This window comes from Lactuca serriola, chromosome 8 (genome assembly GCF_051521515.1).
Source record: "Lactuca serriola cultivar US96UC23 chromosome 8, Lser_US96UC23_V15, whole genome shotgun sequence".
Classification (NCBI taxonomy): Eukaryota; Viridiplantae; Streptophyta; class Magnoliopsida; order Asterales; family Asteraceae; genus Lactuca; species Lactuca serriola.
The window spans coordinates 96,276,785-96,348,873 of NC_136415.1; the positions used below are offsets into that span (position 1 = coordinate 96,276,785).

The 72,089-nt window shown below is 37.9% G+C and overlaps 6 protein-coding genes across 8 annotated transcripts; 5 read left to right on the forward strand and 1 right to left on the reverse strand.

Annotated features, from left to right (window-relative positions):
- Positions 1–29,099: 29,099 nt before the first annotated feature.
- On the forward strand, positions 29,100–29,828 carry LOC145067195 (uncharacterized). The gene is made up of 2 exons (XM_079014390.1): positions 29,100–29,606; positions 29,700–29,828. The coding sequence occupies exons 1-2, from the start codon at positions 29,100–29,102 to the stop codon at positions 29,826–29,828; spliced, it is 636 nt and encodes a 211-aa protein (XP_078870516.1).
- On the forward strand, positions 29,828–30,391 carry LOC145067196 (uncharacterized). Its single transcript, XM_079014391.1, has one exon. It carries the CDS (start codon positions 29,828–29,830, stop codon positions 30,389–30,391), a length of 564 nt encoding a protein of 187 aa, XP_078870517.1.
- Positions 30,392–31,136: 745 nt separating this feature from the next.
- On the reverse strand, positions 31,137–32,906 carry LOC145070819 (uncharacterized). 2 transcript variants are annotated; one of them, XM_079017774.1, is made up of 3 exons: positions 32,697–32,906; positions 32,056–32,534; positions 31,137–31,944 (listed from the first exon to the last, which is right to left on the reverse strand). In XM_079017774.1, the coding sequence occupies exons 1-3, from the start codon at positions 32,815–32,817 to the stop codon at positions 31,291–31,293; spliced, it is 1,254 nt and encodes a 417-aa protein (XP_078873900.1). In that variant the 5' UTR covers positions 32,818–32,906; the 3' UTR covers positions 31,137–31,290. The 2 variants fall into 2 exon arrangements, with proteins under 2 accessions (XP_078873900.1, XP_078873899.1); XM_079017773.1 differs by having other exon boundaries at positions 32,056–32,537.
- Positions 32,907–37,424: 4,518 nt separating this feature from the next.
- Positions 37,425–39,542, forward strand: LOC145068560 (Ubiquitin carboxyl-terminal hydrolase family protein). Its single transcript, XM_079015539.1, has 2 exons — positions 37,425–37,583; positions 38,212–39,542. Exon 2 carries the CDS (start codon positions 38,279–38,281, stop codon positions 39,485–39,487), a length of 1,209 nt encoding a protein of 402 aa, XP_078871665.1. The 5' UTR covers positions 37,425–37,583; positions 38,212–38,278; the 3' UTR covers positions 39,488–39,542.
- A 9,781-nt stretch (positions 39,543–49,323) lies between these two features.
- Positions 49,324–50,392, forward strand: LOC145070524 (PMP3 family protein At2g24040-like). 2 transcript variants are annotated; one of them, XM_079017464.1, is made up of 3 exons: positions 49,328–49,545; positions 49,634–49,768; positions 50,073–50,392. In XM_079017464.1, exons 1-2 carry the CDS (start codon positions 49,456–49,458, stop codon positions 49,763–49,765), a joined length of 222 nt encoding a protein of 73 aa, XP_078873590.1. In that variant the 5' UTR covers positions 49,328–49,455; the 3' UTR covers positions 49,766–49,768; positions 50,073–50,392. The 2 variants fall into 2 exon arrangements, with proteins under 2 accessions (XP_078873591.1, XP_078873590.1); XM_079017465.1 differs by lacking the exon at positions 50,073–50,392 and having other exon boundaries at positions 49,324–49,545; positions 49,634–49,935.
- A 5,213-nt stretch (positions 50,393–55,605) lies between these two features.
- On the forward strand, positions 55,606–57,665 carry LOC145067197 (uncharacterized). Its single transcript, XM_079014392.1, has 3 exons — positions 55,606–56,409; positions 56,481–57,278; positions 57,348–57,665. The coding sequence occupies exons 1-3, from the start codon at positions 55,606–55,608 to the stop codon at positions 57,663–57,665; spliced, it is 1,920 nt and encodes a 639-aa protein (XP_078870518.1).
- The last annotated feature ends 14,424 nt before the right edge of the window (positions 57,666–72,089 follow it).

A 72,089-nucleotide genomic window follows, 5' to 3' on the forward strand; every position in this document is an offset into this window, starting at 1 on the left:
TCAATATTCAACTATCATACAATTGACAGTTCCAGTCCCTTAGTTTAATTAATGTCTTTTAGCCACAAACTTAATTCTTATTAATTCTTGACTAATATTAATTAAACAATATGATTTCTCCTTTAATATATTATTCTCATAATATATTAATAAATCATATTTAATCCTTTCTCTCCATTATTCATCCTATCAAGTTGCTTTGGTGAAGGCAACCCAAAAGGACCATGCACCATCGGGTCAAGTACATACCAAAATAGTTATGGACTTAGACACTAATCCAACAAGTATGAGTCTGGCATGCTCTCCCTGACCCTCAACTCATATCTGGCATACTCCAGGGTTTGTTGGTCACCGCACGGAGTGGTGCAACCTCAACCCTACCCACATAACATGTCGACATATAATACTAACTATGCATACAGATAATCATGCCATATCACAGGAAGTCCTACAGATCTACCAAACTATTACAACAACCAGCATGCATAACTACTCTCAGACTATCAAAACAACTAGCATGCAATACTAATGCATACCCAACATATCAACAACTACTAGGATATCAAATCCAATGGGCTTGCCTTGATGCCTTAGACCCCTTAGTATAGTGAGGAGAACTCGCCTCATAAATGTCAAACTGAAGTGATAAGCTCAAACTCTCGAATCACAACCATGAACTCTACCACCTATATTTACCATCAGACCACTTCCATAAATTTCCAGTTTACTATAGTACCCCCAAAAGTCAAACTAGTCAACCCTTGGTCAAAGTCAAATTCAAAGTCAACGATCAATGTTGACCCAACTCATCGAGTGCAGCTAGCAACTCGTCGAGTTCCTTAAGAAATCAGAAAGTCATAAAACCCTAACCGACTCGCCGAGTTTCCAACCAACTTGTCGAGTCCATGCGTGTCCAAAAGTCGGGGAAAAACCCTAACTGACTCACCGAGTTCATGCAGAGTTAAATACGGGCAACCTTCATCTGACTCGCCGAGTCGGCTAAGCGACTCGTCGAGTTCATGCAGTCCATTACTTATACATATGTTTTTAAGCCACCCCAAAGCTCCATATTGCAGATCCAGCCTCCTAGGGGATGGTTTCAACATAATGTTGCAAACATTACGTACATGCATGGCCCTAAATGCCAAAACTAGACTAAGGGAAAGGTTAACTCAAAGGGAAAGGCCCAAGCTTGCCAAATCTCATAACTTTATAGCTATAGGGACCAAGGGGAGTCCAGATCTGAAGTTACAACTTTAGATATTGACCCAATACTTGAAATGACTCCCAAATGTGCTAAAGATGGCCCTAAACCCAAACATGAAGATATTTAGCTAAAGATAAGCCAATGTAACGACTTGTTACCTTAAAAATGATTCCAAGATGAAGTAGAGTTAGGTCCACAAACTCCTTTTTGCTTCAAGCTTCTTATACTTCACACCTTCTTCACACAAAGCACCAAAATCACTCTCTAAGCCTCACAATCACACAAGAACAACGTTAATCACACAAGGACTTAAAGTCCTTTAAATAAGGTGTAAACCCTAAAAATTAGGGTTTCATAGAGCAGGTCCATAAATATGTATATAAGGTTAATCACACAAGAACAACGTTAATCATAAAGTAGGTCCATAAATATGTATATAAGGTCCATAAATAAGGTCTAAGCCTCACAATCACACAAGAACAATGTTAATCACACAATGTTAATCATAGAGTAGGTCCATAAAGATTTATATAATGCTTTAAAACTTGTACATGGGAGTCGGGGTTTTACAATTCTCCCCCACTTGAACTAGACTTCGTCCTCGAAATCTGCTACGACGAACAATCCTGGATAGTGCTCCCACATCCCTTCCTCCGGCTCCCACGTCCACTTGTTTAGTAAAACTTTCACCTTCCTCTCAAGAATAGCCACCAGCCGCTCCATGTAATTGAGGCGCTCATCAACCTTAATATCATCTAATGACACTACTGCCTCCTCGTCCATAATGCACTTCCACAACTGTGAAACATGGAAAGTGTTGTGGATCTGACTAAGCTCCTCGGGGAGATCTAATATATACGTTACTTTCCAACTTTGGCAGCGATCCTAAATGGTCTGATATATCGGGGATCCAATTTCCCCCTCTTCCTGAAGCGAATCACACCCTTCCAGGGTGAGACCTTCAGGAGTACCATGTCACCGACCTGAAACTATAACTTAGATTGGCACCGGTCAGCGGAGTTCTTCTGCTAACTCTTTGCGGTCTGCAGTCGCTGTCTAATCTGTTGAATCATCTCGGTAGTCTTCAGGACTACCTTAGTCTGACCCATCACCATGTGACTAACCTCGCCCCAACAGAATGGGGTGCAACATCTCCGTCTATATAACAGCTCAAATGGTGGGGCACCAATACTGGATGAAAGTTGTTGTTGTAGGAGAACTCAGCAAGGGGTAGATAGGAGTCCCAACTCCCACCGAAGTCAATGACACAGGCTCTCATCATATCCTCGAGAGTATGTATGTTCTGCTCACTCTGACCGTCCATCTGCGGATGATAGGTTGTGCTGAAATGCAATCATGTGCCCACTTCCTCGTGGAACTTCTGCCAGAAACAGGAGGTGAACCGAAAATCACGGTCAGAAATGATGGAGACCGGAACCCCATGGTGAGCGACAATATCGCGTATATACACATTGGCCAGCTTCTCGGCCGATGAACTCTCCCGTATCACTAGAAAGTGGGCTTTTGGTCAATCGATCCATAATGACCCAAATGGCGTTGAAGCCCTTCGTCGTCCTCGGCAGGTTGGTAATAAAATCCATCGTGATATGTTCCCACTTCCACATGGTAACCTCGAGAGGCTGCAGCTTGCCATGCGGTCTCTGGTGCTCAACCTTGACCATCTTGCAGGTCAGGCACCTCTCCACGTACTAAGTGTTTTCTCGCTTCACGCACGACCACCAGTAACTTCATCCCAAATCCCGGTACATCTTGGTGGCCCCCGGGTGAATAGAGAAGCGAGACTTATGAGCCTCCTCCAAAATAGTCTATCTGACCCCACTAGACATCGGAACCCAGACCTGACCGCAATAGGTCAATAATCCCTGACTATCCTGCACAAACTGGGTGTTCTCACCCCTAATCCTCTCAAGTTTCCAGTTCTCCTGACGCAGACCTTTATCTGAGCTTCACTGATCAAGCTCACAAGTGGAGAATCCACTGATATCCTCATACATGCCACTGGAGTAGAAGATTCAGCTGACTTGCGGCTCAGAGCGTCTGCAACCACGTTCACTTTACCCGGGTGGTAAAGGATCTCACAATCGTAGTCCTTAACTACGTCCAACTACTTGCGTTGTCTCATGTTCAGGTTCGACTGATCTATGATGTGTCTCAGGCTCTTGTGGTCCGTGTATATGGTACAACAGACCTCATAGAGATAATGTCTCCAAATCATGAGAGCGAATATCACTGCTCCTAACTCCAGATCATGAGTAGGGTACCTCGTCTCGTGTGGCTTTAACTGTCGTGACGCGTAAGCTATCACCCATCCTCTCTGCATGAAGACCGCTCCCAGTCCTGTGATGGATGTATCATAGAACACTACAAAATCCTCCACTCCCTCCGGGAGAGTCAAGACTGGAGCCTCACAAAGTCGTTGTCGAAGGGTCTCAAATTCCCTCTGATGCTCAGGGCCCCACCGAAAATCCACCACCTTCCTCGTCAAGCAAGTGAGGGGTACTGGATTCTTGGAGAAATCCTGTATGAACCTCCGGTAGTACCCAACTAATCCCAAGAAGCTCCTGATATCTGAGGGAGATTTCAGAACCTCCCACTGTATAACCGCCTTGATTTTGGCTGGATCGACCAAAATCCCCTCCTAGTTAACGAGATGTCCAAGGAACTGAACCTCTTGTAACCGAAACTCGCACTTCGAGAACTTGACATAAAGTTGTTCTCATCTCAAAACTCCTAATAACTCTCGTAGATGCTCCCCATGTTGTTCTCGGGTCTTGGATTACACCGAGATATCGTTTATGAACACGATGACTGAGCGATCGAGCATCGGTTTGCAGACCCGATTCATCAGGTCCATAAATACTGTTGGTGAGCCCAAATGACATCACCACGATTCAATTTTAATGATCCACGAGTCTTTATTTTAAAATGAGTCACCACCCGATCCTGTTTATATATATATATATATATATATATATATATATATATATATATATATATATATATAGAGAGAGAGAGAGAGAGAGAGATAGAGAGAGAGAGAATGATTTGTTGTCGCTGCTTTGCACGGGCACATCTAGTTTATATGTTATATGTAATTTTTTTATTATGTCAATATAAAACTTACATTCCAACTGAAACTTTAATAGAAACCTCAAAAATATTTTTATTTTATGTTTTAGATAGCTACTAAATAAATCAAACGAGAAAGATATCTACAAAGAACCTCTTGTCCCAACAATAAACATGTTTACCTTTTTGTCCTGAAAGTTGTGTGTTCGAACACCAACTAGACACTTTCTTTATTTTTTTAAAAAGTTGTTAACGTGGCAAGCCCACTTAGCAAACCACGTCAGTAGTATGCCACTTGTTAGCAAGCCACATTTGTAGTACCATCACATTATCATTAATCACATTATCATTAAGTGATCTCTAAGATCATCTTCAACCCATCTCCATTTTTTCTCCAAAAAAATTGAGTAAATAGTGTTTCATTTTCAACCCTATTTCATTTTTTACCCCATTTTTAACCCCAAAAAATATATTTCAAGTATATTCTATTATTTCAACTTAGATAGATTGTCAAACACACTCCTCTACTAATTTAGTTTTAACAAATAAAAATAAATTTTATATTTTATATGAATTAATATAATTTATTATATTTCATAATATTATAAATATTAAACATTATATTTAAATTAAATCTAATAGATAAAATAAACTACAAATGTAAAAATATATAAAATTAGGGACTAAACCCAACAACTGAAACTTCATCCCCATATTTGGAGATATGAATAGTATCACCCCATATATGGGGTAATACTATTCATATCTTCAAATATGGGGGGAGAAATGAGATAGGGTTGGAGAAGAATGGGGGATAAAATGGAGGAAAAAATGGCATTTGGGGATGGGTTGAAGATGCTCTAAATGGGTGTAATCGACCAAAAGTAATAAAAATCGACGTCACTTTTATAGCATTAGCACATAGTCTATAAACACACCATACACGCATTCTTTAATTACGTATTCGTTTACTTTAATTTAGACTTAAACTACATAGGTTGTGGTTTGAACCATTAACATATAACTTAAGGACATATTTCCACTAGCATTGATATGAAACTGCTAGGATGCAAACTCTTAGATAGTTTGCGTTAGTATTTGTTAGTACCTAAGTATTGCAGTCAGTGTCTAATGGCGAATTGAGAACCGAAAACCATATGGTTCTCTATTTAAATGAAACCGAAAAAAAAGTATGCCTTAAAATATTTAAATATATGTTAAAGAGTTATATTAAAGTTGTTATAATTGTACCTAGCGATGTATTATATCTTAAAATATTTTCATAATTGTATCGTTATCGATATTTTTTAATATGTTTTTGTGTAATATATGACACTAAACTATCATTCAAAACTTGATTATCCATTTTGTTGGGTAATTTTTATCAACTTCGTTGTTGAAAATGCACGTTCCATGCATGTTGTTGCAATATGTAAGATCAATACAAGTTTCAAAAGAAGATAAACATTAAGAAACATTATATGTTTCTTTTCTTTGACCATCTTTTTGCAAGGCGTCCAATGCTTTTCAAATGGTTAAATTCTCACATTCTTAATGAAATTTCTAGGTTCCACTTCAAGAACTCAAAGATAATATTATGCTAGAAATTCTTCCGGATAAAGTGTAGTTTTTTCCATTATTTTATGTAAATCAAAGGCTTTGAAAGACTCACCTTGGCACAAATAAGCAATACAAAGAAGTAGATTCGTGTTGACTTCATTAAAACGATGGTTCAACTCTTGAAGATACATATCATTCACCGTCTTAAATACATCAACTTGATAGTGATGCAAGTTGTCAACCTTTAAATAAAAATAATATTTTATATATTAATAACCAATGACAAAATACAATAAATAAATAAATAAATCAACTTGGTAGTTGATAGCAGCACACATTATTAACTTGTGAACCTTTTCGACAATTGATTCGAGTATAATATCCATCTTCCATATCTACGACTTGAACTTCGTTTTTATCACAAAACAAAATAGCATTCTCTAAAAGTGGTTACCATCCTACATCTCTAATTTCTTCAAATTGTTTTTTAGAGCTTCTTACTTGATTCGTGATATTTACAATATCTTCATCTTTTCTTTGCAGTGTTGTATTCAAATGATGTTAGAGATTAAGGGTACATAATAACAATAAATCCAAACTTGGATAGATTCAATGATCGTTTTTATCAAACACTTTCCTACATCTCTAATTTATTGAATTCAATGATCGTTTTTATCAAAACTTAGTTGATGTGTTATTGATAGATAAAGAAATTATGATATAATTTCGAGTATATGAAAGTTCAACCCTTTTTTTTGGAACATCCACATTTGATTTATCTTGTGGGAAAAGTGGTTAAAATTGGTTAAACAAAAAATGACACCAAAAATGATAGTTATTGGACACAACTAATACTTACATCATCATAATGTCATCAGTGAGTTTTTGACGGGAAAATACATGCTTGGAGTCTCAATTGATACAAAAATTCGTTTAAGTTTCGTTGCGTTGCCCCGAGCCTCACCAGAGGCTCAACGCCTTGGACCACGCCAAGGGGTTGCAACCCCTTGGAAGCCTGCACCCAGGGACGCTGTCCACAGATCCCCGTATTCCCGAGTTCATATTTATCATACTGAGTGTGCACCCAACACCTCCAAGCTCGATTAGTAAATGAAGTTCGGTCTATCTCATTATTATTTATTATTAATAATTACACAAAAATATGTTCATAACACTAAAATCACCAACAAATGACCTATGATTCACAAGATATCAACCATCAAATATAGAAAAACACACAATTAGTTGATGTTTTAGTGTTTCACAAAACGGATTTTTTGTTTTTTTTCTTTGTTTAATTTTAAATAGATTAGGCTGTTGCATAATGATTAAATTTTAAATTGGCTAGGAATTGGGCTATTTTAAGTGGAATGGTGGAATATAAATGTTGACTTTTGTACATTTTGATATATTTTTTGCTAAACATTATAAGTTATATCATTGAAATTTTATATGGCAGATCTCATCTTGTCGTGTATCAAAATTTATAAAATTAGGTGGAACCTAAGACTCACCTTCAAGCAACATAAATCCGCCCTGTCATATTCTTAAAAAATTTAAGTCGGAGTTCAACGTGATAATTGAAAATGTTCTAAATCCAAGATTTGAGAATTAGTTTTAAAGTCCTTTGTTTTTTTTAAAATATATTTCTATTTTTATGTAAACTATATGGGATAATAGTGACTAGTAGGTGGGGTCCAACAGACCAACACCCTTACCTTTCAATGTGGATCCATAATTGTAATATTGTGAGAAAATCGATCTCGATGTTGATTTGATAAAGTCCTAACGAGTTTGGTAGTAATATGATGAAGATATATCTTTGTTAATCGGCATTATTTGATGACGCCAATTATCTCTTGTCGAGGCTAAAGTTTAAGAAGATTATTAACTGGGATTATATTCAGAATTATACCGGTAAACCAACATAACTGTTGATTAATATGAAGTTATATTTATGATATGAACACTCTTGAATCATACTTTTACCATTTATGCCATTTACAAACCAAATAATTACAAGAGGGTGAAAATACAACTTGATTTGATGTAATTTGTTAAAACGCCTAGGTGTTTGTATGCAGCACCCAAGTTTGTTTGTTTGTTTGTTTTTTAAAAAGCTTTTTGTTCTTCAATGTAAACGGAAAATATCGAACCTATGCGCAATTGTTAGGTACAAGTGTGAGAAAATCGTAAATATGCGGTGCAAATTAAATACATCACCATAGTCAGAAAATGGGGATAATAAATGATGACAAGGTAGGAGAGAAGTGTAGACACTAGATAGAGGATAAAACTCTTAAAAATAATACTCCATAAATGAGGATGTTGTATAAGTAAATAACTTGAATGTGTGTACAAATAGGTGTGAAAAAATAGGATACATAATTAGGCAAAATGAGAAGGTTAGGGTGCGTTTGATTGTAGAAAATTTTCCACTTTTTTAGAAAAATTTTCTAAGGAAAACGGAAATTTTCAAAACGTGTTTGGTTCGTCAAGTTTTCCAAAATTTTCCACAAAATGAAAATTTTCATTTTTCCAAATTGTGTGCTAATTAGAAAACTCATTTTATCACTTTTCCACAGTTTTCGTATTCTAAAAATTTTCCATGACGTCTTTAGAAGATTGGGCCTATACGCGTTCATTCGAACAGATTGGGCCTATATGCGTTCATTCGAACAGATACCCTACATCAGTCTCTCTCTCTCTCTCCATTGTGTGATTCGAGCATCAAGCGGCTCCTCCATCTCGCCATCTCGCCTCCGATTCATCGTCGGAGCACCGATCGCTAGAGCTCCAATTGTCGGGCATCTCACCCCTTTGACCATCGGAGCTTCTGGTTCTCAGATTACTTCTGATTCATCATCGAGTATCGAGGTTTGAACATTGCTTCTGATTTACTTCTTATCCGACTTCTTATACGCTTCTTGATTCTGAATTCACATGATTTTGAACAGAACCAAGTATTATTACTTGGGTTTTTGTATTATTTGCTTCTTGTTCATTTCAACATAGAATCTGGAGGTGTTTGAGTCGAAGTTTTAAGTAATTATTTCTCTGTAGAGTTCCCCAGAAACCACCATACCACCACCACCACCACTACGCTTAATGTTACCGCCTGAAAAATTGGTCTTGTGTTTATATCCAAAACCATTATTGTTGTTGTTAACCTCGCTTCTTCTCACTGTTACTACTGAAAGGGGTTCTTCTGTAGTAATCTTGTTCACCTTTTCTGAAGGTGCTTCATCTTCAACATAATCATACATAGGGAATTCATCAACCGTATATCTGAACTCATGGAAAACAATACCAAATCCCAAAACTTTTATCGTCTTCATGTAAATACACACATACACACACACACATATATATATATATATATATATATATATATATATATATATATATATATATATATACACACACACACTAACCAACCTGTCATCGCCATCTTCCCAGACATGATTATGCTCCTGAAGTGTTAAGAAAACAATACAATTTGCCCCTTTAGTTCATGTCAACTGATATTTAAATGTGCATTGATTGTATACAATTTGGTTTGTTATAAATTATGTTAAATGATTTATTTTATTTGTAGTATCTTTTAGTAACCTATAGATTTTTCAAGGCTACATGTTTTTGTTTCTATATCCTTTAAGAGTTATTTGATAGTAATACGGAGGTGTTTCAATTGCTCTTTCCTCTGTACCATGTTACATTTGGACTATATATATAAATATGTTTTCTTATTCCCATCAACCAAAAGGTTTTACACAACTTAGTGGTATATCTTTGTTGTTTGTGTGATGTTTTTGTCCTGTTTATGTGTTGATTTTGTTATTTATATGCTGTTTTGTGTTGTTTTTCTATTGATTTTGTTGTTTATGTGCTGTTTTGAGTTGTTTTGTAATGTTTTTGAGCTTTTTTTTCTTGTGTTGTTTTTGTGTTAATTGTGCTGTTTTTTTGTATGGATTGTAACGCCCGCAGATCCGGGCTAGTCAAATTAGAGGCAATAAGTGTCAAAAACGACTTTTTGACAGAAGCTTATAAATAATTTGAACCAAGTTGTAGTATATGTCACTAGGTTTCCGTACATATAAAGAACGCCGAAATCCGAGTTATAACGAAGAAGTTATGACCCGTCGAAGTTTCGCGACGGAACCGGCTCGATACCGGGAGGTGTAAATAGTGAATTTATGATAGAGTGAGATTTAGCCTTGGCACTCTAAACGAAAGTCGTAGAATATGTTAAACTAAGAACTTCGATAAAAAGAACGCCCAAATCTGACTTCGTATGAGGAAGTTATGATTTTTTGAAGATTCGGCTTAGCAGTGCACGACCCGAAACTCGAATTTTAGTTCGAACGGTTTTTGGCTTACCCGACCTAAATGAGAGTTGAAGATCTCATTAATAGGAACTCAACGGTAAAAAGATGGACGAAAACGGAGTTCGTATGAAGGAGTTACGAATTCTTCGCGGTCATTTAACAGTCTAAAAGCCTCCTACTGTTAAATTTGAGATCGGTCAAGAATTAGCCGACGGAGTCTAAATGAAAATTGTAGATCTTGTTTTTACCTACGCGTGGAAAAAAAGAACGTCAAAAACGGAGTTTGTATGCGAAAGTTATGAATTTTTGAAAATTGGTTGATTTCCACCCTGTGTGTGATGCCACGTGTCAGCAACAGACGTTGCCTTGGTGCCCAAGTAGGCTCACGACGTGAGCATCAAGAAACTCACGAAGTGAGTGACCCTCCAGCCTCCTATAAATAGAGATGACCCCCTCCATTCGCTCTCACACCTCCCTTCACTTCCCTCTCTCTCTCTAAAACTTCTCTTTAGCCTCGAAACCCCCCGAAAAGCCTAGGGAACCTCCCTAGCACGAGGAGGAAGCCCCGGAGTGCCCGACGGCTCCGAGAAGAAGAGTCTTTCAGCTCGGGAACACTACTCCAGCGAAGCCGGGTTTTGAGAAAAACCCGCTGTAAGTGAGCTACGCCTAACCTATCTTTAGTTTAGCTTATGTTTTAATATAGTAATGTTATTAGGACCTTATAATAAGTACTTGGGCTATTATTATGGGTTATATAAGTATCGTTTAACGCTTATATAATAGTAATAATAGCCTGACTATTAATTAGTCACGGTTAACGTTAGACTAAACTCTAGTGGTAATGATACTAGGTTTCGTCAAAGGATAATTATTTTAAGAGTAACGAAGTGCTGTCTGAGTGCCGACTCACCACCTTACCAGGTGAGTGCATAGTTACTTTCAGCTTACACATAGATTTGAAGTATTTTATATAAATTACGTGCTGTGTGTGCATATTATCTGTATACTTGCTATCTATGCTGGATGAATGATTTTATACACGTTTTTAATGATTTAAATTGTATATGTATTTTCTATCTACAAAATGTGTTGGGTAAAACATGGGTAGATGTAATAGTTGTTGTGTGATAAAATAAAATAATGAGAGGCCTCATTATAGATGTTATTGATGATCCAGTCATCTAGCGGAGTATAGATGACGACCACGGACTATTCTTAACAGTCTAGTGGAACACTAGCCGGCTCGCAACCTGTAGGTGTTTATTTGAATTGTGTGTTTATTCGAACTGTGTGTTTATTTGAACTGTGTGCTCACCAGGTGTACTCCATCCCCCACATGGTTGCCTTTAGGATATTTATTGCTAAGGAATCCCCTAGCAGTAGTGTCCATCCCTATGATAGTCCTTAGACTAAGTCCCTTGTGTTAGATGTTTTAGGGACGTAATGTGAGGATAACGGGAATGGGTAATTGGGTTGATTGTTTGATGTTTAAACATAATAATTATATTATTGTAGGTTGAAAACCCTATGTACTCACCAGGTTTCCCAACCTGACCCACTCCAGTTTATTTATATCTCAGATGTTGATATGAAGTCACATTTCACTGAGAGATTAAAGATATGTAGATCACTAGTGTAAATAAAAGTAAGTTCTGTTTATGCTTATGTTTCTGTATTGACGATGACATCCCAAATGTTTTGAAATGAATAAAATACGTTCCTTCGAAAATGTTTTAATAACGTATTTATCATGTTTTTCCGGGAACAAATTCCGCAACATTTTATGAAAAGAAGTACTCTAATTTATACAAAGCATAAACAAAATCGGTCTTTTTTGGCCGTGAAAATGGGGATGTCACAGTTGGTATCAGAGCATTAGTTTAAGAGAACTAAAAATATGGATTTATTTCTAGACTTAAACTTAGAATGCTAAGCGATGATTGTGATGTGTGAGCACTAGCTTATTTTAGGAATGATGCCTAAATTGCTTTTATGTGCTAAATGATATGTTATGCTATAGTTTGATCGGATCTACGTTCTGTTGCCGACCAGATCTGGAAACCTTCTGTGTTTAGGATTCTAAACGTACGAATACGATATTAGAACTAGCATATAAACGTTTCAGAGTGATAAGGATGATTTAAACGTCAATCCTAAATAAAGATCTAGATTCACCTTATTCAGTGTATAGATCAAGATGGAAAGGACCCGTAGCGGAAACGTGAATGCGAATGAGAATAGGAACCAACCCCTAGTGGTTCAGCAAATACCTGTTGTAGAAGAAGTTGCACCTGAGCCAGTCACCATGGCTAGAGTTCAAGCCATGATTCGGGCTATGTTAGCTGAACAAAGGGAAGAAATGAGGCAGATGTTGAATAGGGACGAACCTACTATGCCCATTGAGCAACCCGAACTGATTCCTGAGCAATCGGAGGAAGGGAACTACAGCCGCCAAGTGAGTCAAGTGGAGACTCAAGGTGAACGAAGGGATGGCCCGGAGAGGAGAAACGACAAGGATGGGCGAATGTACAAGAATTTCTTGGGTGCGAAACCACCAAGTCTCTTAGGAAGCCCAAAGCCTGTTGAGATTATGGATTGGATATCCGAGATGGAGATGGTGTTTAAGAGTTGCGACTGTAGCGAGAAACAGAAGACCGTCTTCGCTGTAAGACAACTGAAAATAGGAGTCTTGAGCTGGTGGAAGCTACTGGCAGATACGATGCCACGAGGAGAAGCCCTAAGGATGTCATGCGAAGTTTTTAGAACAGTTGAAAATGCAGTACTGATCAGAGATATATCTGATAGACCTGAACAACGAGTTTCGGAACCTGAAGAAAGGGAAGATGAGTGTTGATGAGTACGCCACCGCATTCACCGAGAGGATGAATCTATTTCCCTACTTGGTTCCTACTGAACTCTCCAAGATTGATAGGTTTGCTAACGGATTACCCACTAACTTTGGCCCAATGGTCAAAATGGCAACTACCTTGAAAACAGCTGTTAGGGAAGCTAAGAACGTAGAGGCCCAGATAAGAGAAAAGGGTCTAGAAAAATATAAGGCAGGAGAGAAGCGGGAGTTTGAAGGATCTTCAAGGTCCAACAAAGAGAGAAATTCTCAAAGCCTGGAGGAGGAGGTGAAGCAAGATGGTGTGATAAATGCAAGAAGAAACACCTTGGGAAATGCGGTGAAGAGGTGACATGTTTCAAGTGTGGAAAGTCTGGGCATTACGCCAATGAGTGTACATCCAACAAGAGGTTGTGTTATGAATGTAAAGAAGGGGGGCATCTTTCAAAGAATTGCCCAAAGAAGAATGAAGCAGCAAGGCCAAACACGCCACCAAGGCCAAGGGCATTTCACATGATCCTCGACGAAGCGGAAAACCATGCGAAGAATCAAGGATGAGGACTTCATATCCGAAGATCAAGTTATGTAGTAGCCATAATATCGTATGATGTAGCCTATTAGAGGTATAGTCTAGGGTGAACTTGAACACCTATGTAATAGTTTCAAGAAATAATAAAACCTTTGTTTTGTTATCTGATGTGTTAAACTGTTATGTGATTTTCTTGTATGGTGACTTGGAAAACTGCGAGACAATACTTGGGACGAGTATGAGTAGGTGTGAAAGGTAGTAGATGCATATACTACCGGAAGCATAGGACTCACGCTTGGATCAGGGAAAGTCACAAAGTTACCAAGAAGCTAGCAACTGATTTCGTTTTATTCAAGTATGTCATTACCATCGTTTCGGTAATGACTAAAAAGACTGTTGATATTCCGACCCTAGTGGTAATATCAAATCGAGTCCGACTACGATGAGTATGCTACGTGGTACAGAGAACCAAGTTCGATGTAGCACCGAATCAAGTCGGAAGAATTAATCAAAGCAACCAGTAGAGGTATCACGAAAAGTTGCTTGTAGCTAGAAATGCTACATTTAAAAAAAATGTGATTATATCACATTAGAACATGAAGGAAGGTATAGCGTGTTTTGGAATTTAATTCTAAGAGACCTGAGTCTAAACGAGCATCACATGACGATAGGTCATGATTTGGAGTCTAACCTGAGATAGAAAGCAGGTGCACAATCAAGTACTGCTTACAATCAATAAGTCTAAGAGATAGACTTGAAGGAATATAGAAGTTATAATTATTAACTAGGATGAAGAGATGACGCATGGAGTCATTATATGAGCCCTTTTCGTTGATGATTCCAGGACGTAATCATCCTAAGGGGGAGATAATTGTAACGCCCGCAGATCCGGGCTAGTCAAATTAGAGGCAATAAGTGTCGAAAACGACTTTTCGATAGAAGCTTATAAATAATTTGAACCAAGTTCTAGTATATGTCACTAGGTTTCCGTACATATAAAGAACGCGGAAATCCGATTTATAACGAAGAAGTTATGACCCGTCGAAGTTTCGCGACGAAACCGGCTCGATACCGGGATGCGTAAATAGTGAATTTACAATAGAGCGAGGTTTAGCCTTGGCACTCTAAATGAAAGTCGTAGAATATGTTAAACTAAGAACTTCGATAAAAAGAACGCCCAAATCTGACTTCGTATGAGGAAGTTATGATTTTTCGAAGATTCAGCTTAGCAGTGCACGACCTGAAACTCGAATTTTAGTTCGAGCGGTTTTTGGCTTACGCGACCTAAATGGGAGTTGAAGATCTCATTAGTAGGAACTCAACGGTAAAAATATGGATGAAAACGGAGTTCGTATGAAGGAGTTATGAATTCTTCGTGGTCATTTAACAGTCTAAAAGCCTCCTACTGTTAAATTTGAGATCGGTCGAGAATTAGCCGATGGAGTCTAAATGAAAATTGTAGATCTTGTTTTTACCTACGCGTGGAAAAAAAATAACGTCGAAAATGGAGTTCGTATGCGAAAGTTATGAATTTTTGAAAATTGGTTGATTTCCACCCTGTGTGCGATGCCACGTGTCAGCACCAGGCTTTGCCTTGGTGCCCAAGTAGGCTCACGACGTGAGCATCAAGAAACTCATGAAGTGAGTGACCCTCCAGCCTCCTATAAATAGAGATGCCCCCCTCCATTCATTCTCACACCTCCCTTCACTTCCCTCTCTCTCTAGAACTTCTCTCTAGCCCCGAAACCCCCCGAAAAGCCTAGGGAACCTCCCTAGCACGAGGCGGAAGCCCCGGAGTGCCCGACGGCTCCGAGAAGAAGATCCTTTCGGCTCGGGAACACTGCTCCAGCGAAGCCCGGTTTTGAGAAAAACCCGCTGTAAGTGAGCTACGCCTAACCTATCTTTAGTTTAGCTTATGTTTTAATATAGTAATGTTATTAGGACCTTATAATAAGTACTTGAGCTATTATTATGGGTTATATAAGTATCGTTTAACGCTTATATAATAGTAATAACAGCCTGACTATTAATTAGTCACGGTTAACGTTAGACTAAACTCTAGTGGTAATGATACTAGGTTTCGTCAAAGGATAATTATTTTAAGAGTAATGAAGTGCTGTCTGAGTGCCGACTCACCACCTTACCGGGTGAGTGCATTGTTACTTTCAGCTTACACATAGATATGAAGTATTTTATATAAATTACGTGCCGTGTGTGCATATTATCTGTATACTTGCTATCTATGCTGGATGAATGATTTTATACACGTTTTTAATGATTTAAACTGTATATGTATTTTCCATCTACAAAATGTGTTGGGTAAAACATGGGTAGATGTAATAGTTGCTGTGTGATAAAATAAAATAATGAGAGGCCTCTTTATAGATGTTATTGATGATCCAGTCATCTAGCGGAGTATAGATGACGACCACAGACTATTCTTGACAGTCCAGTGGAACATTAGCCGGCTCGCAACCTGTAGGTGTTTATTCGAACTGTGTGTTTATTCGCACTGTGTGTTTATTCGAACTGTGTGTTTATTTGAACTGTGTGCTCACCAGGTGTACTCCATGCCCCACATGGTTGCCTTTAGAATATTTATTGCTAAGGAATCCCCCTAGCAATAGTGTCCATCCCAATGATAGTCCTTAGACTAAGTCCCTTGTGTTAGATGTTTTAGAGACGTAATGTGAGGATAACGAGATTTGGTAATTGGGTTGATTGTTTGATGTTTAAACATAATAATTATATTATTGTGGGTTAAAAACCATATGTACTCACCAGGTTTCCCAACCTGACCCACTCCAGTTTATTTATATCTCAGATGTTGATATGAAGTCACATTACACTTAGAGATTAAAGAGATGTAGATCACTAGTGTAAATAAAAGTAAGTTCTGTTTATGCTTATGTTTCTGTATTGACGATGACATCCCAAATGTTTTGAAATGAATAAAATACGTTCCTTCGAAAATGTTTTAATAACGTATTTATCATGTTTTTTTGGGAACAAATTCCGCAACATTTTATGAAAAGAAGTACTCTGATTTATAAAAAGCATAAACAAAATCGATCTTTTCTGGCCGTGAAAATGGGGATGTCATATGGATTTTGTGTCATTATCGGGTTGTGGGGAATTGGTTTAAATTTGTGTGATACATAGATGGGTAGACATAGCGGTGATGCTATGGATTGGACCGAAGAATGTGAAAAGTATTTCTTAGATATTCTACACGAAAGAGTTAAAAGAGATCCTAATGGGGCTCCAATCTTCAAAGGAACTGATTAGGTAGAAATGGGTGAACAAATTATTATGAAATTTGCTATAAGATATGGCCCTGAGAAGTTGAAAGGAAAATACCACTGTATGAGATCTGTGCATACGAAGTTTAGTGAGTTGATCAACCATATAGGTGTCACATGGGATGCTGCATCAAGAAAAGTATTTGCTAATGACACTGTTTGGGATGATTATTTTAAGGTATAAACTTTTTTAAGCTTGATAATTTGTTAATTTTGGCTTACTATACTAACTAGTAAGGTATTGTTATGCAAATATTGTAGCGAGATAAAGTTTTTAAAACATTCAAGAAAAAGGGTTGCAAGATCTATCCATTGTTGAGTCTTGTGTTCAGTGGTTCTTGTAATATCCCGTTTAAAATATAGGGATTTAAATAATAAACTCGGGAACCCCGAGAAATAATAGTTAGCTGAGAGTTGGTTTCGGGAAGCCAAACGACAACATTTGAATCTCTAGGGGTTAAAGTGTGATTGTGGGACTTAATTTGTAAAGATTTTCATAAGTCAAGGGCTGATTGGTAACATTTTGGACTTGGATTGTAAGGATCTTCAGAAGGAGGGGTTAAATGGTAATTTACGGATCTTAATTGAGAATATTTTTAGAGGGAGGGTTTGTCTTGTAAATGTTGGACTTGTAATGAAAAGGATTATTGGAAACAAGGGTTTAAAGGGTAAATTAGGGTTTTGTTTTTAAAGAAAAAGGAAGAGAGGGTCTAAATGTGTTATTATGGAAATTTGTTTAATGGATCGGGTATTTAATCTCTTTACCCGTCACCACCTAAACCCTAACCCTACCTTAATACTTCAACCGCCAACTTCACCATACTTACACCCCCTCTCTAGCCGCCGTTAATGGTGAACCACCGCAAGCACGGATCCATTGTTGCATTGGTGGCGTCGAAGTCAGAACCACCGTAGACACCGCTATGTCAACAGCCATTGTCGTCATCTTTTAGTGGAGGATGAAGACGGAAATCGATGGGGTGCGCCATTTCAGTCGCGAGTAGGGAGGATTGGGTTCGATCATTGCCATCACCACCTCGTTTCCGGAGGTCGAGGGTAAACAGAAGGTCGTTGTGAAAGACAACGGGAGTCGGGTTTCGCCATCGGGAGGGGTTGCTTCTTCATTTTGCTCGATTTTCAGGCACCACCATGGAGGTGGTTGTGTTTGGACTCAAGTTCGACGTGTAATCGTGTGAGAGGATGTGTTGCTGGATTGGGATCAGGTGGAAACGCCGCCACCACAACGAGGTGGTGGCTATCGTCGACGCCTTCGCCGGTACTGTCATTTTGGTGTTGCTGTCGCCGCCGTGAGCCGCCGGGGGGATGGTGGATGGACCTTTTGAGCAGATAAATAGCATGTAGGTGTATGTTTTTGTTGTGTAAGGATTTGTTGGCTGGGAAAAACCAAGAACAACCATCACCACCTCCGTAAGGTGGTGGCTGCCGCCATGCACCACCATGGGTGTGTGTTTCTTAGTGGTTGTGTGTGTTTATTTGAAATTCAGCCTTTGTAAAGTGTAACTAGAATTTGTGTTAATGAAAAGAAACCGTAACCACCACCGTGAGGTGGTGGCTGCCGCCTCCTGCCGCCACCGGCCGCTGTGTCGGGTGGCGGTGTGCTTGCTTTGTTGTGATTGACTCGTTTGGGGAATGCTTGGCCAAAGTGGGCCCAATGAAGCCCTAATGGGCCCAAGGAAACCATAATTGATCTACTAAAACCCTAATGGGCCCAATAAGGCCCAACCAATGGACTAATGAACTAGTATTGGGTTGGAAAACCCTAATAGCATAAAACCCTAAATTGTGGAAATCGATCGGCACACACACACGCGGGAATTATTTAATAACTTGAGATATTAAATAATAATCATTGGAAAATTAATCTATGACAATAATGGACTTAATGGATTAAGTCCTTATTGGATTGAGTCGTTATTGGATTAAGTCCTTAATGGGTTAAGTAAGAAACACTTAACCCTAATCATCATTTCATGTGAAGACCCTAATTTTGGGATTATGGGCTTGGACTTATCGAGACCCACATTTGGGCGATTGGAAAGGAATTGTGTATTAATCCCAAACACACCATATGACTTACTTAGTAAAGTGAGGGACTTAATGGATTAAGTCCTTAATGGGTTAAGTGAGAAACACTTAACCCTAGTTGTCATTTTATGTGAAACCCTAATTTCACTTGGGCCTTGAGTTGGGCCTTCCTATAGGGTTTTGATGGTTAGACTATTGATGGACCATCCAAGAACAAGTTAATGGACCAAAGTAATTAGATGGGCTTTAGGATAAGGCCCATGTGAGGACTTGGGGCAAATTTGGAAGATTGGGCCATATGTTGGGCCTAGGCCCATTACTCGACCTTTGGGCTTTTGTAGTGTGAGTTGGACTTTGAGCTTGGAACCCAATAATTAATTGGGTATTGTTTGATGTTGACAGTTCGGGAATCTGTCAATCAGCAGCTGGAGCGTACATGCGGGACTTCAGCAGTGCCATGTGAGTTCTCCTCACTATATCAACAGGGTCTAAGGCACCAAGGTCGGCCCTTTATGGATTGTATTCAGATTATTGCATGTTATGCTTACTGATTTATATCCTCGTAGTTAGGATGGTGATATGCTATGCTTTAGTGACCCGGTTGGGTCGGTATCCTGGTATATAGGATGGCGCTATGTTAGTGACCTGAGGTCGATATCCTTGTTATAGGATTGTTGATATGCTTTGTGATCTGTTAGATCGGTTTGACTGTTATATATGCATGCTAGTGTTATATGATGTATATGTGCACATGATTGTCCTGGTTATAGGATGATGCTATTTTAGTGACTAGTTAGGTCTGTATCCCGGTTATTGGGATGTTGCTATGATTGGTGATCTGTTAGATCGGTTTGACTGTTATATGAAATGTGCTAGCGTACGATATTTATGTGCACATGTTTGTTTGATTGGGGGTTGGGTTGAGGTGGTCCTGCTTTATGCTGTAGGCCAACATACCCGACGAGTGGTCCGGATAAGTTGTAGGCCCTGCGTGGCAGTACAGACGTGCCCAAGGCTCGAAGAGCAGTCCAGATAGACTGAAGGCCTGTGAGGCGGTCCAGTCAGGCTGATAACTCATTATGCATGTTGTTATGTATTGGTTATATGATATGGTTATGTTTGTATGGCGTTGGTATTTTGGGGAAACTCGCTAAGCTTTGGGCTTACAGTTGTTGATTTCATTTCAGGTATTTCTGATGATCACGGGAAGGCGAAGGCGTGATCGTGCACCTCCTCATATTTTCATGATTGATTCTGGGGATACTCTGATTTCTGAACCATTTTGAAAACAAACTGTAATAATTTAATGGTTTTAAAATGTATTAAAAAGTTTAAATTTTGCTTGAATTTTATGGGTGTTACAAGTTGGTATCAGAGCCTTGGTTTGAGTGAATTGGAGGAACACTCGTGTGAATCCAGTCTCAAATCAAGGAAAGGATTTTAAAATGAATTTTTAAATGGTTTTCAAAATAAGTAAAGGAGGATGCAGGGTGTACGATCAGCCAGAGCCAGTAAGTAGACCCCAAAATACCATACAGTTTATTTGATTATGTGATATGTTAGAACAACATGCTAGTACTAGGCTAGGGATCTTCAGGAAATGCATGATAGAATTGCCTGATTACATGATGCCTGCTAGCCTAGGGTTTCCTTATATGAGATTGACATCATTACTGTAGTTACTTGTGTATGCATCACGACTGTATATAATTAAGATCTTATAGCCTGAGAATGTTTGATTTGGCCTTATGTTCTATTCTTTTGATTAGGGCTTAGGGTAGGATCGAATATTCAAAAGTCTATGGGGTCCAGCGTTATGTATGGCTAGCATACACTAGTGCTACAGGGTTGATGGAAGTTTCATGGATGGGTGGGTTGTGTGAGGTCGGGAGGCCAGTTATGAAATATTTAGCATTCCTCTAGGAGTGAGGATTGAGTGCTCGCTATGTTTATGTATATTGTTAGGGCGTTGTGATGATACTTGAGACAAATATGGGTAGGTGTGGAAGGTTGTATGGGCCCGTACTACTGAAAGCACAGGACCCATACGCGTAGCAAGGAAGTCACAACCCCTAGGGTTTGGTTGGGAATTGGCTCTTTTTCATTATATGGGTTATCAAAGACCTTTCCGGTGTGTTACCAGAATGGTGGTTACGAGACATCTTGAGAGCGGATTCGAGTTAGGATCGAGAGCTGGCAGCCAGGATAGGCCAACATTGTTAGTGGATCGTGTCGGTGAGATCATCCGGGAGGAGGTGATCGAGATTTGTCCGGGGTCAGATTCCGGAGATGTTGGGTCTATCAAGACCGCCATGGTTGAATACCTTGATGAGTTCTATGTAGCCATTGTTGAGACGGCTGTTGCAACAGCATCAACAGCTGTAACGATGGCAGGGGGAGGAGCTGGTCGAGCATTCCAGTATCGAGACTTGTTATTGGCACATATTCTAATGAGCAGAGGACTGCAATTATCTGGGATCAAGGAGATCATTTGTACTTGTTACATTCCGCGGGTTAAGCGGGAGAGTCTGGCACATGCGTTCTAGATTGAGGCTTCGGGGGTTTTACTCGAGGCCGGAATGTGAGTCTGGGGACTCCGGAAAGGAGTAATGATTATGTTCAGCTGGAGTTATGCATCTGGAATTAGAATGGTTAATTGATATGGTTGGAATGTTGTTTTCTAGGGCAAGGAATGTGCCCTTTAAGTTTACGAGCTTGCAGGATTGAGCAGGCTTGTGACCCCAAGATCATATTGTATTCCAGCTCTGGGTTAAATTGGTCGTCGGGATTGGCGACAGTAGTTTAGCATTGGTAAGCGCGGGTGGGTCGATGTGGCATAAGTATTTTGGAGGTCCATTTCGCCTTGGATCTCTTCGGACGGTAAGGATTGATTGTCCAATCTATTACACTTTCGGGATTAGAGACTATGTCTTGGGTGTAGTTGTGGCCCGGTTTAGGGAAAAGGTTGTTTTAGTTACTGCAGTTCAGAGGTGGATGATCGAGCTGGTGAGTGATTCAGGGTGTGAGACCCTGAATGATATGATTTCTAGAGCCGAGAGCGGGAGATTTGTTGGAGCACCTTGGGAAGAAGGGTATTATATGGGAGGTCTGCGGATAGGGTCCCACATGATGATTATCCAGCATTGTCAGGATTTAGTGGTTTTAGTAAGCATTATTGATTGGCGGAGGAAACCACAAAGGAAGTAGCTCGTTGTTGAGACATTAGTTGGAGTATCTATCTTTGGACTTTAAGATTTGGAAGTGGGATAATTCGAGCATTGGGGACTGTTGGTGTCCCTGGGATTCAGAAAGTGTTTAGCTAGTTACTAGAAGTGTGTGATCACTGGGGATTGGCTAGTAATGGAGCACTAATTGGTAAGATGGTGGTTGTATTTGGATCGATCGTTGGTAGTGAGAAAGATTGGAAATTTTCCAATTTTCAGGTATTGTGAAGACTTGGTCAAATCTAAGTGGGGGAGAATTGTCCCATGATATAGAGGCAGTATTGGTTTTGGAAATAGGATAAGTTTCGCATCATTGTCATGAAGGAGGACAACCTAAGTAGTTATTTGGTTTGTGGGTTGTGTGAATTGGGAGTTTGGTAAAACTCCCGAGCATATGTATCACGTTTTCCTAGTGCTTGATAGAAGAAGTCGGGAAACCAGGTTGGAGTTCTAGTCATGAATCGAGTTCAGTTTGATGTATTCGGTCGAGGGTGTGCTCGACTCTGAAGGTTTTTGATTGATAGATTGAGGGTTTTGTTAGCGGCCAGGGCTTGGTAGTACATTCAGCACGGGTGTGTTGGTTATTAGCGTACATGGTAGACATGCGGGTCAGGGAACAGATCACGGATTTCCAAGAGGATGGATGATTGACATGAGGCCTAGGGTTAGGCCGGGGTTAGAGTCCACGAAATGGGTCAGTAGTTCGGAACCCTAAGTGGGTGAGAACAGTCTGCATGGGAAAGATCACCAGGGGTGGTCCCAAGGAGATGTTAAACAGTTTAGAGTGGTCCAGATGACTGAAGGCCTAGTGAGGCGGTCCAGTCATGCTGAAGACTTTGTATGTGTTTCTAGATTTATATGCGAGTACTGAGTATGCTACTATGTTGTATCAACCAGTGGGTCTGTTCCCAAGTATTGAACATGTTTCTGGAGTAGGCTGAAGACTCCGGTATATTTTTGGTTTAATCGGAAGTTATCATTAGAAATTGGATGGGGGTACAGAGGATCTTGGTGAGAACCCTAAGTGGGTGAGAACAGTCTGCATGGGAAAGATCACCAGGGGTGGTCCCAAGGAGATGCTAAACAGTTTAGAGTGGTCCAGATGACTGAAGGCCTAGTGAGGCGGTCCAGTCATGCTGAAGACTTTGTATGTGTTTCTAGATTTATATGCGAGTACTGAGTATGCTACTATGTTGTATCAACCAGTGGGTCTGTTCCCAAGTATTGAACATGTTTCTGGAGTAGGCTGAAGACTCCGGTATATTTTTGGTTTAATCGGAAGTTATCATTAGAAATTGGATGGGGGTACAGAGGATCTTGGTGATCTCATCAGTTCGGAGTGTTTCATAGGATTAATCTGCTTAGATCGGGTAATACTCCAGTTGGGGACCGAGAGTAGATATGAATGGGTATCCTTCAATTTCAGGAAGGCTTGGGTTTAGAATGTTTTGTCGTTCAGGTTTTGGGAACCGGGTTAAACCTAGTTAAGCTAGTGATAAGACTGTAGGAACGCCACTACAGTCATGAGACCAAGGAAGCAATGGATTGCTTAAGTTTGCGTGTGATGTAAGGCTACCATTGGTCATGTAGCAATCACTTTTAGCCATAGGTTGGTAGCAACGAGATTTGACGCATGGATCCGATCGGTTGGATCAGGAGGTTGTTAGAGTTGCAGTGACATGATAACTAGTCGTGACTAGCTCCAGGGAAGGATTTCGTTTGGAGGTCGTGTGAGGCAACTATGTGGGAGTCCTTTAGCTCCGCGACCGGGTCAGGGCCCGGTATTTCAGATGATTGGCGAACGAGACGAGGCCAAGCAGGTCTCGGTAGATTTTGGAAATCAGTCAAGTGGCAGCATATTGCTTCAGGCAGATCAGTGTGCGGGCACTTTCCGCTTTTGGGCAGTATTGGTATTTGTGTTGGGTTCCAAATACAGACGAAATAATAGATTGCTTGGGTGATGCTAAGTGACCTGCAGGGATAATTGGGTCTATGATTTCAGTTTTCACACCGGGGACACAAAGCGGACAATATTGTGATACGTGCCAGAGGGGGATGTTATAGATGATTCAGTATGAGCAGTCTGCCAGGGAGCTAGACCATCCCCAAACATCAGATTTTAGATTGGGTAGATGTGATCATTTACAAGGAATTTGTTTATCTTCAGGTTTTGAAACCCTTCGAGGGTTGGATTCGGTTGCCGTGGGAAGGCTAGGGTATTCTTGTAGTGGTGGCCATGTAAGTCAAGTTGTCTGGTGGGTAGTAAATGATAAGAGACGATTTCGAGGACGAAATCAAATTTAAGTGGGGGAGAGTTGTAACATCTCGTTTAAAATATAGGGATTTAAATAATAAACTCGGGAACCACGAGAAATAATAATTAGCTGAGAGTTGGTTTCGGGAAGCCAAACGACAAGATTTGAATCTCTAGGGGTTAAAGTGTGATTCTGGGACTTAATTTGTAAAGATTTTCATAAGTCAAGGGCTGATTGGTAACATTTTGGACTTGGATTGTAAGGATCTTCAGAAGGAGGGGTTAAATGGTAATTTACGGATCTTAATTGAGAATATTTTTAAAGGGAGGGTTTGTCTTGTAAATGTTGGACTTGTAATGAAAAGGATTATTGGAAACAAGGGTTTAAAGGGTAAATTAGGGTTTTGTTTTGAAAGAAAAAGGAAGAGAGGGACTAAATGTGTTATTATGGAAATTTGTTCAATGGATCGGGTATTTAATCTCTTTACCCGTCACCACCTAAACCCTAACCCTACCTTAATACTTCAGCCGCCAACTTCACCATACTTACACCCCCTCTCTAGCCGCCGTTAATAGTGAACTACCGCAAGCACGGATCCATTGCTGCATTGGTGGCGTCGAAGTCAGAACCACCGTAGACACCGCTATGTCAACAGCCACTGTCGTCATCTTTTAGTGGAGGCTGAAGACAGAAATCGATGGGGTGCGCCATTTCAGTCGCGAGTAGGGAGGATTGCGTCTCTGCCGGTTGGGTTCGAGCATCGCCATCACCACCTCGTTGCCGGAGGTCGAGGGTAAACAGAAGGTCGTCGTGAAAGACGACGGGAGTCGGGTTTCGCTATCGGGAGGGGTTGCTTCTTCATTTTGCCCGATTTTCAGGCACCACCGTGGAGGTGGCTGTGTTTGGACTCAAGTCCGGCGTGTAATCGTATAAGTGGATGTGCTGCTGGGTTGGGATCAGGTGGAAACGCCGCCGCCGCTACTGTCATTTTGGTGTTGCTGTCGCCGCCGTGAGCCGCCGGGGGGATGGTGGATGGACCTTTTGAGCAAATAAAGAGCATGTAGGTGTATGTTTTTGTTGTGTAAGGATTTGTTGGCTGGGAAAAACCAAGAACAACCATCACCACCTCCGTAAGGTGGTGGCTGCCGCCATGCACCACCATGGGTGTGTGTTTCTTAGTGGCTGTGTGTGTTTATTTGAAATTCAGCCTTTGTAAAGTGTAACTAGAATTTGTGTTAATGAAAAGAAACCGTAACCACCACCGTGAGGTGGTGGCTGCCGCCTCCTGCCGCCACCGGCCGCCGTGTCGGGTGGCGGTGTGCTTGCTTTGTTGTGATTGACTCGTTTGGGGAATGCTTGGCCAAAGTGGGCCCAATGAAGCCCTAATGGGCCCAAGGAAACCATAATTGATCTACTAAAACCCTAATGGGCCCAATAAGGCCCAACCAATGGACTAATGAACTAGTATTGGGTTGGAAAACCCTAATAGCATAAAACCCTAAATTGTGGAAATCGATCGGCACACACACACGCGGGAATTATTTAATAACTTGAGATATTAAATAATAATCATTGGAAAATTAATCTATGACAATAATGGACTTAATGGATTAAGTCCTTATTGGATTGAGTCGTTATTGGATTAAGTCCTTAATGGGTTAAGTAAGAAACACTTAACCCTAATCATCATTTCATGTGAAAACCCTAATTTTAGGATTATGGGCTTGGACTTATCGGGACCCACATTTGGGCGATTGGAAAGGAATTGTGTATTAAGCCCAAACACACCATATGACTTACTTAGTAAAGTGAGGGACTTAATGGATTAAGTCCTTAATGGGTTAAGTGAGAAACACTTAACCCTAGTTGTCATTTTATGTGAAACCCTAATTTCACTTAGGCCTTGAGTTGGGCCTTCCTATAGGGTTTTGATGGTTAGACTATTGATGGACCATCCAAGAACAAGTTAATGGACCAAAGTAATTAGATGGGCTTTAGGATAAGGTCCATGTGAGGACTTGGGCCAAATTTGGAAGATTGGGCCATATGTTGGGCCTAGGCCCATTACTCGACCTTTGGGCTTTTGTAGTGTGAGTTGGACTTTGAGCTTGGAACCCAATAATTAATTGGGTATTGTTTGATGTTGACAGTTCGGGAATCTATCAATCAGCAGCTGGAGCGTACATGCGGGACTTCAGCAGTGCCAGGTGAGTTCTCCTCACTATATCAACAGGGTCTAAGGCACCAAGGTCGGCCCTTTATGGATTGTATTCAGATTATTGCATGTTATGCTTACTGATTTATATCCTCGTAGTTAGGATGGTGATATGCTATGCTTTAGTGACCCGGTTGGGTCGGTATCCTGGTATATAGGATGGCGCTATGTTAGTGACCTGAGGTCGATATCCTTGTTATAGGATTGTTGCTATGCTTTGTGATCTGTTAGATCGGTTTGACTGTTATATATGCATGCTAGTGTTATATGATGTCTATGTGCACATGATTGTCCTGGTTATAGGATGATGCTATTTTAGTGACTAGTTAGGTCTGTATCCCGGTTATTGGGATGTTGCTATGATTGGTGATCTGTTAGATCGGTTTGACTGTTATATGAAATGTGCTAGCGTACGATATTTATGTGCACATGTTTGTTTGATTGGGGGTTGGGCTGAGGTGGTCCTGCTTTATGTTGTAGGCCAACATACCCGACGAGTGGTCCGGATAAGTTGTAGGCCCTGCGTGGCAGTACAGACGTGCCCAAGGCTCGAAGAGCAGTCCAGATAGACTGAAGGCCTGTGAGGCGGTCCAGTCAGGCTGATAACTCATTATGCATGTTGTTATGTATTGGTTATATGATATGGTTATGTTTGTATGGCGTTGGTATTTTGGGGAAACTCGCTAAGCTTTGGGCTTACAGTTGTTGATTTCATTTCAGGTATTTCTGATGATCACGGGAAGGCGAAGGCGTGATCGTGCACCTCCTCATATTTTCATGATTGATTCTGGGGATACTCTGATTTCTGAACCATTTTGAAAACAAACTGTAATAATTTAATGGTTTTAAAATGTATTAAAAAGTTTAAATTTTGCTTGAATTTTATGGGTGTTACAAGTTGGTATCAGAGCCTTGGTTTGAGTGAATTGGAGGAACACTCGTGTGAATCCAGTCTCAAATCAAGGAAAGGATTTTAAAATGAATTTTTAAATGGTTTTCAAAATAAGTAAAGGAGGATGCAGGGTGTACGATCAGCCAGAGCCAGTAAGTAGACCCCAAAATACCATACAGTTTATTTGATTATGTGATATGTTAGAACAACATGCTAGTACTAGGCTAGGGATCTTCAGGAAATGCATGATAGAATTGCCTGATTACATGATGCCTGCTAGCCTAGGGTTTCCTTATATGAGATTGACATCATTACTGTAGTTACTTGTGTATGCATCACGGCTGTATATAATTAAGATCTTATTGCCTGAGAATGTTTGATTTGGCCTTATGTTCTATTCTTTTGATTAGGGCTTAGGGTAGGATCGAATATTCAAAAGTCTATGGGGTCCAGCGTTATGTATGGCTAGCATACACTAGTGCTACAGGGTTGATGGAAGTTTCATGGATGGGTGGGTTGTGTGAGGCCGGGAGGCCAGTTATGAAATATTTAGCATTCCTCTAGGAGTGAGGATTGAGTGCTCGCTATGTTTATGTATATTGTTAGGGCGTTGTGATGATACTTGAGACAAATATGGGTAGGTGTGGAAGGTAGTATGGGCCCGTACTACTGAAAGCACATGACCCATACACGTAGCAAGGAAGTCACAACCCCTAGGGTTTGGTTGGGAATTGGCTCTTTTTCATTATATGGGTTATCAGAGACCTTTCCGGTGTGTTACCAGAATGGTGGTTACGAGACATCTTGAGAGCGGATTCGAGTTAGGATCGGGAGCTGGCAGCCAGGATAGGCCAGCATTGTCAGTGGATCGTGTCGGTGAGATCATCCGGGAGGAGGTGATCGAGATTTGTCCGGGGTCAGATTCCGGAGATGTTGGTGTAACGCCCGCAGATCCGGGCTAGTCAATTTAGAGGCAATAGGGGTCGAAAACGACTTTTCGACAAAAAGATTATTTAGAATAAATAATCTTAACCAAGTTGTAGAATATGTCACAGGGTTTCCGTACATATAAAGAACGCCGAAATCCGAGTTATAACGAAGAAGTTATGACCCGTCGAAGTTTCGCGTCGGAACCGGCACAGCGCCGGGAAGCGTAATACTCTGTTGGTGATTGCATGGCTACCTTGGAAGCTACAAACGGTGTTAGTTCTAGATCTTACAACAAGGAATTTTCATTCTTTCCTGATATTAATTAGAGAAAAATGTTCCTAATGATGTCTGAGAATAGGAGGAAAGATTGGCTTGATTCTTTGGAAGAGTAGTTGTTTTACAATGTAGGGATGTTGTATGAAATTTGATACATATTATTACACTAGTTTATTTGGTATTTGAATTTGGTGTGTCGTGTGTTTGATGTTTATGTATGAACTTGATGTCATTTATTGTACATTTTGATGATAGATATATATATATATATATATATATATATATATATATATATATATATATATATATATATATATATATATATATATGGAACTTGATGTGTTATTTTACTTGACGAGCAGTAATTATGAATGATTTATTATGCATATAAAGTGCTACAATGTCAGATTCCTCATATAGTAGCTCTTACTTAGATGAAGATGATGATGATGATGATATGGATGATATGATGATGTTCTTTTTCATAAAAAAACACGAGAAGAATTTTATTGATCTAATTCCTTGTAGGACATCTATGCTAAGTGGAAAAGAATATATTAGAGAGATATTATGCGTGAATCCTATTCAGTGTTATGAAGCAATTAGGATGAAGCCACATGTTTTTTTTAACTTGTGTGATAAACTAAAGATGATGGGTTTGTTGCAAGATCGTAAGGAAGTAAGTGTAGAAGAAGGTTTGTCAATGAGTTTGCGGATTCTTTGTCATGGCACAACACAACGTTTGATTTCTGATCGTTTTCAACATTCGACTTCGACCGTTCATTATTGTTTTAAGAATGTATTAAGAGCTTTGAAGGCGTTTGCTCTTTCAGTAGTTAAAACAGTTGATAGAGGTGAAGTTCAACCAGAAATTCGAGCAAATTCAAGATGGTATCCATTCTTTAAGGTATTCATTGATCTCCCCTTGTTAATCTTTACACATATAAGCTCTATTTCTCTATATATCTCTCTCTCACAAATATATATAATTTCTATGCAGAATTGTATCGGTGCTATTTATGGCACACATGTAGCAGCTTGGGCTCCATCATCAAAGCAAAAGTCATTTCGAGGTAGAAAAGCAGTTCTTATAACACAAAATGCGATGGCAATCTGCTCCCATGAATGATGTTCACTTTTGTGTATGTCGGCTGGGAGGGAACAGCAAATGACTCTCATGTATTTTACGATGTTGTTATTAGACCCGAAAACAAATTTCGAATACCAACCGGTGGATATCCGAATTTGAAGGGATTTTTTGCACCATATCGTGGTGAACGGTATCATCGTTCAGATTGGCAACATGTTAGTGGAGTTAAGGGAAAGAAAGAATTATTAAACTTTATGCATTCATCCGTTCGTAATGTCATTGAACGAACATTTGGTGTTCTTAAGAAAAGATTTCATATTTTGCAAAATATACCAAATTATCCATTGAGACGACAAATGTTGATTCCGCATGCATATTGTGCATTGCATAATTACATACGAATGGAAGATAGGGCAGACACTTTATTTACTAGATATGATGATGAAAATATTCAAAACTTTGAAGAGAGTTTGCAAGTGGTTCAAGAGGGGTTTCCTTTGGATATGACAAGTCAAGATGAGATGCTTCAAGTTAGAGATTCGACTGCAGATATGTTGTGGGAAAAGTATACACAACGGCGCCAGAGACACTTGCGAGCTTGATACCATTATAGTATTAGAAATGTCTTATTGGAAAATGCTTCTTTTTTATGTTTACTTTTATGTTGAAGTATACATTAAGATTTATGTTTGATATTCCTATATTAAAATTGTGTTTGATTTTATGTTATTGGAAAATGTTTAATTTTATGTTAAAATATGTCTAATATTGTAATATTTGAAAAACTGAAAAATGGAAAATGAAAAGTGATGGAAAAATGCACAACCAAAGGCGTTCTCTAATTTTTCAAAATGGAAAATGAAAACTCCACCGCTTTCAACCAAACGTCTTTTCAAAATTTTCATTGAAAACTGAAAATGAAAACGCAACTCTATTTTCTGAAAATGTTTTCTTAGAAAATGAAAACAGTTTTCCACAACCAAACACACCCTTAGATTCCTAAGAATATATGAATCCATGATGAGGTACAAAGTTGGAGTAATATAAAATGAGATATCAGATATGTTCACGTGAAAAAAAAAATATGATTCGACGTTGATAGATTGCTTAAATGAGCATTTTGGCAAAGTAAGTTGTTACTAAGATTTTTTTTTATAACTTTTGAATTGCCGTGTATATCAGAAGTATTCTAGCCTTATGGATTGAATTACATAGCAATATGTACATTCTTTATATACATTTGAGAATAAAGATGGTGAAATTGTCTAATGTGGGAAATATGAGATAACATACCTAGCAAAAAGAGAAGGGTCAAGGGCTTAAAGTCATTCCCAATTAACATGACAATGAAACAAAAAAAAAACATCATTTGTTGAAGTTCTTTTAAGCTATTAACTTGAAATGTTGGGAAACCTTCCTCATAACGTGAAAATTTGAAGGCTTTTAACTCATAAAATTACCATTAAAAAACCTAACATCTACTTCTGTACAACATAAATAATTAGGTACTTACATCTTCTTCTTCTTCAACCAGTTTGACCTCTGTCTCCTTTGTTTCACTTCCAGTTTTCTTCTCAATGTCACAAGGAATGACAGATTTACCCTTTTGAAGAAGTTCAACAAGTTGGACAGAATGTTTCTTCCCTTCTTTATGATTATTCATAACTTTTTCAGAAAAGGCCCCCACTTTACACATCTCACACCAAAACTGGAATTTATCTCTGTTCTTCCCCCCCTTCATCTCATCTTCTTTCTTTGAATTTGTGCTTGATTTACTGCTATCCATTGATGGTGTTTGATTACCTGAACGTGAACGCTTTCTGGGTTTGGAGTTTTTCTCCCCGGAGCTCAGGTTGACTCTTGTGACATCAAGTTTGACCGACTTGACCACTGGTTTTTTGGTTGCAACCCCGAGACCACAGTTAGCACCGGTTTTCTGGGCTATCAGAGATGATTCTTTCAGTTGGTGTTTCTTGCCTTGAAGGTGTTCGTTTAGACCACGCTCGCTAGTGGCAGTGACCTGACAGATGGCGCAGTTCCACTCTTCTCTGATCTTCTTCTTTGAAGTATCTGAATAGGACCCGCTTGAGTCTCCGGCGACTGGTGGTGTTGGTTTCCGTTTTGCTCCGGTGAGGGTCTCACCTTTGGGCTTACGCTACAATAAGAAACACAAGTCTAGGGGTTTAGAAGGATTTGTATTTTAGAGGAATAATCAGAAATATTATAATGATTCATGAAGCATGGACACATAGAAGAAGATACTAACCAGAACGATGACTTCCTTTTGGCTGCTCTCTGGGAGAGGCGTAGGAATCTCCTGAATTATCGGTGAATCGACAAATCGCTGATATGGGTGAACGTTAAAATCCCTAATTTCCAATGGATAGCCGCCACCGCCGCGGGAAAACTTTTCATCAAGAGAAATTATGATTCTCTCCTCGAGTCCAATCGGTTGCCGATGCAAAATTCCTGCGTCAAATAGGTTATTGTGGCTCCCCGGCAGTGGAAACGGCATATACGGCGAGGGAAGACCTCCGCCGCTCCTCATAGCCATCTCCCGCTCCATCATCAAGTCATGCCGCACTTCCTCCTTCAACATACGCTTACGAGCCATCTCCTCTGCTATTAACTCCTCTCTGATCCTCTCCTTCTCAATCTCCCGCTGGATCGCATCTCTCATGTCAAGACGTCCTCGAAAAATCTCCGGTCCTCCGTGGCGTCCTCTAAAATCTCCGGTGGGAAAACCTGCTGCAACTCAAAACATCAAAAGAAGCAAACATTCAATGTCCAAGAAATCAACTCCGCTACACTTCACTCGTTCACAAAATATGAGGCATAAAATCACGAAGTTACTAAATATTCTCAGCAAAAACATTGAACAAACAAAATCAATTAGCGATCACAAACCTCGAATCCCTTGTTCTGTGTAGTAAGTATAAGGCGAAGAGGATGATGAAGACTGCGAATGATAAAATGGATTTTGCTGGCCTTGCGCGTCTGCATCCACCACCCGACGCTTGAACTTCATTGTTAACGGAGAGAAAGTTAGGGTTCCAACAGGCGAGAGCAATAGATACAGAGATATGCATATAAGTGTGATACAGAGAGACAATGACCGAGACTCATACTCTGCTTTGGGTTTAAAAAGACTCTTAGTTGGGACACGCGCCTAATGAGCAGGTGTGCTCACGCTCATCGTCTTGGTCGAAAATTAATAAAAGGAATCTCGAAAAGAAAAATATTTCAAATCTTATTATCATTTACTAAAATTTAATAAAAGTTTATAGAAAATTATCAATAACATTTACAATTTTGTAGTTGAAATCTGCAAAATAGGCAAGCTATTCGCGAAATCATTCAAATCACGTCTTGGTGAATTTCATTCAACAGTTTATTTCGCAAATGGCATTTAAGAAAATTAAAAATTATGGATCTCATAGATTAGATATATAAAAAGCCTTTTTTTTTTTTTTTTGTTCTTTTCCTTATAAATAAAATTCCTTCATTAACACTTTAAAGAAAGTGATACTCCTAACATGGATTATGTGTCAAACAATCACCCTAATCTGTGAATTTTCTAATTAGATATAGAGCATTTTTCTTATTTTTTCAAACATATTGGACCGATTTTGTAACGAAAATGTATATTGATGTTTTCTGTAAATTACAAAGATAGTTTTGTAATTTATTTTATATATAACCAAACCTGACAACATACAAAATTTTTATGGCCAAAGCCTTAAACGCAAAAAATTCAAGGACCAAACCTATCATTATACAAAATTGTTATGTGGTCAAAATATAAAACCTAAAACTTATAAGAACTAAAATTACCAATATACCAATTTTTTTATGGCTAAAACCATCTCCATCCAACTTCTATTTTTTTTCCTCAAAAATAGAATAAAAAATGAGGTAAATAATGTTTTATCTCCAAGCATATTCCATTTTTACCTTATTTTTAGTTTTTTACTCTCAAAAAACATATTATATTCTTCTAACTTATATAAATTGTAAAACACATCTTTTCTATTGATTTAGTTTTAACAAATGTACAATCTATATTTTTTCATTACAATAATATTATATAAATAAGATTATATTTATAACACTTAATTATAAGTTTTTTGTAAACTACGTTATCGTGTTTTAAAATTTCAATATGTATTTAAATTTTAATATGAATTTGATAAACAAAAAATAAACTTTATATTTATAATTAATTAATATAATTTAATATATAACACAATATTATAAGTATTAAATATTACATTTAAATTATAATTAGATAAAAAAAACATAAATGTATAAATATATAAAAAGCAGGACTAAAATAGACAACTCAAATTTCATCAACATTTTAGGAGAAACGAATAGTATAACATCATATTTGGTGTTATACTATTCATTTCCCCCAAAATTGGGGAATAAATGTGATAGGTCGGCATTGGTGCATTCGACCCGTTAAACACATTAAGGAAACTCACCTCAAGCTGTTGAGTCTCTAAGATAAATCTCTGTCTGCTAGTCCGATAAAATCCTCACACTATCATCATAAAATGACATCCAATTAATAATTGGATTCTGACCCATAAATAAGAGTCTATAATAGGGTAAAAGACCATTTTACCTTTTACCTAACTTGACCCAAGGCCAAGGTCCAAACCAACTACACAAAAGGCCCAATTTTAAAAATGGTCACCCAAAGCCCAATAATGGCCCAATCATCCAAATTGGGGCCAAATCCCTTTATGTTCCTTCAGCCAAAAGAACCCAAAAATATAAATCTAATGGCCCAACAAGACCATAATCTCTTAAGGTCCAAACATGGGCACAAAACCGAGAAGCCCAAATTCGAAGTCCACCTGCTGACTTTGCGGGGCGTACTCAGCTCGTACACTTAGCGTACACCCTCTGGGGCTAGTACGCGCAACGTACAAGCTTGGTACGCCCAACGTACTCCCTAGTTGACCAACCCACTTCATTAAGCACTTAATCCATTGAGACTTCAAGCCAAACTCTCAGATCTGATTCTATAAGACCACTTATCACGTAAAGTTGGCAACTTTACACACATGCATATCTTAATGGGGTTCAAGAGCTAAAAAAAGACTTAAAAAAGGTCTTAGCACATGCATGGTTCAAGATACACCATAAAGCTTGCATTTTTATGAGCAATGGGGCCAAAAGAAGCCTATATCTAACACCAATACTTCTGGAGTGAGTCAAGAAGCTCATCAATCACTCCAAAGACTCAAAAAGCATAAAATAACAACATAACTAGATGTAGCATCATAAATCATCAATATGTGAGCTTTTTACCTCAAAAACTTGCAAATTATGAGCTAACCCCGAATCTTCAAGCTCAAGACACCTCTCTAATTGATCCTCTTCTTCCTCTCCTTCACAAACCACTGACAAACACTTTTAATGTTCAAAACTCACAAGAACACACTAGGGGTTCGGTTTTTAGACAAAGGAAGGTAGGGGTTGGCTAAACATGACCAAATGAGGATATCATAAGGTTTAAATAGGGTGCAAACTCTAAAAATAGGGTTTCACTCATGCTCACGTACGCCATGCGTACTCCATGTACGCCCTGCGTACGTGGTTAAGACTCGTGATCCCGAATTGCACCAGTACGCCCATTGTACTCCAACTTTCCTGAAGTTGGCAAATCTGCCCCCTAGGGACCAATTCTGCATCATATTAACACACAAAGGGTCTAAACTGAAAAGTACTTTGAATCGGGTGTTACAACTATATCTTTTGATAAACATCAATACCGAATTAACTTAACCTGCAAATATCCATTAGTTAGTACTGGAAAAGATTATGTCATACATTACTCTTCCCATCGAAGATAATGATGACGTTGGCATCATGTTTGATATGCTTCTTCTCCATCAACAAGTAACCTTGATCTATATTTACAGGTTGAAGACAATGTTTAAATTCAACACACAAATATGGCTTCTAAGTATAAACATTTAATTATAGAGACATCCACTTGAAAGATGGACACTTGTATATGATGGTAGTAGGAGATATGGGTTCCTTACTATAATTTTTTCAGAGATTTTTAACAGTGTATCTAAATGTGCTCGATTTTTTTACCAATCATAACTTGTGTCCAAGTTATCTTCTATAGATTTGTGCATTATTTTGATGTGAGGTGTCATTTAGGACATAATCCCCGAGCTAATGGATGTGCATATACACCTTATATTGTTGCAAACCATGTAGTTTTGATATCAAAACAAGTGCACACTAGGTGAGACGTTTTAATCAAAAGAAATGTTTTTGGAGTTGATAACTCAAAGATAAGGTAATGTGCAAGTATTTGGACCAAAAAACATATATATGTGGTAAATTGAAATATCTTGTTTCTCATGTTTTGAGTGCATGTGCCAAACTTTCCTTAAAGAATCGGCAATATGTTTATAAATGTTACTCAATTATAGAGTATTGTTCTATTTAGGCATATGGGTTTCCCTTACTTCCTAATGAAGCGTATTGACCACAATAATCATCTAGAGAATTGCTTCCAAATTTAAAGCTTTTACGGAATAAAAAAGGTTGTCCTTGTTCAACGAGACTATAAAATAGAATGGACCGTAAAGAAGGAAAAAAGGTACATTTGTGGAATTTGTAAACAAAGTGGTCATAATCGGAAAAAAATGTATGTCTAAGCAAAGGTAAATGAGGAGACCTTTAAGCTAGTCAGATCAAACTAATAGAAAACATTGTTGAACTTGTACCCAAAAAATCAATGTAGGTTTGATGTTGGTTTTAATTCAAGTTGATTTTTTTTGGGTGCTGCAATTCTAACATACTCCTAAAATAATCCTAATACTACCTATGTTCCGGATGAGACTTGAACTCTCAACCTCAAGGATGGAAGACAACACCTGATACTACTGAGCAAGAAGCCTTATGGTCGTTTATAAATGAATCATATTAACAACCCAAGACATTTATTGAGATTCAAATAAATTTATTGTGACGATCAAGTAAGATATTATATGTTTGTATTTTGTTTTTTTTGATAAAACTTAACAGCAAAGAGTTAAAAAAATCAAAATTTATATTTAAAAGTTGTAAAAGTTAAAACAATATCTGAAAACTTTAGAAAAATTAAAAAACACTGTTTCTGGTAAATATTTTGACTATCATACTTTCTGTTAAATACATTTGAAAACATACTTATTTTGTAAATATTTTTTTAAAACACAAACTATATATAAGTTTGATACTTGGTAATGTTACATTCGGGATAAAAACTTTATATAAGGCTGACACTTAGGTAAGGTTAGAATTACGTTTAAATTTGAAATTCTCGAATTCCCAACAATGTATAAATTAACTTTATTGTGTAATTCTACTAAATATAGGTTATACACAATTTAAGAAAATGGAATTTTTCGCTATTAATTTGATGTATTCTTCTACAAGTTACCAGCTGTATAGGATATGGGATGTCTAGACATTCGAGGAAAATGTGGGTCCCTCTATACGAAGTCGAGACTTGAGACTTGAGATTTAAGACAGTTACAAGAATTTACAAAACAGTCCTTATTTTTCATATATATCTCAAATGAACCCTCCATCAAACAAAATAAAGTCCAAATATACTCCAACGCATTCCAAACAAAATATAATCCGAATTCAGAACGGATCGGGCGCTGGTAATTCGGGTTTCGGTTATTTTTGACAGGCGATTCCTCCCCTCGTCGCCGTATGCCATCGCCTCCCATGTGAACCAACGTCCTCCTTCGCACTCCACAGCTACAGGTTCCATTTTTCTACCATTTTCTCTGCTTTGGTTCTTCTTCTTTTTTTTCCCTGCTTTATGTTGAAACCGAAAATATTGATTTCAAGGTTACCAATCTTGTTAGTGATGGCGCCTTTTGCTTATTTTGATTGTTGGTTTACAGAACTCGTGTTTTTTGTTCATGTTTCTAATTGTTTGTTGTCTGGGTTCATCGATTGAAGTTAATAACCATGTTCATCTAGCTTTGCTGATTATGAAGTGACTTGATTTGTTTAGTCTTATGGCTTGTATTTCTGAGGAACTAAAGTTTAGATGATTAAAAAAACTGCTCAAAGTTAATAGAAAGGTTTGAAATCAGATTGCATAGAAATTAGAATATGACCAAACGATTAGAAATCAGATTGCACGCAAGCTGTTTGATCAAATGCCTGAAAGGGATTACTTTCCTTATATGCATATTTTCACTAATCAATTACATGTTTTAACTTTTAACATATCAATTTTGATGTTGGTAACTTTGGAATGAACAATAGATGCATGTTTTCTGTTACTTAAAAACAATTATTATTAGTTAAAAAAAATTGTTAGTTACAATAAGAAAAATAAGTCAAAAATAACTTTGTAACATTCCTTATGACATATTTACAGTTGCAAAACTTGATTGATCCAAAGAGGCATTAGCATTACAACAAAAGTGACTCCAAATCAAACACAAATGGCAACTCATCTTATAAAAAGAATAACTTCAAACCCTTCCCATTCACCCTTTTCCCTTCGCCTCAAAACAACCTCCTCTCAATACGTAGCTTCTAGAATCCGAGATGCCACATTTGAAAAGTTCATGGACAAATACAAAAACCTCCTAAAAGTTATCTCCATTCAAGACCTAATCCTTGCAAACCCTAACAACCCACCATCCGTCTCAGTCGATTTCCTCAACCGCCTCTCTCAAAAACTCCACCTCAACCGTGGCGCCACCGCGTTTTTACGAAAATACCCTCGAATATTCGAAATCTTCTACGACACCTCCCTCTCTCAACCCTACTGTAAACTCACCCCTTTAGCAATGCAAATATCAAAAGAAGAACACGAAGCTATTACAAAAACTCACCCTCTTGTTATCAACCGTTTGGTTCGGCTTTTGTCAATGTCATTATCCAAAACGCTTCCACTTCGAGCTATATTCAAAGTGTGGAGGGAACTCGGTCTTCCAGATGATTTTGAAGATTCGATAATATCTCAAAACCCAAATCTTTTTCTTGTTCTTGATGCCCATGAACCCAATACACATCTCATTAAACTTATCGATACTAATCATGGTCATGATCTGACGACAGCTGTCGAAAATTGGAGGGTTATGGAGTGTTGTAAAGACGATTGTAGTGTTGATAGAACGGAAATTAGGTTTAGTTTTAAACATAGTTATCCTCCAAGTATGAAATTGAAAAAGAATTTTAGGGCTAAAGTTAAAGAATGGCAAAAGTTGCCTTACATAGGGCCATATGAGGAGGTGAGAGGTGTTAAGAAAAGGAGTAAGAGTGGAGTTATGGAGGTTGAGAAACGTGCGGTTGGAATAGTTCATGAGTTTTTGAGTTTGACTGTGGAGAAGACAGTGGAAGTGGAGAAGATAAGTCATTTTAGGAAGTGGTTTGGGATTGATTTGAATGTGAGGGATTTGTTCTTGGATTATCCGGGAATGTTTTATTTGTCAACTAAAGGGAAGAGGCATACGGTTTTTTTAAGAGAAGGGTATGAGAGAGGGGGTTTGATTGATCCAAATCCTGTGTATCGTGTGAGGAGGAAGCTTCTTGATCTTGTGGTGTTGGGTAGACGTGGTTTGAATTCGGGTGATTATAAATTGAGTGAAAGTGAAATTGAGAGTGAAGAGGATGATGATGATGTAGAAGAGATGGAGAATGATTGATGTAATGTATCTATGCTTAGTTTCTTATTAAAGAATCCTCTATAGTCTTTTATAACATTATATCTTTAAAATGGTAGAAGTCACACTTTAATTTACTCCAACAAAACGTCTCTAATCTTCAGAATTAGAACCCTCTAATCTTCCAGCGGAAATGTAGTCGTTTTATGGTTCTAGTTCTACACCTAAAATTGTTTATATATTAAAAAAAAATAAAAATAATTAAACAAAACGATATTTTTAGAGAACTAACTATGGATTTTGGTTTTTTTATCATTTATAATTTTAGTTTTTATTTTTATTTTTTAAACTAAAAACCAAACCGTCAAATATATTTGAGGTTCTTGTTTATGATTTTTACACACTCAAGTATATATATGTACGTATGTAACTAAAAATCGCACCAATGAATTTTTTAAAATGGTTCGGTTTTTTTCATATCTTGTTCGGTTTGAGTTTTATTGCACATGAGTATGTATATACATTCATTTCTTTTTAATAAACATTCTACCAAAAAATCTCTAATTATAGCAATATCACTCAAATATAAACCAATTTTCACTTTTATAATTGGATAGATTTTCCAAAATGTAGTTAATATCCTAAAAAAATGACTGGTACATTTTTTGAAATATAATATCTAATCAAGAAAAAAAATTACAAAGGTCAAAGATGTGATAGAAAAAACTGAAAATATAATGCTATAATACACATATAAATAAGAGTATCATGCATAAATATCCAAATAACTAAAAGCATGCATGTTATTTCTTGTACTTACCCAATATGTATAACATATTTATTTTTCTTCTTAAACCTCCTATGGTGTTTTTAGCATCTTTTGTGTGTTCTTAAACCTCCTATTGATTTTAAGCGACAACGAATAAGAAAAGGTTACTAATTACAAATACATTATAAGATCCTTAAAAAATTTCTTGGATACAGGACACAAACACAACTAAATTCCAAAATAATGGCCAAGTTAAGTTAATTTTCCAAGGTTGTTACACACCCCATGATCTATCGCCTATGTTTAAAAAACAAACAAGCAGTAGAGTCAAAGAGAAAAATACAAATAGCATAGTCCCAATATCTCCATGAAATTGAAAAGATATTATATATTTATGTCATTCACAAACCAGACATCGATCCATGGCTTTTTTGGTTATAATCTTGTTCTCAGCGACTTTGCTTTCACACACTGAATCCCGTTTTCTCCCTGAAACTTCAAGTTATGAGAGCCACAACCAATGGATGGCTCGTTATGGATGCTAATGAGAAAGAACAACGTTCAAAATTTTTTCAAGAGAACGTTCACTACATAGAATCATCCAACAATGTCAAGAACAAAGGTTACAAACTAGCAGTCAATGAGTTTACAGACCTTACAAACCAAGAGTTGACAAGCACAAGGAACCGATTTAAGGCACACGAATGTAATTCCCCATCCACTTCCGCTTTCAGGTATGCAAATGTCATAGAAGTGGCCATCATCAAGGGATTGGAGAAAGAAAGGATCTGTAACACCCATTAATATTTCGTCATGCATGATCATTTGTAGGGTGTTGTTGGGCGTTTTCAGCTATGGAAGGAATAACTCAAATCAAAACATGTAAATTAGTTTCTTTAATATCAGAACAAGAGCTTGTTGATTGCGACACCAGTGGTGTAGATCAGGGATGTGAAGGTGGTATTATGGATGATGCCTTTGATTTCATCCTAAAAAACAAATTAAGGCCTTAGCTAGCTTACTTTGGAGATCAACTACCCATACAAAGGAGCCGATAGAATCTGCAACAACAAGAAGCTAGGCATCTAACCATGGTGCATGCTACAATTATGGGTTATGAAGATGTTCCTGCTAATAGCGAAAGTTCACTGTTGAAAGCTGTAGTTAGTCAGCCGGTGTCTGTTGCCATTGATGCTAGTGGGTCCGACTTCCAGTTTTACTCTAGTGGTGCATGTGTTTAAACTTTAAAGGAGAGTGTGGTACTGAACTTGACCATGGTGTTACTGTAGTTGGTTATGGAACAAGTGATGATGGAACTAAGTATTGGTTGGTGAAGAACGAGTTGGGGGTCTAGAGGGATATGTAATGATGCAAAGAGATGTTGATTGTGGGATCATGGGCGGCTCAATCATTTTGGGGCTCTAAACGAGCCAAAAGTTTGGGGCTTTTTGGCCTTTACTATACTTGGAAATCGAAAACGGATGAGATTAATATTTTGCAGAAATTAGAATCGGTAGAATAATGCAAAGTTGTTTAAGTTTCTTGAGTGCAGCAATCGTTGACTTACTTTTCTGCTTCATTTATTTTGTGGTTACCGGATTGAATTTTTTAATAAACTAAACGTTTGGACTTTGGAGAATATGAGGCCCCTTAGAATTGAGGGCCCTAAGCCCTACCTTAAAAAATCTCTACATAGAGCCGGCCCTGTGTGGGATTGCTATGGTGGCTTCCAATCCATATAAGTGACACAGATAAGCCGACAATTTAATATTAAGACTTAAAAGGTCAACTTGGCCGAAATAATAAATCTAACTATTATTATTAGATTAACAAAGTTCGTCCATACACAAGATTAACACTTCCTGATTATATCTGATTATAAGAAAGATAGAATGAGATTGTTCGGTTATCAAAAGAATTTAATAAACAAGACTAAAAAAGTAAAACTAGCCAGAAGAGTATAGATTCTTGACTAAGACCGTCCGTTATACCCACCACATACCACATATGTGGTGAGTGTCACATCAACACCACATTCTTCTACCACTAGCATTGGATACCTACCACTAACACACCACTCTACCTTATTTTTTATTTTATTTAAATCTAATTCAAAAGTACATTAAAATCATTTTTTTAATACTAGTTTTTCCATTAAATTAAAATACCAAATTACATTAAATAAAAACTACATTAATTGAAATAAAAAAAAAACTAACAATAAAAATAAAAATTACATTACTTAAATAAAAAAAATAAAAAAAAACTAAAAATTCCAACCATAAATAAAATAAACTACCCCATACGCCTACGTCGGGCTCGAACCGATTCTTTCATCGCTTGGAAAAGTTCAAAGTCTTCGCCCTCGAGGTCGTCCGCTTTCAGTTTCAAGATTTCCACCCGAGTCATCACCTCGGCCTTCGTTTCTTGAAGTTGCACATATTGATCAAATTTATCGCCAAACATATCCATAACACTAGAATTCGAAGATGTTGACGCCGCTTTTTTTTTTGCTTTACTTCTTCCAACGGGCCGACGAAGAGGTTGGTCGTTTTCAAGATCTAGCGGATCGTCGTTGATGTCAATGTGTGTTCGGCCGTTCGATTGTTGGGAAGTTGCAGTGGGGTTTCTCGAATGCTTTGAACCGGAAGATTGCGAAGTTCCTTCCGTTTGCTCTTTCCATTTTGGGGCGTCTTTCAGTTTTAGCCATGGTTTCATATACGGAAAAACTTTGCGTGTTGTCGTTGTTTTTTCAAATTGCTCCATGGCCGCCTTGAAAACATCAAAATCGTTCGAACCGCTTTTGCGTATGTTTAGGAGGTTGTTGTAGATTCCTCCAAACTCGGTGCATTTTAGTCGAATATCTCGCCATTTCAAAGTAATTTGATCGGCGTTTCGAGTTTCACTTTCCATTAACTCGTAGAAAATGGCTCGGACTTTTTCCCAAAAACTTCCGTAAGGCTGACTATCGACTACAATTGGATCTTCGGAAGCCGCCACCATTGCCTCCGCTAACTTTTATTCTTCTTCTTTTGTCCATGGAACCCTTTCTTGGGCGGTAGTGAGTCGGGCCGATTTTTTCCCTTTTTTTCTTTTTTGGTTGAGGTGGTGGTGAACGTTGCGTTTCTGCAACAAAATCCGGCGAAAGTGGTAGTTGTGAGCTTGGTGTTTGTGAAATTGGAGGTTGTTGTTGTTGTGACGATTGTTTTTGGAGTTGTTTAAATTGTTGAAATTGTTGGTATTGTTGTGAAATTTTTTGTTGTTGGAAAGACGGAAAATGTTGATGTTGTTGTTGGAAAAGTGATGTTTGTTGGATATGGGAACCGGTTTGAAGTAGATTGAGAAAACCGCCTTGAGGTGACTCCATAGTCGGGAATTGATGAGGTGTTGTATCTAACGCAAAAGTGTTATCGGGTTTGCGATTTCTGTAATTTGGAGGGGTATTTTGGTTGGGATCCATGGTTTTTGGTTGTGAAGGTTTAATATGTAGATTGTGTATAGAGATAGAAAAGAATGGTGTAAAAAATAAGGAGTAAAAAGGTTGTATTTATAGGTAAATAAATAGTTTTTTTTAAAGAAACTAGCCGTTCAGCGGCTAGTGTAACGTTCAAATCGTGAGTTGCAATCCAATTGGTCGTGCGAGTCCATTGTCCCGAACACGAGTGATCACGAAAACAAGCCACCACGAAACAACGGGGTGGTGTGCACGCCCGTTGTTCGTGGCCAGCTCGACCACGAACGTCCTCGTGCTCGGTATATCATTTGGCCCAATAACTACACAAAATGACTCTTGTCCTTAAAGGCTTTTACGCACTCCAATGGTTGTAAACAATAACCACATAATATATCGATTTTAGGGTGTGGAATACGACTCCATACGAACTATATATATATATATATATATATATATATATATATATATATATATATATATATATATATATATATATATATATATATATAGCCACCAAAACATTAGGAGATTGGAGACTTTCCCAATGACAATAGCTTGTCATGTGGCATGCAGATTTGACTAGGTCAAACCCTAATGCTCTACAAGCAACACATTTTCTCAATGTTAATCGGGTTGGTCTAACCAAATCACTGCTAAAAATATAAGTTCCTCGCAACCGATGCGAAATACGCCTAAATCATGCCAATTTACAAACCTTGCGTCTCTTGTTGACGAACCGAATACTTGTGAGTGTGGTCTTGGCTCACCCCTTAACCTCCACTAAAGTATTCCAAGGCATAATTACCAACTTGTAAACTAACCTCTTAAATTTCCAACATTTATAGGATATTAAGAGTAAATATTGTATCTTATATATGTTTCTGTTTATGTTACTACAACGGACTTTTAAATTATGACATGTATTCGAAAAATCAAATGTTTGTAAAGTTGCAATTATCATATCATCCATCCTTTAAGGAAGATTGCAAATAAAAGCTGATCCTCTAATTGTAATAGTAAGATTAGGATCCCGACTCATCTGTCAATTTTAGGCATATAAGGTAAATACATAGATATAGGTAAACTTATGTATACTATACGTATACGGCTATCCTTTATTGGTCATGGGGAATTCCTCTATCTTCTTTGAATGAGGAGAGAGAGTACTCATTCCTCTCTCGTAGGTCGAGTGGCTTCGCTCCTATAAGCTAGTTCTCACTTCCGAGCTCTAACTCCTTACTTTCTTTCCCACCGTAGAACTCCAATCGAAAGGGGAATCTCCCCTTGGTCCGCTTTCTCTATCTGGGGTTCAGAGTTTTGAAGCTTGCTGACTAGGGTTGGAAGCTAAATTCAGTCTTATAATAAAATAAGAAAGTCGTGGAGGAAAATTTGTGAGCATGAATATCGTTTCGTATTGCCGCATGCAAACTATGTTGAAACGTAGGAAATATATGAAGTTTCCAATGGAAAATAATGAAATATTTATGTATGAAGAGAATTTGATGAATATTGTTTTACCTTGTTTTATTTTATTTTCATTTCTAAATGTATATAAGAGTTCACTTATATGGCTTGAATTGTTGTCAAACTGTTTAGAACATAACATACTCCAAAGGAGAAAATAGTTCGATTAACGGAACACGCTATCTAATTTCCTAAATTTCCTAACTTGAAAGCAAATGCTCCAAAGAAAATTAAGTACGAAACATATGAAAGAGAAAGTCATTTGAGAGATACTTAAATATGAAATTTGCAAACATGGATTTATTCCAAAATGTGTTGCTTGCATATAAGATCTTATTGACAATATCATTTACCGTAGCATTAGCGAAAATAATCTTTTTTAAATTAAGGATGCTGAAATTGTATCTCCAAACTATCTTCACTTTAGGAAAGATCGAATATGTTCACATTTTTAAGTAATGAAAATCAGTTTCAACTTACTTTTGACTATTAGAAAATAATTGATGTTTAATCTTCAAATAATGCACAAAAAAGTTGTTTAAGGTATTTTGTAGGTTTTTCTTGGCATTAATACAAATTTTGTTTAATTAAAGTAACTGATGTTTAATCTTCATATGTGCATTATTTTATTAGCTCGTTTTAGGCATGAAAAACCCATTGGCTGGCTCTAAGTGCATGTGTTTTTATGTGATTAATTAGTTTATATTACCGCTCCTACTACTGTTTACCGGAGGGTAATTCTTCATATTTTAAGATATCTACAAGACACTCAGTAATTACTTTTTCAAACTAACTAAAAACTCTTTTGATCCTAAAAAGAATGCGTATAACTCTCTTGATATTTGGCAATTGTAAAACTAATCAACATGATTCATGTAAAAAGTTATATTCACAAAAACCATACACTTTTGCTGTCATCAGGAGCGGCCTTCATGAAATCAATAATGCATTTAGGATTTGGGTATGAAACTTATACATTTTGGATAGGTGTGAATTGTGAGCATTGCCGTTGCGTGCGTTTTGAAGTGGTTTTTAGCCAAAATGTAATATATCCGTTTTTGTAATCTTAAAACCATGATGTGGGATTTTTGAATCCTAGCTAGGAGGGTAAGAAGGTTTTAACTTTGTTCATATTAAATTCTTAAGGTTTTATTTGAACATATTACATCAATATGTTTATATATAATCGTTTAAAAAAGGTAATAAAGTTTTAATTTTGTACACATCAGGTCCCTAAGGTCTTTTTTGTACATATTACACCAACATGGTTTTTATAACCGTTTAAAGAGGAACAATAAGGTTTTAATTTTGTCGACATTAGGTCCTTATTTTTAATATTTTTATCATTTCATCTAACTCGTTTATAATTTATATTAGTATCTAGTTAGATGATTTTATTATTTCATCTTCTCATTTTAGTCGCACATTCACCACAACCATGATTTCAATTGAAATGTTACATAACAATCTTTTGTAATTTTTACAAAAAAAAAAAACATAATAATAATCCAAGTCTTAGTGATTAAGCATTAAGGCTATGTTTGGTGCGCCACAACTAGCTGATAAGCTAGTTTATTTTATGATATTTTTTAAGTTGTCATGTTTGACAAACAAAAAAGTAGCTTAATTAAGGGGTATATTTGAAAATTAAAAAAAAAAAAAAACTTTTAAAAAACTAGTCTAAGTAGTTTTTTAAAACGCTAGCTTATAAGTTATTTTTTGGTTTGCCAAACATGACAACTTTAAAAAGATTGGAAAATAAACTAGCTTATCAGCTAGCTGTGGCGCACCAAACATAACCTTAATCACTAAGACTTTGATTATTATTATTATTATTATCATTATTTTTTTTTTGTAAAAATGATAAAAAATTGTTATGTAACCTTTCAATTGAAACTGTAGTTGTGGTGAATGTGCGACTAAAATAAGAAGATGAAATAATGAAGTCATCTAATTAGATACTAATAGAAATTGTAAAAGAGTTAGATGAAATGATAAAAATATTAAAAATAGGGACATAATATGGACATAATTAAAACTTATTATCCCTCTTTAAAAGTTATAAAAATCATGTTGGTGTAATATGTACAAAAAAAGATCTCGAGACCTAATGTAGACAAAATTAAAACCTTACTACCTTTTTTAAACGGTTATATACAACCATATTGGTGTAATACGTACAAAAACAAATCTTAAGGACTTAACATGAACAAAGTTAAAACTTTATTAACCTCCTAATACATTAACCATTTTTGAAGTGGTGTGGTTTTTTATGGCAATACAATTTCGATTTTAAACCACAAAATTAATAGGTGTGGTTCTAAAACTATAGGAGCCACAAGTGAAACAATTTTTTGATTAAAGTTTTAGCTTTTGTTTCTTTACCCAACATGCCTTAGTCTAGAAACATGATTTAATGTTGCAATTTTTAAACACAATGTTTTGCAATGTTGACCATTTACGTGGTCGCCCAATTGTCATTGCAGACGTGTTGTTAATTTGTTAGGTGACGTTGACGTGATATGAATATATATTAAACTCGAAAAAAATGGTACAACAGACACCAAATTTTCAATTTTTCCTTTTTTGAAATTAAGTTTTGATTTTTTTTAATTATGATACTAAGTTTAAGTGTTTTCAATTCTGACACTAAGTTATTACTTTTTTTTTTCTTTTAATTTTGACACATGGATCACATTTTCATTTGATTGTCTCTCGACATTTTTAGAAACACAAACACACAATTGTCTTTGAAGTTGTTAGGAGTCCTTGCTATTGAATTTTTACATGTTTAATCACTAAAAAATAGGTCCTAAAGACCCTAGCAAGCTGCATGTGAACCACCTAATATCATGTCTAGTGAAAGAAACAAAAAATAAAGGGAAAGAAAAGAAACCAGAGGGTCGTGATTCCATACATAATGTTACACGATGGTTTAACAATAGAAAAATAAAAGAAACAAAATCTTGTAAATACATGAGGGTTCAAGGTTAAGTTAAAGGGTATTGGAAGCATCTTGCTACTTATGTAGAAACTTGTGTTCCCGTTTATGCCATGCTAACCTCTCACGTCCCATGATAGCCATCTTATTGGAGTCTTGAATATAGGGTTTGAAAAACTAATATATAAAAGAAAAAACAAGAGTGTATACGAGATGAGTGAAGTTTGTACAAACATGGGGATGCTTGAAAAAGACTAAAGAATGTAGATGTGAAGGCCAAATGAAGAAACAAAAGAGGGTCTTGGATAGGCGATTTCGTCTTGATCCGGAATCTTTGGGACAAAAAGGCGTTGGTGTAAAGTTATTTATCTATTTATTTTCATTTTCATTTATTTATTTATTTTTAATTATACATCTTTATTGAAAATTAATCAATTTTGTAAAGTATTCTATCTTTTTGACATTTTCACTAGGTTAAAATGTTTAAACACTAGTTATAATTACTAGCTCTTTTAAAGTTAATGAGTAAATGAAAGTGATTTGTTTAAATATCTTTTCATGTGATCTTGGTTTATTAACGTTAAACTTAAAAAAAATCAAGAAATTAGTATAAAAATTAAAAAATAAAAATAAAACATAATGTTTTTATGTTTTTTTTTTTTCGAATTTGACAAGTAACTATGACACATCAACATCATATAACTAAATAATGTCATGATAAGTCACTAGTAACAACTCATTCACCTCGTAAATAATCAATATTGCAACAAATGTCTCCAATAAGACTGAACCTTCAACTTTTAAGAGGAAGGACAACACCCGATATAACTTAGTTTTAAACATCCATGTTGCATTTAATTCAGATTCACCAAAAAACATTGATTTTTAAACAAGAATCTTAGTATGATTAAACCAAAATATTTTATACAACAATTTATATATAATAATTAATATTTTATATATGTAAAATGATATCAATGCGGTTTGGTTTTTGAGTTCGGTTTCTAACACCGCACAAAAATGCAAAATATCGATTTTTCCATATTGAAAACCACATTGTCGGTTTTGGTTTTCAAGTTTCGATTTGTTACGGTTTATTTTATGGATTAGTTCAATTTTTGTTCAGGCTATTTTTGGATAACCCCGACGATAAATGACAAAAACAATATCATTATGATTAACATTATATTATTTAGTTGTTTGCCAAATCTTAACTGTTAAGATTTGTAGAAAAAATATAATATCACGAAATGTCAAATGATAAAAATTTAAGGGTGAAAACCGGTCGTCGTCGCTTTCCATCTGACATATCTCACGCCGATTTGAATCCAGAAATTCAATCGCAATCAACTCCATCCCAAACATCTACCTTCCCCACAAAAATGTCGTCAGGTTGTGCTCTGTTGTGCGAAATCATATTTGCACTTCTTCTTCCTCCTCTCGGAGTTTGTCTCCGATACGGTTGCTGCACCGTAAGTCCAACCACCAAAACAAAACCCCGTTTTATGCACGCAACCTGTTCGTGAAAATGTCTGACTGAATAATCTATTGTTGTTTCAGGCGGAGTTCTTTGTATGCTTATTGTTGACTCTTCTGGGTTATCTTCCCGGGATAATCTATGCCCTCTATGCGATCGTACTGGTCAATCCAGATCGTGACGATTACCGCGACCGCTACTATACACTTGCTTAACGAGTATGTTCGTGCCCTAATCTTCCAATCTGGATCTGTATTTCTGCAATTATGTGTGATTTATTGATCTATCTGTCGATGATTTATCTTTTTAGATAGTTACGTGTTGACTTGTATACTTTGGCACTGCTTTCATGCGTTTAATTCTAAATCTATTGATGGTTTTTCTATCTTTTAGCAATCTAAGCTATGTGTTATTAGTTCGTTCAATTTTGATCTCGATGATTACCCAATTGAGAGTTCTGTTGATTGGTCGAATCAAGATTGGAAATTTAGGGTGAATGACAGAATTTTTAACATGTTTCAGTGATTCTTGGGGGTATTTACAAAAACCTATTTGATGCTATTACATCAACACATATGAAACGATCATCATCAACAAATTGTTGTCTTCATTTGCTTGCGATTTGAGTTCTGCGATCTTTAAGTAGTATGGTTAATAAGGTTATTGGGACTTGTTTCATGACGACACCTGTAGTTATGTATGAATATGTTATTGATACGTATTAAAGTAAAATGTTAAGGTAGCTATGAGTTTTTGAAGTATAATCATGTTGTCTTTACTCTTTACTCAGTTCTTGCTTAATCTGTAGTATCTGATTTGTTTGATCATATATCTTTTGATGATGTTGTTGTTTTGTGTAAAAGATGCTTATGAAATGTATCAATTTCAAACTGAAACGTAACTAAAATGAAACCCCATAGGATAGGGGCTTTGTTTGAGGTTGGAAGTTGAATACTAGCACCATTTGTTCCTTAATAAAACACTTTCAAATGGATGCCTAGGACTTGAGCAAGACTTATAATTTTAACCACTTTAATAATGAAATAAGCGGATCTAGATTGTGTTTTACATAGAAACTACCCCTCCCCGCGTCACGGAAGACGCAGGCAGGAGTCTACTTAAGTCTGCTTTGCAGTGGACGTAATCTGTAAATTTTCTCTTAGGTGGGGATCATTTTTTATATTTTTTTAAACACATGGACTAAAGAGTATACTATTTAAATACATGAACCATTTAGAAAAAATGTGTAGGGACCTTTTTTGTATACTATAGGAAGAGTTTTTGTAATTTATTTTCTATATAGGACCAAACATGACAACATATGACGTATCGTGACAAAAATCCAAAACCCAAACATAAAAAAAGCGTAGGGATCTTTACTGTTAGGACTGTTCACTATTTGGATAAAACCGAATTGTCCAATTGGACAATTTGGATCGGACTATTTGGTTCAGATATTCGGATTTTTGGATTGGTTTTTAGCAAAAACCGAATTTTTATTTTGGATTTTGAATTGGTTTTGGTTTATAAAATAAAAATCGAATAGTAAAAAAAAACCGAATTGCAATTTATTAATATATAACTTTAATAATTTATAAATTTGCTAAATTATTCTTTTAGTATATTAAAACTTTTCATCTATTATAATATTTTAATATGTATTTCTTATAAAAAAAAATTGTCTATAAAGTAGTTTACTATAACATATTTTTCTTGATAGTTATTTATAAGTTTTAATTCACAACTAATTAAACAATATTTTTTAGTTTATATTATAAAGTAAGTTAATACTAAAGTTATATATTTGTTGAAATGTCTTGATTCTTAAAAACCGAATTGTAAAAAACCGATCCAACCGAATTATAATTTGGTTGGATCGGATCGGATTTGAATTTAGTTTGCACTATTTGGATCTACGTTTTAAAAACCAAATTTAATTTGGATTCGCTTGATCGGATCGGATTAAACTGATCCATCCAAATGAACACCCCTATTTACTGTAAATTAAAGTGACAACTTTTGTAATTTATTTTCTATATAGGAACCAACTTGCCAACATATGAAACTATTATAGCCAAAATCTAAAACCCACAAAATATACTTTCATAGCATAGTTGTTTTTTTATCATATATAATAATGGTTGAAATTAAAAACCGTAAAAATAACAAAACTTAGCTACAAAGGAAACAAGATAAATAGGTTTACATGATCGAAAGGTCAACATTGAAAATCAATTTTGTTGATATACAATTACTTATGTAATAACATTAAACTTAGAGATAGCATCCTGTACAATGCTAGGGAAAATTTGTATACCTAGACCTTGCAAAGCAAAATTTATATTAGGATAGGTTTAATTATATTTATACAACGGTTGTTAAAGATCGGGATCATACGTAGGATCGTTTTCAAGTTTGCAAAATCGGGATTGTAAGATCGGGATACTAAAATCCCACAAAAAAATGATATAAAAAGGTAATTGATTGTATGCAACACTTTTTATCCCATATGTTGTGGTTAAATAGCTCAAAAGGTAACTATTCATGTAGGTAGTTAATGACATGGTTAAATAACTCAAAAGAGTATTAAGAATTGTCATTTATCATACAATACAATAACAACTCACATCTTTCATGTTATTTGCTCTAACTATAAGGAAAAATTAAGAATATCAATTTTTGTAGCTCAATTAAAAACCACAATTTCTCAAGATCTCCATAAAAATGTCTTGAGCACTAAAAGAAAAAAAAAATTGAAAGATGTTCACCTCTACTGTTGAGGTTGAAATGTTGAAAGAAGAAATTAATAACAACACGAAGCTAAATCTCAAATTTTGTCATCGGTGAAGGTAAAACATAAAAGGAGAACATGAATTCTAGGGTTGTTGGTCATCTTTGGTTTACAAAACAGTACAAGAATGAGGATATTCTCGATCGCCCTTTGGGTAAGGAGATGAGTCAACTAATAAACATGTAAAAATAATAGAACCCAGATTAAATTTTGGCAATTTCTTATGGATTGGTATGATTGGATTACATCCCGATTCTATTGTTGGATCTATATGATCAATAATCATTATTGAAGAATATTGCTAATAAATTATAATCATATAAGGGCATATTTTTATCAAGTTGATACAATTTGAATATTTGTTATTAATATGATTATTAATAAATAATCAACTCTTGTATTTAATTATGAAATAATTATTGTTTTTGTGAAAATAATAATTAAAAAGAGAAAAACTAGTTATTATATCATATAATATGGCTAATAAGTCATGTACAAAGTTTTGGACACTTTAGTAAACTAGCTTAACCTTTTTTTTCTTCTTTTAAAAGGACATGGCGAACTATTTTATTCAAGCATAGATGTTGCTTGTCCATCTTTCACATTTGTTTCTCGTACCTTTAAAGTGTAGATAATACTTTTGATTATTAAATGAAGAAACTTTTGACTTACATAGAGTATAAAAGAATGCATGGGGATTGCATTTTTTGCTAGTCCTTTACTCATTTTCTCTATTCTTTCTTTACCAAAACCGTAACTTCTTTAAGCTCTTCTTCTTGGCTTTCTTTTGAAGGTCACTTGCAAGTGTTGGTGATATAAAGTGCTTCTTCTTTAGTACTTTATACAAGATGGGAATTAATATTCCAAGTGTTTTACTCTTGATGTTGGATACATTGTAGATAAATTCTATTATTGAATTTTTGTTATCTTCATCAACTCCTCACTTCCAAGTGGAGTCAAAGGCTTCAAAGGTTATCTCTTAAACATCCTATGGTTGTTATTATCTTTTTAGTTCATGTATGTGAATCCTCTTGGTGGTTTTGTTAAAATGATTTATAAATAAACTAGTTATTAGAAAAGTCTTATGTTTGCTATCTTAAAATTGTTTTATAAAAAAATATCATTTTTAGTTATCAAAACCCATCAATTATAATCATGTTTGTGATCTTACATACAAAACGATCATATTACGATCTAACAAAATTTTCATAGGTAGGATCGTAAGATCTTATGATCCTACTGATAGCCTTGATTCATACATAAGAATCTACATCTGACTTGTGAAAATGAATATGTAAAAAAATTATTTTTTATATATATTTACTACCTTGTATACATGAAAAAAAAAAGAAAAAAAAAGAATAGTTACAACACTAAAAAATAGTTTTACATAAAGTAATTGTAAAAAAAGGAAGATGTAGTAGGATTTATGAAAAAAAAAATGAGATGTGAAAGATGTTAGCAAAAAATAAAAAATAAAAAATAAAAAGCTTTAAGAATGTATAAAAACAGAATTGAAAATAAAAGTTAAGGAAAGTTAGTAAATATAATTTGGACGAAATTTATAAAATGAATAAAGTTGGGCCAAAATTGCAAAAAAAAGAATAAGCTAGATGGGATGTACTTAAATGGTCCCTGTGGTTTGTGAAAAGTAACAAATTTAGTCCCTATCTATTTTTTTGATGTATTTGGCCATTGTGGTTTGTAAAAGTTGCATTGGAGGTCCTTTTTCTTAACACCGTCAATTTCAGCCGTTTGGGGTCATTCAGTTGGGGGGTATATTCGTCTTTTTACATTTGGCGCTCATTTAAGATGGATTAGGCAACAATACGTCATTAACTTATCCTCATTAAGCAGATCCAAGAAACCCCATTCTTCTCCTCTTCACCTTAGCCTATTGATCATCTTGACGATCTTCATCCTTCATCCCTCCCATCCGATTTTAGGTTTTATCAACTGAAAATGGTACTTTGTATGTGGAATTTACGTGGTCCTCATACGATTGCACCCGACCTTGATAAAGATTACAGTAAGTTGTTTCATCTTTTGTTTGGTGTTTCTTGTTTTAAATATTCAAGGCTCATGATTTTTCTTTTTCAGATGGTCACGACAATTTCTTCACTTTAAAAATACATCATGGTGGATTTTTTTCAAAGTTCCCAGGAAGAAAGTACGTTGAGGGAAGGTTGGCATTCTATGACTTTGTTGACACTGATCTTTTTTCAGTTCATGATCTAAATGACATGATTCGTGAGATAGGGTATTCTGTGGATGACACAATGTACTATCATTATAGAATTCCTAATCTAGACTTAGATTTTGGATTGAAGGCTCTAGGAAATGATCAAGACGTTATATCTATGACTCAATTTGTCCCTCAAAACAGAGTGATTAATGTGTACGTTGAACATGGTTCTACAAGACTTCATACTTACTTCATGTCCCCAAGTAAAGTTGTTATTGAGCAACTGGATGATGATCCTTCTCCTGAGCTTAATAGGATTAGGCCTAAGAAGAAGGGAATTGATTCGTGTAGCAAGAAATTAGACATGAATGTCCCACTTATAGAATCAGCTAATCAAGCTCAAAGAGAAGATGGTGTGTATGATTTTTCCATGTCCCTAGTTCCTTTTGAGCCAAACAAACAAGACATGGTTAATGAGTTTAAGGATGATTCGTATTTCCCCGTACCAGAAGAAACTGATACAATGCAAGAAATTACAATTGATATTAATTGCCAGAATCATAGGGAAATGCTAGATGATTTTGAGCCTTTTAGTAGTGATGGATATCAGAATATAGGTGAGTTTGAAAGAGAGGTTGAAGCTGAAGAAGAACAAGATGAAGAAGATGAAGAAGGGCATGCAAAGGTTTCAAAAGATGATTCAGAAGAGCATACAGAAGAAGATGATGATTCTGACTACATTGTTGACCCAAAAGCTATTTTAGATGACTGGGAGGTTGATATGAGAGAGTTTCACAGTTGTGTGGATGAGGTTGAATGGTTTGGACAAGGTCCAAACATAGAATTAGATTTAAATCAAGATGATGATTTAGGTGTGATCAACAATGATGAGTTTGAAAGTGCAGGATATGAGGAAGATCTAAGGAAGAGAATGTTAAAAAAACCTGAACAAGAAGGTGCCTTGTTCTTCCGGGGTAGTTCATGTTACACCATTTTTTGTGGGTCAAGCTTTTAAAACCAAAAAAGATATACAAGGTCACGTGAAGATGCTTTCAATAAAAACAAGGAGGGGCCTATACATGGCAAAAAATGAAAAATTGAGAGTAAGAGTCAAGTGTAAAGGGGTGGTTCCAGATTCCACTGATGGTGGGCCCTCCACTGTAAGTAAAGCCACATCGAAGAGCAAAACTGTAATTTCACAAAAAGATTCTTGTCCTTTTGCTATTAAGATATCTAGATCTACGGAAGAGGAACAATGGTTGGTGAAGACAGTTATTGATGAGCATTTATGCTTACAAAGTAGAAATGTGAAGGCATGTACATCTAGATATCTTGCAAGCACTATTCTCCAAAAAGTGGATTCCAACCCTCGCATCCCAGTAACAGCCTTACAAGAAGAGCTTCAAATGGATTTGGAATTAAGCATATCAAGAATGAAGGTGTTCAGGGCTAAATCGATTGCAAAGGAACAACTGTATGGTGACTATGAAAGGCAATATAATTTGCTGAGAGATTACTGTTTGGAGTTACAAACCAATAACCCAGGTACAACAGTGAAGCTAGAAGTGTGTAATGAACCAAATCTTGATGTTCAAACTCGTATTTTCAAGAGGATATACATTTGTCTTGGAGCACTTAAGTTGGGGTTCAAATCTAGAAAAAGGGAATTATTAGGATTGGATGGATGTTTCTTGAAAGGACCACACCCTGGACAAATTCTAACAACTGTAGGTCTTGATTCCAACAATGGAATATATCCACTAGCTTATGCAATTGTGGAAGCTGAGACAACAAGTTCATGGACATGGATCTTAGAATGCCTTGGTGATGATTTGGATTTGGATGCATCATGCAACTTCACTTTTGTATCTGACAGACAAAAGGTATAATACATATAACATAAGTATCTTTTAAAGCTTGTAACAATACTAACTATAATTTACATTATATGTAGGGCATAATACCTGCAATAGCAAAAGTGTTTCCAAATGCAGAGCATAGATGGTGTTTGAGACATATACATGAAAACATGAAGTTGCAATGGAGGGGAGAAGAGTTTAGAGATCACTTATGGAGGTGTGCTACACATACAACCATTAGGCACTTTGAAAGGTCAATGGATGAGTTCAAAGATTTCAGTGCAGAGGCTCATGAATGGCTAAGTAAGATTCCTCCAGTTCATTGGGCTAGGTCTCATTTCTCAAGTAGAGCCCATTTAGATTGTCTTTTAAACAATTTGTATGAAGTATTCAACTCTAAGCTAGAGCATGGAAGGGACAAGCCTATAATTACATGTTTGGAGTACATAAGAGTGTACTTGATGAAGAGACATTGCATTGTACAAAAAGAAATTGATAAATGCAAAAGTCTATTAACCCCCACTGCAACTACCATACTTGACACAATCAAAACAGCTGCAAGCAAATATAGGGCACTCTTTTGTGGTTCTGGAAAATATCAAGTGACTAGTATGATGTTTGATCAGTATGTGGTCAACTTGAAAGAGGGTACATGTAGTTGTAGGTATTGGGAGATAACAGGGATAGTCTGCAGGCATGGAGTTTGTGCAATATGGGAACATATTCAAAATGGTGAAAAAGCCCAACAACCTGAATATTGGGTGCATCCTTGTTATAAGTTAGAAACATGGAGGGCAATGTACTGTAACAAAATAGATCCAATCAATGGCAGGAGCATGTGGCCAAAATCTAGATGTCCAACCACTCTTATACCACCTACACATCACACACAAGTAAGTTGAATGTTAGTTAACATAGTTGATTATTCATCCAGTTTTAACATTTCCTTAATATTTTTGTAGGTTGGAAGGCCAAAGAAAAAGAGGAGGAGGGCTATAGATGAGGCTAGTAACCAGTCAAAAAACCTATCTAGGAAATTCTTGACTGTTACTTGTTCCAAGTGTCATAACAAAGGACATAACTCTAGAACATGTAAGGGGCAAGGGGGGTCAAGTCAGAGAGCAGTGGGTGGATCAAGTCAAGGTGGTGTGGGTGGATCAAGTAAAGATGCATTTGGTGTAACAAGTCAAGGTTCAGTGGGTGGATCAAGTGAAGATTTCATGGGTGGGTTAAGAGTAAAGAAGATAGACAAGGGGAAAAAAGCCTCAAGTAGGACCTAAGTGAAGTTGGATACAAATGAAAGCATGACTAATCAAGTTATTTGGCTACCTTTTGTTTAAGATTATAAACTTTTGTTGATGCTTTTGTTAAAACATGTTTAATCTAGATAATTACATCTTTTTGCAACTACCTAAATTAGTGATGTAATTAAGTTGATACTAGCCATATGTCATGCTACATTTCTGGTTATAATGATCTCAGTTATCATGTTTTGATATGGTGTGTTTCTCATTCCATTCCATTGTTTAATAATGACCAAAACTCATTCCATTTCATTGTTTGATAATGTCCAAAACTCATTCCATTCCATTGTTTGATAAATGACCAAAACACATTCCATTCCATTGTTTACTTATAGGGTTTTGATTTTGTATTTTTCTCATTCCATTCCAATCTTTGATAAATGGACACAACTCATTCCATTCCAATCTTTGATAAATGGACACAACTCTTTCCATTCCATTCCAATATTCCTAATCAATAATAAAAAAAAACAATGCTTTATAATTAACATAAGACAAAATGTCATTAAACTGATTAACTAAAACCATACATTACATTAAGATTCTAATACATGACATCCCATCCCAAAATCAACTGGTAATATCTCATTCCAGTTCTACACACCATCCGACATTACATATCCAAAATACACTGACCAAATACATCCCCAAATCCAACTACTACTTAGTGCATACGTATATAAACGAAAAAAAAGAACCAAGACAGAATAAGCATCCACTTGAGCTTCACAACATCTGCACGAGCTTGAATCAACATCATTTGAACATTGTTCATTCTCCTCAGCAAGCCAGGAATCACCTGCACAGCTCTATGGCACATCAGATCATCCACCCACCCAAGAAATGGACAGCTTCGACCATTTCGAGCACAAGACCAGAATCGCCTTCCTGGGTTGAGGTCCGTCCAAGATGTGACTCTCACAGCAACACTTCCACACGTACAAATCACCATTCTTGCAAGAGAGGAGAGCTTCGATCTTTCAGAGATGCTAGCTTGATTTTTGTGAACGTTGGTTAGGGCTTATTAAAGGGGGAACATTGACCAGATCCATAGCAGTCGGATGGGATATCTGGATCTGAGTTTGTACCCGCATACAAAAGAGTGGACATACAAAAGAGTGGAGAAGTGGTGTGGAAGTCTATCCACTTTGATAGTAAAGCAACATTGATCCAATTCCATAGCAGTCAGATGAGATATATGAGTACAAAAGAGTGGAGAAATGGTCTGGAACTCTATCCACTTTGATAGTAAAACAAGCGGCTTAGGGCATCTCCAACTCTATACTAAACTCATTTTTACATTAAAATTGTCCATCACACCCTAAATCTAACACTATATAGTGTTGGTGATTGTATAACATTAAATATAGTGTTACACAATTCATCCATACTTTATTTTACTATATAAAAGCTGTATAAAATAGAATATACATATAATATTCTTTTTAGTGTTATGTATAATGTAATGAGTTGGAGAGAATTTAGTTGTTGCATTATCTTTTACACTATAATTATAATTATAAGTTTAGTGTAAAAGATAGTGTTAAAGGTTGGAGATGGTCTTAAGAGGTAACACTACATATTTTTATTTTATATCCATCATTGGTTTGGACTCTTTGTATTAGGAATTTGTAGGTCTTCTTTAAGAATTGGACAACTTGTGGTTAAACACAACTTGAATTGGTCTCTTAAAAATATAATTACAGGAAAGACTTTTTGAGTTACCGCGCGTGTCAATCAAAACATTTTTCACATAACAGATGAGGCACACATACATAACACGTATTTCATTGAGAAATAATCAGATCTATAAGATAGAAGAGAGTGGGTATACATCCACATATATAACAACAAAATATATACACATAGCACGTATTTTATATAAAATACTTCATAATATTGTGTTGGAATGAAAGTAACTACACACTCACTTGATCAGAAGATGATCGGGCAGCACTACGGCTTGCAGAAGAGGTGTTTCTCCGTAGATCTGGAAGATCTTCACAAAACCGGGCTCCTCGCGGGCAGCGTTTCGGCTCGGGAATAACGCTCTTCGGGATTCTCGGGGCTTCGGATCTTGCTTCAGGGCTCGGGAATATTACCGGGGCTTCGGGGTATAAACGGCACGCAAAACGAGGCAAAACTTAGAGAGAGAGAAGAGTTTGAACAAGAGAAAATGGCTGAATTCGAGTTCTATTTATAGGCTGCTGGGTCTGGGATTACGCGGGGCGTAATCTTAAATTACGCAGGGCGTACTCAGTACGCGGGCGTACTCGGTTACGCGGGGCGTACTTTGACGTCACTGCATGCGTCGATCTGTGGCACTCGAGTATTGGTCAGACAAGTTGCATCCGACTGAGTACACGGGGCGTACTCAATTACGCGGGGCGTAATTGACTCGTCGAACTTCTAAATTGCGTAACTTTCGCATACGAGCTCCGTTTTCGACGTTCTTTATATCCACGCGAAGGTCAGACCATACTCTACAACTTTCATTTAGACTCCGTTGGCTAATTTTGACTTTTATTTTTATTATTTATTTTTAGAAGGCCGGGACAGAAAAACTCCGTTATAAATTCATAACTTCTTCGTCTGACGTCCGTTCTCGCCTAACTTTTCATCGTTTCGCTACTAACAACGACATCTTCGATTCTCATTTAGATTGTTTCGGCTAAAAACCGCTCGATCTCAAATCGAGTATTTGGGCTGCATACTGCTAAGTCAAAACTTAGAAAAATCACAACTTCCTCATACGAAGTCAGATTTGGGCGTTCCTTTTATGCACGCTCTCGGTTTAACGAAATCTACGACTTTCGTTTAGATCGCTAAGGCTAAATATCACTCTATCTTAAATTCATGTTTTACGTCACTCAGCGTCGTGCCGGTCCCGTCGCGAAACTTCGACAGGTCATAACTTCTTCGTTATAATTCGGATTTTGGCATTCCTTATATCCGCGGAATCCTTGTTTCAACCACTACAACTTTATGCAAAGATATCAGGCTTATCTCACACTTAAATTTTGACGCTTATTTTATTCTTAATTCATTAAATAAGAAAATAAACACATAATTCACATAATTCACAAATAATACATTTTATTATTTCAAATTGGGGTTACAATGGTTAACCTAGACTATTACATTGCTAAAATGGCAAGCCTAGAAACACGGGCGTTACAATTCTCTCCACCTTAGAATGATTCCGTCCTCGGAATCACACACCAGCAAACAAATGCGGATAGCGACTCATCATGTCACTCTCTGTTTCCCATGTGAGATTCGGCCCATTCGTGTGTTTCCATCGGACAAGCACTAACTCAACCATCTTACGTCGCAACTTCTTAGTCTTTCGGTCAACGATTGCCTCCGGTTCCTCGATCAACCTTTTGTTCTCATCGATCCTCAACTCCGAAAGTGGAATTATGTCGGGAACTTCTCCCATGAACTTCCTCAAGTAACACACATGAAAAGTGTTATGAATTCCATTCAGTTCTTCTGGTAGTTCGAGCTTGTAAGCTTGGTTCCCAATCCTCTGAAGAACTTTAAACAGTCCAATAAACCTTGGACTTAACTTTCCCCTTTTGCCAAATCTTATAAGTCCCTTCCACGGCGAGACTTTAAGTAAAACCGAATCTCCAACTTCAAAAGTCATCGGTCTTCGCTTTTTGTCAGCATAGCTCTTTTGACGGTCCTGAGCTGCTAACATTCTTTCCCTAATTATCCTCAACTTTTCAGCAGTCTGATGGACTATCTCCGGCCCCATAAACTGCTTTTCCCCAGCCTCAAGCCAACAAGACGGCGTACGACACTTCTGTCCATACAATGCTTGATAAGGTGTCATCTTTATGCTCGAGTGAAAACTATTATTATAGGAAAATTCTACCAAAGGCAAATGTTCATCCCAATTACCTAGGAATTCCAACGTACACGCTCTCAGCATATCCTCAAGTGTTTGTATCGTTCTTTCACTCTGACCATCAGTCTGCGGATGGTAAGCTGTACTTAAACACAACTTGGTACCCAATTCCTCTTGTAGACTTTTCCAAAATCGTGAGGTGAAACGACTGTCACGATCCGACACAATCGTTAACGGAACACCGTGAAGCCTCACAATTTCCTTCACGTAAGAATTCGCAAGCTTTTCCATAGTCCATTTCTCCTTTGCTGCTATGAAATGCGCACTCTTAGTGAATCGATCGACGACCACCCAAATCATGTCGTGACCACTTTTTGTTCTGGGTAGTTTAGTGACAAAATCCATAGCAATGTCTTCCCACTTACCCATAGGCACAGGTAATGGTTCTAAACTCCCGTATGGTTTCTGATGTTGTGCCTTGACTCTTGCACAGGTCACACACTCGGCCACATACTTCGCAATGTCGAGCTTCATCGTCGGCCACCAATAATAGGGTTTTAGGTCCCTATACATTTTGTGCTACCGGGATGAATCGAATACATGGTTTTGTGAGCTTCTTCCATCAGAAGATCTCTGACTCCTCCTGTCTTAGGTATCCAAATCCGATCTTGGAACACCTTCAGTCCGTGACTGTTTACACCGAACACCAACGTTTTGCCCAAACGTTCCTCCTTTCGGTCATTTTTCTCAGAAGCTTCCTCTTGAGCTTTCTTTATACTTTCCAAAATGGTCGAGACAACTTCAATTCTCAATGCTCTTGGCCTTCTCCTTTCAAGATTGACTTTCCGACTGAGAGCATCAGCAACAACATTAGCCTTACCGGGGTGGTAAAGTATCTCGCAGTCGTAGTCCTTGAGTAATTCCAGCCAACGTCGTTGCCTCATATTCAATTCCTTCTGATTAAAGAGATATTGGAGACTCTTATGATCAGTGAAAAGTTTGCACTTAGTGCCATAGAGGTAATGCCTCCATATCTTCAAAGCGAAAACTACCGCTGTCAACTCCAAATCATGAGTCGGGTAGTTCTTTTCATGCTCTTTCAGTTGTCGAGACGCATATGCTATCACCTTTTCTCTTTGGGTTAAAACACAACCCAATCCAACCCCAGACGCATCGCTATAAACAGCGAAGTCTTCAACTCCATCGGGTAGAGAAAGTATCGGTGCCTCGCATAGTTTTTTCTTTAGCTTCTCGAATGCTTCTTTATGCTTCTCACTCCAAGCATAAGCAACTCCTTTGTGGGTCAAAGCTGTCAATGGAGTAGCAATCGAAGAAAAGCCTTGGATAAACCTTCGGTAATATCCGGCTAGTCCTAAAAAGCTTCGGATCTCCGTGGGACTTTTCGGTTGTTCCCACTTCATTACAGCTTCAATCTTTGCTGGATCAACCATTATCCCTTCCTGGTTGACCACGTGACCCAAGAATTGGACTTCACGAATCCAAAAATCACATTTGGAGAACTTAGCATACAACTTCTCCTTCTTCAAAACTTCTAACACTTCTCGCAAGTGTCTGCCATGCTCCTCCTGGCTTTTTGAGTAAATCAGAATGTCGTCGATGAACACTATCACGGATTTATCAAGGAACGGATTACAAACCCTATTCATTAAATCCATGAATGCTGCCGGAGCATTGGTTAGTCCAAACGACATAACCAAGAACTCGTAGTGTCCATATCTAGTTCTGAACGCAGTCTTCTCTATATCCTGCTCTCTTACTTTCAGCTGATGATATCCTGACCTAAGATCGATCTTCGAGAAATAGCTCGAACCTTGCAATTGATCAAATAGGTCATCAATCCTTGGCAACGGATATCTATTCTTTATTGTTGCCTTGTTCAGCTCTCTGTAATCAATGCACATTCTCATAGTTCCATCTTTCTTCTTCACGAATAACACTGGAGCTCCCCAGGGCGATGAACTAGGTCTAATGAAACCTTTGTCCAACAACTCTTGAAGTTGCATCATCAACTCCTTCATCTCCGTTGGTGCTAATCGATAAGGTGCTTTTGCTATTGGCGTGGTTCCTGGTAGCATGTCTATTCTGAACTCTACTTGTCTATCAGGTGGTAATCCAGGAAGATCTTCGGGAAATACTTCCGGATAATCACACACCACAGGAATACTCTGCATCACCTTCTTTTCCTTTTTAGCATCAACCACGAATGCTAAATATGATGTACATCCCTTGGTCAAACACTTTCTGGCTTTCATTAGGGAAATGATTCCAGAATTCACTCGGCGTTTGTCCCCATACACCATAAACGATTCCTTTCCAGGCGGGTTTACTTTAACTATCTTCTTCTTGCATAAAATTTCGGCATCATTGGCGCTGAGCCAGTCCATTCCCAACACGATGTCGAAACCGTTAAGTTCGATAGGCAATAATTCCTCGCAGAACTTATTCCCATTCAAGTCAATTAAGATGTTTTTCATTCGATGGCTAACAGGTACAAACTTGCCACTAGCAACTTCGACTAATAAAGCATTATCTAGTCTATTAATAGGCAAAGCTAGTTTTCTACCAAATTCATGCGATATAAATGAGTAGTTGGCTCCAGAATCAAATAAAATTTGGGCAGGCAAATTGTTAACGAGAAAGGTACCTGAAGCAACATCAGCTTCATCCTTAGCAGCTTCCAGTGTCATCTGGAATGCTCTCGCCTTCGGCTTTGGTGGAATGTTGGGCTTAGCTGCCTCCTTCTTCTTCGGACAGTCTTTCAAAATATGCCTCTCTTCATTACAACCAAAACACATCCTTTTGTTGTTCGGACATTCATTGGCAAAATGTCCAACCTTTCCACACTTGTAGCAAGTTACATCCTCGCTAAATTTCCCGAAATGCTTTTTCTTACACTTTTCACACCACTTCGCTTCCCCTCCTTTACCCCCACTAAACCTTTTCGAATCAGATTTCGAAAATTTGCTTTTCTTACTGGAACCAGATGTTCCCTCAAACTTCCTCTTCTCACCAACCTCAACCTTGTTGGTGGTTCTCCCCTTTATCATGTTCTCAACAGACTTGGCAGCCCAGATAGCTGCCTCTAAAGTATGTGCCTGACGTACTGGCACCTCATACTCCCATGGGAGTCCCTTCGCATACCGGTCCACCTTCGTCAGCTCGTCTGGAACGATACGCAAGGCAAACTCCATCTTATCGGTGAAGTTATTGGTGTATTCATCAACTGACATACTGCCCTTAGTCAATGTCAGGAACTTGTTCTCCAACTCCAACAGATTTTGAGCTGAGCAGAACTTGCGCTTAAACTGCACCAAGAACTCTGCCCATGACAATTGCAGTGGCTCATTAGGGCTCAAAGTCTTCCTAGAGTGTTCCACCAACGAACGGCTCCACCTCGGAATTGACGCACGACATAGATGGTTTGCAACTTACCTCTGCAGCCACACGTCATGAAGGCTAGCTCCATTTCGGAGATCCAATCCATAACCCCAATCGGATCCTCCTTTCCATTGAAGGTCGATGGTTTGCAAGTCAAAAAGTCCTTGTATTTGCATCCCATTCCATCATTCCTTCCATCGCGGTTATCTTGCCTAACTATCGGTGGGTTGGCTTGACCAACTGATCCACTGAAGTTTCCACCTTCCGAGTGCCCTTCATTTAATTCAGGCTCTTCCACACGAATCGACAGTTCTTCACGGTTTTGTTGAAGCAACCGTCTAGTTCCCTCCATCTGACGATCCAACATCGTCTGAATCATCAATTGCACACCAGCCATGGTTATTGGCTCAGGTGCTGCTGCTACAACAGGTCTTTGTTCAATCACTGGTGGTTGATTCCTGTTTTCATCAGCATTTCCAACTCCACTTCTTGTTCTCACCATTTTTGATCTACACACCGAATAATTTCACCTTATTACTCCAAACGATTACATGCTAGTTCTAATATCGTATACATACGCTTAGAATCCTAAACACATAAACCTTCAGATCCGGTTGGCAACAAACCGTAGATCCGAACAAACAATATCATATATGGCAACATATAACATTTAGCACATAAAAGCATTTTAGGCAACCTTCCTAAAATAAACTAGTGCTCGTGTCTAAAATTTATCAGACACACATCTCACAATCTCCACTTAGCATACTAAGTTTAAGTTTAGAAATCCTACAAATTCCTAGTTCGCTTAAACTAATGCTCTGATACCAACTGTGACATCCCCAAAATCTCGGCCAGAAAAGACCGATTTCATTTATGCTTTTTAAAATAATTTTCAGAGTAAATCCTTTTAATTTTAAAAGAGATGCGGAATTTGTTCCCAAAAACAAAACATGATAAAATAGATATTTATCAAAACATTTCATAAAGAAATATGATTTCATTTCATAATCAAAAGTCGGGATGTCATGTTCCGATACAGATCATAAAGCATAAACGATAGCATTACAAGTCTTTCAACGAATATATACATATACAGACTTGTAAACAAAACAACTTGATGTTCGCCCATCTTAAGCTCTTGCGCCACTTCCTGTAAAATAAATCAACTGAGTGGGTCAGGCTTGGGAGCCTGGTGAGCATATAGGGTTTTCAACCCACAATAAATAATTTAATTAATTATTATCAACCAACAATAACCCAGTTACCCATTCCCGTTATTCTCACTTTATGTCCCTAAAATAATTAACACAAGGGACCTAGTCTAAGAATATTTCATCGGGGCGACTACACATGCTTCGGGGGTTCCTCAGCAATATAAGTCAAATAAGGCAACCATGGGGGGGATGGAATACAGCGAATGAACACCCAAGTTCATTAACACCTACAGGTTATGAGCCTGCTAGCGTTCCACTGGACTGTCTAGAAAAGTCCGTGGTCGTCATCTAAATTCCGCTAGATGACTGGATCAAAACAACATCGAGGCCTCTCATCTGTTTATTACACACCAACTATCTACCCATATTCTACCCAACATATTAGTAGACAAAATATACATTTTTATACGTAGTTTCAAAACCTGTATAGCATGCTCAATCAAAACATTTTTCACATAACAGATGAGGCACACACACATAACACGTATTTCATTGAGAAATAATCAGATCTATAAGATAGAAGAGAGTGGGTATACATTCACATATATAACAACAAAATATATACACATAGCACGTATTTTATATAAAATACTTCATAATATTGTGTTGGAATGAAAGTAACTACACACTCACTTGATCAGAAGATGATCGGGCAACACTACGGCTTGCAGAAGAGGTGTTTCTCCGTAGATCTGGAAGATCTTCACAAAACCGGGCTCCTCGCGGGCAGCGTTTCGGCTCGGGAATAACGCTCTTCGGGATTCTCGGGGCTTCGGATCTTGCTTCGGGGCTCGGGAATATTACCGGGGCTTCGGGGTATAAACGGCACGCAAAACGAGGCAAAACTTAGAGAGAGAGAGAAGAGTTTGAACAAGAGAAAATGGCTGAATTCGAGTTCTATTTATAGGCTGCTGGGTCTGGGATTACGCGGGGCGTAATCTTAAATTACGCAGGGCGTACTCAGTACGCGGGGAGTACTCGGTTACGTGGGGCGTACTTTGACGTCACTGCATGCGTCGATCTGTGGCACTCGAGTATTGGTCAGACAAGTTGCATCCGACTGAGTACGTGGGGCGTACTCAATTACGTGGGGCGTAATTGACTCGTCGAACTTCTAAATTGCGTAACTTTCGCATACGAGCTCCGTTTTCGACCTTCTTTATATCCACGCGAAGGTCAGACCATACTCTACAACTTTCATTTAGACTCCGTTGGCTAATTTTGACTTTTATTTTTATTATTTATTTTTAGAAGGTCGGGACAGAAAAACTCCGTTATAAATTCATAACTTCTTCGTCTGACGTCCGTTCTCGCCTAACTTTTCATCGTTTCGCTACTAACAACGAGATCTTCGATTCTCATTTAGATTGTTTCGGCTAAAAACCGCTCGATCTCAAATCGAGTATTTGGGCTGCATACTGCTAAGTCAAAACTTAGAAAAATCATAACTTCCTCATACGAAGTCAGATTTGGGCGTTCCTTTTATGCACGCTCTCGGTTTAACGAAATCTACGACTTTCGTTTAGATCGCTAAGGCTAAATATCACTCTATCTTAAATTCATGTTTTACGTCACTCAGCGTCGTGCCGGTCCCGTCGCGAAACTTCGACAGGTCATAACTTCTTCGTTATAATTCGGATTTTGGCATTCCTTATATCTCCGGAATCCTTGTTTCAACCACTACAACTTTATGCAAAGATATCAGGCTTATCTCACACTTAAATTTTGACGCTTATTTTATTCTTAATTCATTAAATAAGAAAATAAACACATAATTTACATAATTCACAAATAATACATTTTATTATTTCAAATTGGGGTTACAATGGTTAACCTAGACTATTACATTGCTAAAATGGCAAGCCTAGAAACACGGGCGTTACAGACAGGTCAGGACTCGGAAATCGGTAGACTCGGCGAGTCATGGACTGACTCGGCGAGTAGAGTCGCGATTGGAAGGACTCTGGACTTATGAACTCGGCGAGTCAGTAGGGTGACTCGACGAGTAGGGCTGACCTGGAAGGTTGACTTTGACCAGGACTTTGACTTCGACCTGAGTTGACTTAGTTGACTTTCAGGAGATAGTTAGACTAAGTGTTGCATTGATATTGGTAGCTCGGGGAGCTAGTGGAGCGGGAGTTCAAAGAGTTGTCGGTCAGCAGCCGGAGGATTATCAGCAGAGTTCAGCAGTGCGAGGTGAGTCTCCTCATTGTTTGTATGGGTCTAAGGCACCAATGCCGGCCCATTTAGAATATGCATGAAAGACCAGGGGGTGGCCCTTGGCACACAGTACGTTATTATGTATGATAGGAAGACCCGGGGGTTAGCCCTAGGCAATATGCATGAAAGACCAGGGGGTGGTCCCTGGCACACAGTATGTTATTATGGATGACAGGAAGACCCGGGGGTTAGCCCTAGGCAATATGTATGAAAGACCAGGAGGTGGCTCCTGGCGCATTGTATGCTATTATATATGAAAGACCAGGAGGTGGCTTCTGGCACACTGTATGTTGTTTAGCTAAATAGAGCAGTATGTACGGTTGTCTTTGTGATACTTGCATAAAAGACCAGGGGGTGGCCCTTGGCACATGTCTGTAAGACCAGGGGTGGCCCTTGGCACTTGTCTGTAAGACCCAGGGAGCGGCCCAGGCTTGACCAGGAAGACCACGCGCGACCCGTGGCATAATGGCATGACTATGTTTGGCACATAGCACCTTATTTGATTATGGATAAGTCGGTTATGTATAGCTCTTGGCTATGAATGGTTTGTATGGTATGAGGTATCTGGGGAACTCACTAAGCTTCGTGCTTACAACTTTCAGTTTTGGTTTCAGGTACTTCCGGTTGCGAATGATGGAGCTCGGGATGATCGCATGGCACACACCATAGATTAGTCAGCCTGGGAATGTTTTACTCTGATAATGAACATGTGTTTTGAAAACTAATACTCTGTTTATGTTTTGAAATGATGATTTTACTCTAAGTGATACTTTATTAAAAGAAATTTTTAGTCTTGAATTTTGGGACGTTACAAGTTGGTATCAGAGCCTTGGTTTGAGGGATTCGGACATGCTCTCGAGCATGTCTAAACTCAAACTGATGGATTAGTATAAGAGTTTTCAAAATGAAAAGACAGTTTTGTAAAAGAGAGTTCGAGGAAGAAAACGGTCTTAGAAAAGCAAAAAGAATTCAAAAAGAAAAGAACTTTGAAAAGAGAAAAGAGGTGTGGTGCATGCAATCAGCCGAGCTCAAGTAAGTACCCTAAAATACCCATACAAGTCTATGTTTTGATTATCAGTTAATAGAACAGCATGCTAGAATAGGACTAATGATCTAGGGATGATGCCTTATGTGCCTGTTATTTGTGCTTTTGAGCTGCATAGTAATGCTGATTAGACAGTAGTAGGATAGCCTGTTTAGGTTATGCCTGAGTTATGAGTTTGTGTTGCATGCTAGTTCAGATTTTTGCTATATGTGTATGATTGCTTGAGTATGTTGTGGTTAGATTTTCCCCTTGTCTGAATGCTGCTTGCTTTGTGCATTGTGGGATTTTGAGTGATGGGAGTTAACCATTAAGTGGGAACGCCACGTCACATGTGATCAGGGTTGAATAATCTCAGAGTGCTGGACTTGGCCCTATTGCGCAGCTCTCGTTTGAGTCTAACTGTTGTAGGGACGAGTCTTTTACTCGAAGGATTATCTAAGCCTCGTCACATGTGATGGTATTCAGGTGATGGCTAATTGGCATCGCGAGGAAGCCTTCAGCAGCCGAGGACTGGTTTGAGTTGAGTCAGAGGTTTCCCTAGGGTCAGCCTAGGATGAGGTAGTGCTGGAAGCAGAAGTAGTAGAAAGGGACCTGGTGGAGTCAAAGCAATTCCTGAGGAAAGTAGGATAGATGTGGAAGGTAGTATGGGCCCGTACTACTGAAAGCATAGGATCCGTACTCGATTCGGGAAGGCCGAGACAAGACTGGGAACCTGGTAGTGCGTGTGTTTGGCCTCGCAGCAGTGATCAATATTCTGATAGTGGTTGTGTTATATTTGCTGCATGGTGACATTGCGAGAGAGACAAGTGGGCGGGTCAGGATCCGGTTCAGGATCAGGTTCGGGCGCGGGATCCAAACCAGTTGATGATGGGTTGCGCGAGTTCATCGCATTTAAGATTACAAGAGGCATCCTTGAGGCGACCCTGGTCATTTTCGGGTCGATCAAGGAGGGGATCATTGAGTTGATGGAGGATCGCCTCCGAGCTTTCAGGAGTGATTTAGCGTCTGGCCAGGCAAGTACGCGCATGCTGTCCTTCAAGGACTTCAGAGGATGTGGTGCGCCGGATTTTCACGGGGTGAAGAACCCCATTGCTGCCAGGAGATGGATCGCAGACATTGAGTCTGCACAGTTGACGAGCTTCTGCCCGGATGGGTCGAAGGTCCGCTTTACGGCGGCATGTTTGAGAGACAGAGCTAGAGATTGGTGGGAGTCAGTTGGAGACTCATTGGGAGCCTCGGTCGTCGAGGCTATGACCTGGTCAGACTTCGTGACCAGGTTTAGGGCGGAGTTTGTGCCGGCAGTGGAGCTTCAGCAGCTGGCCAGAGAATTCCTAGACTTGAGACAGACGACAGAGTCGGTGGCGGAGATTACCGCCAATTTTCGGGAGAAGGCCCTATTAGTTCCTCAGTATGCAGGGGATGATGAGATGCAGAGGACCCGCTATCATGACATGTTGAGAGCGGAGATTCGGGAGCATGTCAGCTTCTCGGCATGCCCGACCCTGGACTCTATGATTGCCAAAGCTAGGGAGAGGGAGATCGATCTGGAGCACATTGCGAAGAGGAAGTCAGATCAGACATTCACATTGGAGGGTCCCGGGAAGAGACCCAAGACTTCAGATCAGCGATTAGTGGGTCGGCAGGGCCGAAGTCAGTGCAGCACGTGCGGGAAACCGCACGAGGGAGTGTGTCGTTCCAGGGGTTCCGGCTGCTACAAGTGTGGCAGTGATGGTCACGTCAGCAGGGACTGCCCACGGGGGGCAAGCCCATGATGTTTTCACTGCAATCAGGTGGTCCACAAGAGGACCGACTGCCCGATGATGAGGGGAGGAGCAGGGAGTGCGCCTGCCCTAGCGACTATGAGGATTACGGATGGGCGAGAGGGTAGTGCCATGCAGTGACAGATGCGGAAGATCTGGATTACAGGAAGAAATGTTGCAGGTACGTATCTATGGCTATTTTCATTCCTAGGTGAATTAGGGAAGTTTTTACCCTGGTCTCAGGCGATTTTATGTGTGATTTGTCTCTCTGCTTGTATGTGGATTGTATTTTGGAATTATCATATGCCAATTGCATACCAGGAGCTATTAGTAACTAGTGTAGGTCATCTTTCACTTCGGGTTCGAAGTGTTCAGTATCATCTCGGTTACGGTTGAAAATGGTTCGGGAAGTGGTCAGCCACCATCATCGGGGTATGATGGTTCTAATCTGGGCGTTCGGGATGGCTTTCGGAAGCATCAAGGAAAGTGGCTTATCACCAAGGAGTCTGTGCCCAGTTATTCAGACTATAAGGACAGTAGTTAGAGCTTAGGGGAATTTTTTTAGCATCAGGGATGCGGGAGGTGTTCATCTAGTATTCGGTAATCATACGGTAGTTGGAGTGGGCTAGAGACGGATCGCTAGCAGGGATAGGGCGATGGTGGTTATCATGCGTATCGAGTAAGGAAGGAAGGAACGGAAATCCTCGGGTTTTCGCAGGCAGTAAGGACTTAGCTGAGGCTAAGTGGGGGAGAAACAATCAGGTTATGGGAGTAGAAGGGGTTTTGAAACTAGGTTAAGTTTCGCTCTCCTGTTAGGAAGAAAGACGGCTCATGTGACTGTATCATTGGAGGATAGTGTAAGATGGAAGTTGGGAAAACTTGCCAATTGTGAGACCTCATTCT

Excerpts from the sequence above, each read along its gene's own strand:
- LOC145067195 (XM_079014390.1), top strand. The coding sequence starts at position 29,100 with ATGTCAGATTCCTCATATAGTAGCTCTTACTTAGATGAAGATGATGAT. Across the intron at positions 29,607-29,699 it reads GATGGTATCCATTCTTTAAG|AATTGTATCGGTGCTATTTA; the intron begins GTATTCATTGAT and ends ATTTCTATGCAG.
- LOC145067196 (XM_079014391.1), top strand. The coding sequence starts at position 29,828 with ATGTTCACTTTTGTGTATGTCGGCTGGGAGGGAACAGCAAATGACTCT.
- LOC145070819 (XM_079017773.1), bottom strand. The coding sequence starts at position 32,817 with ATGAAGTTCAAGCGTCGGGTGGTGGATGCAGACGCGCAAGGCCAGCAA. Across the intron at positions 32,538-32,696 it reads CACAGAACAAGGGATTCGAG|CAGGTTTTCCCACCGGAGAT; the intron begins GTTTGTGATCGC and ends TTTGAGTTGCAG. Across the intron at positions 31,945-32,055 it reads AAAAGGAAGTCATCGTTCTG|CGTAAGCCCAAAGGTGAGAC; the intron begins GTTAGTATCTTC and ends TTCTTATTGTAG.
- LOC145068560 (XM_079015539.1), top strand. The coding sequence starts at position 38,279 with ATGGCAACTCATCTTATAAAAAGAATAACTTCAAACCCTTCCCATTCA.
- LOC145070524 (XM_079017465.1), top strand. The coding sequence starts at position 49,324 with ATGTCAAATGATAAAAATTTAAGGGTGAAAACCGGTCGTCGTCGCTTT. Across the intron at positions 49,546-49,633 it reads TCCGATACGGTTGCTGCACC|GCGGAGTTCTTTGTATGCTT; the intron begins GTAAGTCCAACC and ends TTGTTGTTTCAG.
- LOC145067197 (XM_079014392.1), top strand. The coding sequence starts at position 55,606 with ATGGCAAAAAATGAAAAATTGAGAGTAAGAGTCAAGTGTAAAGGGGTG. Across the intron at positions 56,410-56,480 it reads TTGTATCTGACAGACAAAAG|GGCATAATACCTGCAATAGC; the intron begins GTATAATACATA and ends CATTATATGTAG. Across the intron at positions 57,279-57,347 it reads CACCTACACATCACACACAA|GTTGGAAGGCCAAAGAAAAA; the intron begins GTAAGTTGAATG and ends ATATTTTTGTAG.